This window comes from Vipera berus, assembly GCF_964194415.1.
Source record: "Vipera berus genome assembly, chromosome: 1".
Lineage (NCBI taxonomy): Eukaryota > Metazoa > Chordata > Lepidosauria > Squamata > Viperidae > Vipera > Vipera berus.
In genome coordinates this window covers 86799000-86850465 of record NC_138202.1, presented here as the reverse complement: position 1 = coordinate 86850465, position 51466 = coordinate 86799000, and the positions used below count along the sequence as shown (strand labels likewise).

The following is a 51466-nucleotide window of genomic DNA, read 5'->3' as shown; positions in this document are numbered from 1 at the left end:
CATTCTATTATCTGATTTGTTTGTACATTCTTTATCGTCATTTTCTGAGTTTTTTCATTGTAAATTTAGGTTGAGAATATGCTCATTTCTTTCATCAAAGTTGTTTTTACTTTCATCATGATTTAAAACCATTGTCCTTTGAATCTGTCACACCATTGCATACATTTCCTGCTGGAAAGTATTTGCTTGTCTTGGAATATTGCTCCTGCAGATCTCTGATGTTCCAGGCTAGGACCTTCAGAAGGGAATATTAGGTGTGGTTTCCTTTCACTTTTAGGTAGATATGCAATAACCATTTTGCCCCCCCTCCAGTCTTTCACCAATACCATAGTCTCTGTAATTAGCCTCATCAAACCAGCCAATCTTAAAATCCAAAAAACAAATCTTATAAGGTTCTTATCTTTATATATAGCTTTTGTAGTCCAATGCATTTCCAATTGCCAAGGCATCATTAAAAGCAGTGTTTTATAACAGTTCGTTCAGGGGTCTTAGAATGATCAACAAGCCAAAATTTCAATCCAGGATGTTTAGCCATCTAAAAGCTTTTCAGTAAATTCTCCCCTAAAAGATTAGCCAAGAGTCAAGCTTTTCCTTTCTCTGAAAACAATTCTTGGGCTTAGAAATCACAGCTCAGTGAGTATTTGTAGTCCCATAAGGTCAACTGTTTTTAAAACAAATGTTGTTCTCACTCTGTAGTAGATGGCCCTTGTGTTTTCTTGCTGGTCTTAAATTTAGCTGAAAATTACTGGGATTCAAGGAACAAGTTTTTTTCTAATTCTGGGCATCTTGCCAATTTCTGAGTCAATGCAGCTGTAGTTATGCTCTGATCCTCCACTAGGTGTCAGTGTCTATTCATTTTCCAACTTTTAAAACAAAGAATTATTTTCTTTTAGCTTCAATACTCTTTCAGATGTGAAATCTTAACAGTTTTCATAATACCGTATATACTTGAGTATAAGCCGAATTTTTCAGCCCACTTTTTGGGCTGAAAAAATCCACTTCGGCTTATACTCCAGTCAACAAAAAAAAAAGAACTTACCGAGGACTTGCGCGCGGCCGAGCTACTTTGCCTGACGCTGCTGGGGTCGCCCGGGCGCCTCTGCTCGCCCTCAGCAGCACCTGGCCCGGAATCACATGCGAAACAAGCCCGGCAGAGGAGCCGGAGCGGCGAGCAGAGGCGCCCGGCCCAGATCCTGCAAGGCCCGGCCGAGACGCGCCCCCAGCAGCGGAGCTGCTCCGGCTCCTCTGCCGGGCTTGTTTTGCATGTGAGCTACTTTGCCTGACGCTGAGAAGACCCGCTTGGGCACTCGGGTTGGTGTCAGTCTCCGCAGGCCCTTCTCGTTTCCAGGAACGTCAAGCGCGCTTGGCTCCCCACCCCCACGGCAGGGCAGGGCAGGGCAGAGCAGAGACTTGCTCGCCCTTCTGACGGCCCTGAAGAGAAACGAAGGGCTTGCAAACTCCCCGCGAGAAGCTGGGCGAAGCGCGCGGCTGGGCGAGTGTGTGCCTGCGCGCGTATTTACGAAAGAAACGCTCCGAGAGTTCTTCTTTCTCCGCCCCCTTGGGGGGAACTCTAGCGACTGCTGTAGCCGCGCTTCTCTTCTCGGCTCCGAAAATAGGGATTTCTACTCTCTCTCTCTCTCTCTCTCTCCCCTCCCCACCCCGCATTCTCCTGCCTCTTCGATTGCGACAATAAAAGGGCGAAGGGTGCGCTGGTTTCTTCCTCCTTCCTCCCCCCCTCCCCTCCCCTCCCCGATTGTCAGGTGAGGCAGCTGGAGGTCTGGCCGGGAGATTGTAGCCGTTTTGAAACGCCGCGTCTTGAAACGCCCGATCAGCTGATTTTCGGGTGGAAGAGCCGCGGCTTGAATCTGTTTGCATCTGCCTGAATTAGACCGAAACGGCCTGAATTTGACCAGAGTTGCTTTGTAATGGCTGGAGGAACTGCAGAGGAGGTCTTGCCGGGAGATTGTGGCCGTTTTGAAACGCCGCGGCTTGAAACGCCCGATCAGCTGATTTTCGGGGCGGAAAGAGCCACTGCTTGAATCTGCTTGTATTTGTTTGAACTTAACCAGAAACGGCTCGTAATGGCTGGAGGAACTGCGGAGGGAGTGAATGCTCCAGCCTGGAATATTTGGAAAGGCTGGGGGAACCGGATGAACTGCAGCTTAAGCGACTGTTGCCGGAGGAGCCCTGGCTTGAAACGCCCCAGTTTTGGGGCAGCGTTTGCTTGTTCCCTCCCTCCCTCCCTCCCTCCCCTCTAAATCCTTCCTTCCTTCCTTCCTTCCTTCCTTCCTCCCTCCCTCCCCTTTCCCTCCTCTCTAAATCCTTCCTTCCTTCCTTCCTTCCTTCCTTCCTTCCTTCCTTCCTTCCTTCCTTCCTTCCTTCCTTCCTTCCTTCCTTCCTTCCCCAGCCCTAATCCGGAAAGTGGAAGGAAAGAAGAGTAAAGGCTGGGCGGAGGAGGAGGAGAAGTTTAAAAAGGGGGCGGCGTTCCCTTTAAAAAGCCGCCCGCCACGCCGCGCTCCCTCGCAGCACTCGCGGCGGCTGGCTTCTTGGCTCCCGGTCTCCCCCAGGCTTCCCGGCTGTGATTGGCGAGCGAGCCTCCCGAGCTCCGGCGGCCGTGACATCAGCAGAAGCGGAGCAAGCAAAAGCGAAGGGGGAAGTCTCCCCTCGTCCCGGGAGACTCTCGCTTCCCCCCACCCCCCACCCCCCACCCTCCCTACATCCCGAGCCTTCCAGATCTTCGCCTGCCTACTCGCGAGCAGGCATGTTTTCCAGCCAATCCGGGCCTGGGAGCAGGGCGCCGGCGGCACGTCCACTTTCCCCGCACTCTCCGTTCAGACGGCGCCCTTTGAGCCTGGAGTGATGCGGACGTCGGAAAAGGGCGCCGGGCGAAAGCAGCGAAGCGGGATCGCCGCGTGCCCCCCACTCCTCCTCCTCCTCCTCCTCTTCTTCTTCTTCCTCCTCCTGGTCGGCTTGACACCCCCATTTCGGCTGCTTCGCAAACTGCTTCCTCCACCCCACCCCACCCCACCTCACCCCTCCCCGCAAAAGATGCCGGGGTCGACAGCGTTTTTTCTACCCGGAACAAGCAAACACGCAGGCAACCCTGCACTATTCAGCTCAGTGAAGTCACGCTTGAAACGGCTTGAAACGCCCGATCAGCTGATTTTCGGGGCGGAAAGCGTGCGGTGTTGTTGTGTTTTTTTTCCTCCCCCCGAAAGTGAACGGCAGCTTTCCGTACTAGTGTATTGGCATGTCAAGACACCAGCACAAAGACCAAGGTACAAGGAGCCCTCCTTCAGTCATTATTGAAACATTTGATCAGCCCAACTTCTTCTTCTTCTTCTTCTTCTTATTATTATTATTAAATCTGTTTTTTAACCAAGCGTGACTTCACTGAGCTGAATAGTGCAGGGTTGCCTGCGTGTTTGCTTGTTCCGGGTAGAAAAAACGCTGTCGACCCCGGCATCTATTCAGCTCAGTGAAGTCACGCTTGGTTAAAAAACAGATTTAATAATAATAATAATAAGAAGAAGAAGTTGGGCTGATCAAATGTTTCAATAATGACTGAAGGAGGGCTCCTTGTACCTTGGTCTTTGTGCTGGTGTCTTGACATGCCAATACACTAGTACGGAAAGCTGCCGTTCACTTTCGGGGGGAGGAAAAAAAACACAACAACACCGCACGCTTTCCGCCCCGAAAATCAGCTGATCGGGCGTTTCAAGCCGTTTCAAGCGTGACTTCACTGAGCTGAATAGTGCAGGGTTGCCTGCGTGTTTGCTTGTTCCGGGTAGAAAAAACGCTGTCGACCCCGGCATCTTTTGCGGGGAGGGGTGAGGTGGGGTGGGGTGGGGTGGAGGAAGCAGTTTGCGAAGCAGCCGAAATGGGGGTGTCAAGCCGACCAGGAGGAGGAAGAAGAAGAAGAGGAGGAGGAGGAGGAGGAGTGGGGGGCACGCGGCGATCCCGCTTCGCTGCTTTCGCCCGGCGCCCTTTTCCGACGTCCGCATCACTCCAGGCTCAAAGGGCGCCGTCTGAACGGAGAGTGCGGGGAAAGTGGACGTGCCGCCGGCGCCCTGCTCCCAGGCCCGGATTGGCTGGAAAACATGCCTGCTCGCGAGTAGGCAGGCGAAGATCTGGAAGGCTCGGGATGTAGGGAGGGTGGGGGGTGGGGGGTGGGGGGAAGCGAGAGTCTCCCGGGACGAGGGGAGACTTCCCCCTTCGCTTTTGCTTGCTCCGCTTCTGCTGATGTCACGGCCGCCGGAGCTCGGGAGGCTCGCTCGCCAATCACAGCCGGGAAGCCTGGGGGAGACCGGGAGCCAAGAAGCCAGCCGCCGCGAGTGCTGCGAGGGAGCGCGGCGTGGCGGGCGGCTTTTTAAAGGGAACGCCGCCCCCTTTTTAAACTTCCCCTCCTCCTCCGCCCAGCCTTTACTCTTCTTTCCTTCCACTTTCCGGATTAGGGCTGGGGAAGGAAGGAAGGAAGGAAGGAAGGAAGGAAGGAAGGAAGGAAGGAAGGAAGGAAGGAAGGAAGGAAGGATTTAGAGAGGAGGGAAAGGGGAGGGAGGAAGGAAGGAAGGAAGGAAGGAAGGAAGGAAGGAAGGAAGGAAGGAAGGATTTAGAGGGGAGGGAGGGAGGGAGGGAGGGAGGGAACAAGCAAACGCTGCCCCAAAACTGGGGCGTTTCAAGCCATGGCTCCTCCGGCAACAGTCGCTTAAGCTGCAGTTCATCCGGTTCCCCCAGCCTTTCCAAATATTCCAGGCTGGAGCATTCACTCCCTCCGCAGTTCCTCCAGCCATTACGAGCCGTTTCTGGTTAAGTTCAAACAAATACAAGCAGATTCAAGCCGTGGCTCTTTCCGCCCCGAAAATCAGCTGATCGGGCGTTTCAAGCCGCGGCGTTTCAAAACGGCCACAATCTCCCGGCAAGACCTCCTCTGCAGTTCCTCCAGCCATTACAAAGCAACTCTGGTCAAATTCAGGCCGTTTCGGTCTAATTCAGGCAGATGCAAACAGATTCAAGCCGCGGCTCTTCCACCCGAAAATCAGCTGATCGGGCGTTTCAAGACGCGGCGTTTCAAAACGGCTACAATCTCCCGGCCAGACCTCCAGCTGCCTCACCTGACAATCGGGGAGGGGAGGGGAGGGGGGGAGGAAGGAGGAAGAAACCAGCGCACCCTTCGCCCTTTTATTGTCGCAATCGAAGAGGCAGGAGAATGCGGGGTGGGGAGGGGAGAGAGAGAGAGAGAGAGAGAGTAGAAATCCCTATTTTCGGAGCCGAGAAGAGAAGCGCGGCTACAGCAGTCGCTAGAGTTCCCCCCAAGGGGGCGGAGAAAGAAGAACTCTCGGAGCGTTTCTTTCGTAAATACGCGCGCAGGCACACACTCGCCCAGCCGCGCGCTTCGCCCAGCTTCTCGCGGGGAGTTTGCAAGCCCTTCGTTTCTCTTCAGGGCCGTCAGAAGGGCGAGCAAGTCTCTGCTCTGCCCTGCCCTGCCCTGCCGTGGGGGTGGGGAGCCAAGCGCGCTTGACGTTCCTGGAAACGAGAAGGGCCTGCGGAGACTGACACCAACCCGAGTGCCCAAGCGGGTCTTCTCAGCGTCAGGCAAAGTAGCTCACATGCAAAACAAGCCCGGCAGAGGAGCCGGAGCAGCTCCGCTGCTGGGGGCGTGTCTCGGCCGGGCCTTGCAGGATCTGGGCCGGGCGCCTCTGCTCCCGCTCCGGCTCCTCTGCCGGGCTTGTTTCGCGTGCGAGCTACTTTGCCGGCCGCTGCTGAGGGAAGATCTCTGGAGAGGAGCATAAGGTGAGCTGCTGCGACTTCCGGTGGCGGCGCGGCGCCGTAGACAGCCTTCCCGGGCTGCCCGCGGCTCAGCTGTTTGTTTTTTCGCCCGAAACAGCGCCGATCAGCTGTTCGGGCGAAATTGAAGCCCCCTCCTCGGGAGAAGAGGAGGGGGTGAGGCCCCAGGTAGGGGTAGAGTTCTCCAGGGCCGCCTGAGCTTGGAGCTTGGGCGGCTGAAGGATTGAACTCCCCCGAAGCCTGGGTTGCTCCCAGCTGGCCGGCGTCTCTGCTCCGAACTTCTTGGAGCGGAGCCAGGCGTCTGCGAACCATCCCTGCCTGCAGAAAGGACTATGATTTAAAGGAGCAGGCAGAGCGGTACAAGAGACAAAGGTGAAGAGATTTATTTTAATATACTCTCTAGCTTGTTGGACTTTGTAAACTTTTGAAAGTGCGTCATAATTGAGGACTAAAAGATGGCGGCGAAACCTCCCCCTAAAACTCTTCGGAGTGGTGGATCCTCGCCAGTGCAACAATCATCACTACAGGCATTGCACCCTCCTGAAGCGCTGACACCGAAGGATTTACGAGATGCTTTGGATAAACTTTTGGAATCAATCAATCAATCAATGGCAGATAAATTTGCGCAGATGGAGGAGAAACTGGAGAAACTGGAGGAGAGAATGGAAGAGAGGATGGAACAGAAGCTCAGCGTGATGAAGGTAGACATTTTGTCCTCAGTGCATAAAGTGGCGGAATGTGTGGAAGAATTAGATGAAAAAATGGATGATTTGGCTCAAAGAAATGCTATATTAGAAGTAAAGGCTCGAGAGAATGAAAATATAAGAGACAAAGTGGAAAAGGAGTTAAGCTTGGCCCAATATTACCAGATGCAGTTTGCTATCAGAATTAGAGGTTTAAAAGAGGATATTAAAGAAGATTTAAAGCAACTGATCTCTGAGGCTCTTGAAGGGGTATTAAACCAGCCAGCATCTGAAATAAGAGCAGCTATGGATAAAGTGTTCAGGGTGAATTCATGGATTGCTAGGCAGAGAAAGTTGCCTAGAGATGTGGTGGTTTATTTTGCAAAAAGAGAAATTAGAGACCAAGTTATACAAGCTGCCTATGATGTTAAAGTGGTGATTGCTGGACAAGAAGTTCTGGTTTTAAAAGAAATTCCTCCAAGGATCTTAAGGGGAAGGAAGGACTATGCATTTCTTGTGCAGGAGCTTAAGCAAAGAGATATAAGGTTCAGATGGGAGATCCCTGAGGGGCTGATGGTGATGCATGAAGGTAAAAGGTACCGGCTGATTACTGTGAAGCAAGCGCGTGATTTCTATAACAATGTCTTAAAAGCAGCCCCATTAACACTTCTGGAAGCTGGAAAGGGATCTGGAGAAGGAAAACATCAAGAGGATGGAACAGAGGAAAGTGGTGTTGGAGGAGATCAAGCTACAACTTCTTTGGATGATCCTAGAGAGCAAAGAGTAACGCGTGCTGCTTTAAAACGAGCAAAGAAAATAAAAGAACAAGATCAGCAAAAGTCTTCAGATTCTTCACAACGTACATATAGTCAAGCTGTGGGAGGAGCACGGCCTAAAGAAATTAGTCCTATCAAAGCTGTGGTCCAAGAGCTTTTGGAGGATATGCATGGCAACTAAATTTCTAACCTGGAATGTTAATGGATTAAATTCACCGCAGAAGAGGAAGAAAGTTTTTCAATACTTAAAACAATTTAAGATAGATGTTATATGTTTGCAAGAAACGCATATTAGAGTTTTGGATCAAAAGTATTTATTGAACTCGAGACTGGGTACGCAATTTGTTGCCTCTGCAGAGAATAAGAAAAATGGAGTGGTTGTTTATGTTAAAAGTGCCTTAACAGCAGACTTAATTGAAGCAGATAAGCATGGACGATATGTTATGATTGAGCTGTTGTTAGAAGGTAAAAAGACGCTTTTAGTTGGATTATATGCACCTAACCAACAACAAGCTGATTTTTTTAGCTTACTTCACACAAAGATTACCCAGTTGGATTATAAATCTTTTATTTTTATGGGAGATTGGAATGGTGTTTTGGATGTACAGCTGGATAAGGCTGGAGTTTTTAAGCGCATTCCAAGTCATGCAAGACTGCCTAAATCCTTTTTTGAAATGAAGGATGACTTGGAATTACGAGATATTTGGCGTGAGAGACACTTCCAAGAGAAGGATTATACCTTTTATTCTGACAGACACCAATCTTTTTCAAGGTGATTTTATTTTGTTGACTAATGACCTTTTTCTGAGATCTAAAAAGGTGAAGATTTGTGCGAGAATTATCTCTGACCACAGCCCAGTTTGGTTGGAGATTGATGAGGAGAAAAGAGACAGACGCTCGTGGCGTGTAAATGAGAATTTGTTTAGAAATCAGAAAAATGTGGAAGAATGTAAACAGCGGATGAAGGATTTTTTTGAGATTAATATGAATAAGGGTACTTCTATGGACATGGTTTGGGATGCTAGCAAGGCCTATATGAGAGGGGTGTTGATATATATGAACAATAGACATAGACGTGCAGTGGAAATTAGAAGGAAACAACTGGAGAATGAAATAAAGGAAAAAGAAAAGGCTTTGATTTTGAATCCAGAGGATGTGAAGATTAAGGAGGCTATTAGATTGCTAAGAGGACAATTTGATAAATTAATGGTAGATCAAGTGGCAACTAATCTGCGGTTTGCTAGGCATAATACTTTTTGCAACGCTAATAAACCAGGCAGATGGTTAGCTTATAGACTGAGAAAAAAGCAAAGGGCCTCTAATATAGATAAGATTGAATATAAAGGAAGGGTTGTGTTTCAACAGAATCTTATTAAGGATGCTTTTCTGGATTTTTATTCGAAATTATATACTAAGGAGGAAATTAATATAAAAGATATTGATATATATTTGGAGAATGCTAGCATCCCGGTTCTTACGCAAGTACAAAAAGAGGGGATTAATCAACTGATTACAGAAGAGGAAATTTTTACAGCTATTAAGGAACTGAAGGTGGATAAAGCACCAGGCACTGATGGCTTGACTGCGGCCTATTATAAAAACTTGCAATTAGAGATGATAAAACCGTTAAAGGAACTGTTCCAGACAATCCAGAGGGGGGGAGAGGTGCCCCCGTCTTGGAGAACAGCTTTTATTTCTTTGATTCCGAAGGAAGACCAGGATGCTACTCAAGTTAAAAATTATAGACCGATATCGCTTTTAAATACAGACTATAAGATATTTGCTAAGGTCTTGGCTAATAGACTGATGAGGGTCCTGCAACAGGTGATTCACGGGGACCAAACGGGGTTTATTAGTGGTAGGCAAATGAAAAATAATGTGAGACATATAGTTGATGTGTTAGAGTTTTTGGAAAGGCACAACCAGATCTCTGCAGCGCTAATCTTTTTAGATGCTGAAAAGGCTTTTGATCAATTGAATTGGCAATTTTTGTTGAAAGTCTTAGATAAAATGGATTTTGGCGAAAATTTTTTGCAGCCGATTAGGGCATTATATCAAAAACAAACTGCCCGAATCATAGTTAATAATAGCTTGACAGCAGTATGTAATATTGAGAAGGGCACAAGGCAAGGGTGTCCGTTATCGCCCTTGTTATTTGTGTTAACATTGGAGATACTATTGACCAAGATTCGGAATTCAGAAAAAATTAAGGGAATTCAAGTTGGAGATCAGGACTATAGATTGAGAGCATTTGCCGATGATCTGGTTGTTACAGTGACCCAGCCAGAGAACTCTGTTGTGGACCTGATGGAGATAATAACACAATATGGCAAAGTTTCTGGATTTAAAGTAAATATACAGAAAACTAAAATTTTGGCTAGAAATATGACAGTTTCACAGAAGGCTCTCTTAGAAGGATTAACTGGATTTGAGATTGTTAAAAGGGTTAAATATCTGGGGGTGATTTTGTCGCCCTCTAATACAAAGCTATATAAAAATAACTATGAAAAATTATGGGGAAAAATTCAAAAAGAATTGGAGAGTTGGCAAAAATTGCAATTGTCTTTGTTGGGACGGATTGCAGCAGTGAAAATGAATGTCCTGCCCAAATTTTTATTTTTATTTCAAATGATACCGATTCTTAAGAAAGATTCTAATTTGGAGGAATGGCAGCGTGGTATCAATAAATTTGTCTGGGCAGGGAAAAAGCCACGAGTTAAACTTAAGATTATGCAGGATACTCGTGAGAGAGGTGGCCTTAAGCTGCCCAATTTGAAATTATATTATGAAGCTGCTGCATTAGTAGGAATAAGCGATTGGATTAATTTGACGCAATTGAGGTTATTAAATCTTGAGGGCCATGATCTGTTGTTTGGCTGGCATGCATATTTGTTGTATGATAAGAAGGTAGATATTGTGTTCAGGATGCATATTTTAAGACAGGCACTGCTGAGAGTTTGGAAGAAGTATAGACATAAGTTAAGCAGCAAGATACCATTGTGGGCAATTCCAAAACACGCAATAGAAAATATACATGCTGGCTTTAAACATGATGTGACTACGTACAAGGAGATTTTAAGTTTGGAAAGGAATATTTGGTGCTTGAAAGCATATAGCCTGTTGCGAGAAGAGAAGGTTGTCCAAACTTGGTTTCAATATATTCAGTTACGGGCCAGGTGGAAAGAAGACCAGAAAAATGGATTTATAATGACTGATGAAAATTTGATAAAGCAAATTAGAAACCAGGGACCAGCACATATTAAACGGATATATCTTGCATTGCTGGAGATTGATTCAGAAACGGAGCTTGTTAAAGATTGTATGATAAAATGGGCCCAAAACATTCAGGAAGTTATTACAATGGACACCTGGGAGAAGATTTGGGTGAGGAATGTAAAATTTACTCAAGCTCAAAATTTAAGAGAGAACTTTTATAAAATGTTTTATAGATGGCATTTAGATCCCAAAAAGCTTGCAAGTATGTATCCGAAATACCAGCCTAAATGTTGGAGATGTGGTGATGAAGATGCAACATATTTTCATATATGGTGGACATGTAAGAAGGTTAAGGCTTTTTGGATAAAAGTCTGGTGGAATATGCAGAAGATTTTTAAACGGAGGATAAAGTTTTGTCCGCAATTTTTTTTGTTGGGAATAATTGTTGACGCTACAGTTGTGGACTCTAAGCTGATGTTGAACTTAGTTACGGCAGCAAGACTTTTGATAGGTCAATATTGGAAGAAAGAGGTACTGCCGACTATAGAAGAATGGACTTTAAAGGTTTCCGACCTGGCAGAGATGGCGAAGATTTCAGCCTATTTGAAAGATCATTCGCAAGAACGTTATATTATGGAATGGAGAAAATGGATTGAGTTTATCCAGAACAAGTATAGGGTTAAGAAGTTTTATGTAGCATTCGAATGAGTCTTCTTTCGTTCCTTTTTCTTTCTTTTATGCTAGTTTTTTTTTTATATACATTTATTATGGTTAAGGTGTGTTTTATCCTATATAAGCTAGAGAGTGATGGATTTTAGAATCTATAGTCTTTAGTATATGGTAGTTTATGATTGCTTTTTTACATACATATACCTTGTATTTAGCTCTGGGAAGTCGGGGGGGGAGGGGGGGTGGAGGGAGGAGGGGAGGGAGGGACGTTGGGGGGAGGTAGGGGGGGTAGAGGGAGGGGGAAGGGTTTTTTTTTTTTTTTTTTTTTTTTTTTTTTTCTAATGGAAAACTGTATTTTAAAACTTTTCAATAAAAAAAAAAAAAAAAAAAAAAAAAAAAAAAAAAAAGGTGAGCTGCTGCATTTCCCAGCCTCGGCTTATACTCGAGTCACCAACTTTTCCCACTTTTGGGGGGTAAAATTAGGGGTCTCGGCTTATATTCGAGTCGGCTTATACTCAAGTATATACGGTATTCAGATTTATCCAAATTGTAGTAGTATTAACTTCATTTCGATATATTTTAGTCCCCCATAAACATTAATTTACCACTTCCATCTATGGAAGGGTGGAGGTGTAGTCCCCTCCCTTCTCCCTTTCACTTTTTTTCTTCTTGGGGATCTTTTCCAGGAAATCAATTACAAAATAGGAGAAAATCGATATTCTCACCCAGTTCCAAGCACACCATTCACCATTGTTCTAGTTAGTGCTTTTGGACTTTGGCTGCCTGTAGCTTGGATTAGTCAACGAGGTGTGGCTAGCCTTTCTCCTGTTGGGTTGGAGGGCTTCCTCCATATTGACCGCCATCATTTTGCGATCAGCGGGGGGGCCTCCTTCTTCATTGCCTCTCTGGGGCAACTTTAGACCCATTTAGGGTCCCCTGGCAGGGCGAAACCAGCTGTGGCGTGTAGAGCCCTGCAATCCTTTGGCTGCATCACTATGTTGCAAAACTGGAAGACGTGCAAATTTCTGAATATTCTCACAAAGTTACAATAGATTTGGGCATTGTGCCTGTTGCACAGCAGCTGTAATGTATACCATATACCACAGCAGAAGCTATGAATGCTGAGTTAGAGAAAGTGTACGTAGTAGAATAATAATGTAGAAGTAATGATTGAAAGTACAAGTTGAGTATCTGCCAGGTTATTTGTACCAAAACAAGGTTTTGATTAAATCCATCTTTATAGCAACCTAAGAGCAGTTAAAGGTGTGGTGTAAGAAACTTAACATTAAGAAAACCAATTTCATCTTCCGGGTGGCGCTTCAGCAGCACGGACAGTCGGGATCGACCGCCAGCCTTCCGATTTTGTTAAAGCCGCGGAGCAGCCAATGATCAGCTGTTCTGCGGCTTAAAAACCCTTCCCCTCGGGCGAAGATGGGAAGGGGAGAGTCCGGGTAGGGGTAGAGCTCCCCTAGAGCCCCAGAGTGTTTATTCTGGGGCTTGAAGGGTGAGAGCTCCCCCGAAGCCTGGAAATACTCCAGATCGGAAGATTTCTCTGCTTTAAAGCACAGCAAGTCGCTGAATCCACTCCTGCTGGACTTGATTGACATCTTGAGAAACTGATGCAGGCAGAGCAGATGCAGGAGCAGTATAATCAGCAAGTATAAGACTTTAACTCTGGAATTTTAACTTTCTTTCTGTCATCTTTAAAAGAAATGGAAGATGGCGCCTGAATGATTCTTTGTAACAAAGAATCGAAAGTGTTTTTAAAGTGAAAGTGGCTGTTTGGACATTGAAAACTATAAGGATTACAAGAAAATTACAAGAAAATTATAAGAATCTTAAGAAGAGAACAGCAAGATTTTAAACTTATTGATTTGATAATACTTATTGGTTCAAGATGTCATTAAAATCATCAAAATCTGGGGTCTCCAGGAGCGCAGGGGCCTCGCCAGCACAGCAATCAAATTTGCAGGCTTTAATGCCTCCCCCTGCGTCATGCCACAAGCTTTGACATTAAAAGACTTGCAGGAGGCCCTGAAATCTCAAACCAAAGAAATAGAAAAAGAAATAAAAGATAAGATGGAGAAAATAGATGGAAAAATGAATTATAGATTGGAGTTAATGTCAGAAGAGATTGGAGAAATTAAAGAAACTATGCAGATTAAAAATAAAGAAATAAGGGAAGATATTCTATTGGCATTTCAGGGGTTGGCACAACATATTCAAAACATGGATGAACATATGGAAGAATTAACTCAAGGCAATATTGTTTGGGAAGATGGGTATATATCACAGCTTCGAATGTGAAATTATATAAAAATAATTATGAACTGTTATGGCAAAATGTACAAAAGGAAATTGATAGTTGGAAAAAATTACAGTTGTCTTGGTTGGGGAGAATTGCAGCTATAAAGATGAATGTCTTACCAAAATTCTTATTTTTGTTTCAAATGATACCAATACTTAAGAAAGATGCAAATTTAAATGAGTGGCAAAAGGTATTAATAAATTTATTTGGGCAGGGAAAAGACCGAGAGTAAAGCTTAAAATAATGCAAGATGCACGTGAGAAAGGGGGTCTGAAGATGCCCAATTTGAGATTATATTATGATGCAGTTGTTCTATCAACAATTAGTGACTGGTTTAATTTAACAGATGAAAGAATATTGAATATTGAGGGGTATGATTTATTGTATGGATGGGACGTGTATCTATTTTATGACAAAAAGGTGGATAATGTTTTTAAGACTCATATTTTAAGGAATGCTTTGTTTCGAGTGTGAAAAAAGTATCAATATACATTAAATAATAAAATACCTATATGGGCAATACCTAGACATGCAATAGGAAATATAAATGTGGAGCAGAAACAAGATGTGATTACTTATAAAGAACTTCTCAGGATGGAAGGGAATATTTTGAAATTGAAACCTCTAAATGTTTTAAAAGAAGAAAAGATAGTACAGACTTGGTTTCAGTTTACACATCTACAAGCTAGATGGAAAGAAGATCAGAAAATTGGTATAATAAAAGTTGATGAAAATCTGATAAAGCAAATTAGAGATCAAAGTCACTCGCATATAAAAAGGCTATATAATGCACTAATAGAGATAGATTCAGAATCGGAGTTAGTTAAAGATTGTATGATAAAATGGGCTCAGAATATTCAAGAACCCATAATGATGGATATACTTGGGGAAAAATTTGGGTTAGAAATGTAAAATTCACACAAGCGCAAAACTTAAGAGAGAATTTTTATAAGATGTTTTATAGATGGCATTTAGACCCTAAAAAGTTAGCATGTATGTATCCAAACCAACCACCTCAGTGTTGGAGATGTAATAGTGAAGAAGCTACTTATTTTCATATATGATGGATATGTAAAAATGTTAAAGCCTTTTGTATAAAAATATGGTGGATTCTTCAGAAAGTTTTTAAGAAAAAGATAAGATTTACTCCGCAGTTATTTTTACTGGGGATTATTTTGGATTGTACAGTTACAGAAACTAAATTAATGTTACATTTAATAACGGCAGCTAGACTTTTGGTGGCGCAACATTGGAAGGGAGAAGATTTACCTACAATAGAACAATGGACACTTAAAGTGATGGATGTGGCTGAAATGGCAAAAGTTTCAGCATATTTGAAAGAACAATCACAAGAAAAATATATTTTGGAATGGAAAAGATGGATTGATTATATTCAAAACAAATATGGGAGGGAAGGGGGGAGGGCTGATGGGAAGGGGGGGTTTATTATTAAATTTTGTAAAACTTTTCAATAAAAAGAAAAAAGAAAAAGAAAACCAAGATCATGGCATCTGGCCTCATAATTCCTGGCAATAGATGGGGAAGAAATGGAGGTAGTGACAGATTTTTTTTTCCTGTGCTCCAAGATCACCGCAGATGGGGACTGCAGCCAAGAAATTAAAAGACGCTTGCTCCTGGGGAAGAAAGCATGGCAATTCTAGACAGCACACTAAAAAGCAGAGACATCATCCTGCCAACAAAAGGTACGTATAGTCAAGGTATGGTCTTCCCAGTTGCAATGTATGGCTGTGAAAGTTGGACCATAAGAAAGGTTGAGCGCCAAAGAACTGAGGCCTTTGAACTATGGTGCTGGAGAAGACTCCTACGGGTCCCTTGGATTGCAAGGTGATCAAATCAGTCAGTCCTAGAGGAGATCAACCCTGACTGCTCTTTAGAAGGCCAGATCCTGAAGTTGAAACTCAAATACTTTGGTCACCTAATGAGAAGGACTCACTAGAGAAGAGCCTAATGCTGGGAAAGGTTGAGGGCAAGAGAAGAAGGGGACAACAGAGAATGAGGTGGCTGGATGGAGTCACTGAAGCAGTAGGTGTGAGCCTAAATGGACTCCAGAAGATGATAGAGGACAGGAAGGCCTGGAGGAACGTTGTCCATGGGGCCGCGATGGGTCGGACACGACTTTGCAACTAACAACAACAAGAGCACCATCTTGTATGAAAAACAGCATCTTATGCAAGATGCATAGATATTTACTAGATTAGATTTATTTATTTATTAGATTTATCCTGACTTTATTTGTTGTCAACTCAAGGCCTCATACATACATAATGCTCAGACCTCTTATATCCTACAGAGCATTTTGGCAAATAGAGTTAGTACCAGAATCTTACAATTTGACAACTTTTATAACACACCTTAATACAGGTCACAATTTGTGAACATCTGGATTTTCTATGTTCTATTCTAGCTACCTGCAACTACATTGTGAAATGTGTTCTTTTTTTAAAAAAATGTTTTATTAATTTTTTAACATAATCACCTTAATATTTGGTAAACAGTGTGTTGTCTGGGTTTACATTTAAGAAACATTCACTAACAATTGATATCTGTAATCTGTAATCAACATAACTTTACTTGATTTCCTCTTTTTCCCATAATGTTCTCTTTTACCAACCTTGTTAATACAATTCTTGTTATTTTAGTGAATGATGATTGAGTCTAAAAATGTTTCTAATATTACTACAGATAATCACATCAATATTATATTTCTTTTCTATCTAGTTATTCTGGTTGTCTCATCATAGATCCTGTTTACAGTTCTTGTTTTTCTCACAATGTTCAAAACATTCTTACTGTTAAGATTTTCTCAAAGTTAATTACATTTGAATATTTAAGTCTATGTTTTCTCATGTAAGCCAACCCAATAATTTTACCTTTCTTAAGGAATAAATAAGACTAAAAGAAGAAAAGAATAAGAATAAAGAGAAATAAAAGAATAGTATGCTACTTAAAATCCCTATTTCCTATAAGCTATTACATATTTATTTCCAAAAGATTTTTGTTCTTTTTTATCATAATTAAAAATATATTTTGTCTTTAAATATTCCATTTAATAAATCTAGTCCTCTAGTCTTTTAACTCTTATTCAAAATATTTTTAATCTATTGTAATTTTCTTAAAATCTATCACCTTTAAATATCTAAAACATTTCCTTTATATAAGCCATTCCAATTCTTTTATATTACTCACATCAAGAAATAAAATAAAAAGAAAGAAGAAAAAGAAAGTACTATGTTCCTTGAGGGGCTCTTCCCTCTTAAAATAAAATTCATATCCAAAATCTTTCTATTTCTTTAACCATATTCAAACAGGTGTTACTTTTTTAAATATACTCTCTGATAGGTCCCATCATCTATTTTCTTAATTTTCACTTTAGCCTTTTTTCTTTTGTCCAGTATCTTTCTTAATCAATATGTTCTGCTGAATCAAAGAATCTTTCCATATTCTTGTAGGTGTTACTGTAGATATAAAAAGTAAGTCAAATACAATATCTTTGTAAGAGGCAGTTGCCCATTCATTTCTGTTGAAAATCTTTTTCTTTATTTTTCTCACTGTTTCGCTTATCATTTTTTGTCTCTCCAGTTCTAGTGTTTTTCCTGGCATCCACTTTGTTTTGTGGTGTTAAAGTATAAGTTGTCTTTTCCAAATCCAATATTTCTTGTAATTTTTTTCCACTTGGGTTAAATCATACTTCTTTGTTTTGTTAGGTTCCATCTTTAAGTCTTTATCCTCAAATTTGTATTCAGTTATCTGTTTTATCTGTTCCTTCTCTGTTGTTGTTTCCTGGGATTTTTGTTGTTGTAAAGTTTATATTTTCAAAGTTATTTTGTATTTCTTTGTGGTTTGAAATCATTGTTATTTGAATTAGTTGCAACATATCATGTCTCCTCTTGAAAAGTATTTATTTTTTCTTGATAAGTTTTTTCTATAAATTTCTGATTTTCTATGATAACCAAGAATCCAAATTTTCTTTTCTCTGCAAGTAGGTTTGGGGTCAGTTAAGTAGATACTTGTAATCCAGAAAGTTCAAAAAAGTTTTTTTTTTGTTCCCTAAAGTTTATAATTCTCACTTTGTCTGCAGCCCAGATTGTTTTCTTTTTTTGTCACAGCTGTTCTCTATTGTTAGAGCTTTGAAGGTCACAAGTAGAAATTAGTTTTTTCCAGATTTTGCCAAGTCCTGCATGAAAGCCATAGCTGTCATAGTCTTCATCCACCACCAGATGTCAGGACCAGTTTATTTTTCAAATTTTCAAAATGAACAAATTGCCTTTAAAATGAAAATCTTAACCATTCAGTAATTTCAAACTTATCGAAATTTAGGTTTTATAGTCATTTCATTTCAATATGTTTTGGTTCTCCATTAAAGGTTTAATTCACCGCTTCCATTAGTAAAAGGGTGGGGCAAAAATCCCCCTCCTTCACTTTTGGAGGTTTTTTGCTTCTTGGGATTTTTTTTCCTTCAAGAAAGTTGATAAGTAAGATAGAGAAATTCTTACCCAGATTGAAACACACTTTTTACAATCAGCTTAAAATAGTGCTTTTGACTTCAGTTGCTTGCAGCTTGGGCTAGACTCTGAAGTTAGGCTATCCTTTCTCCTGCTGGTTTCTGGAAGGCTTCTCCTGGACCAATCGGGTCTACTGCCATCTCTCCGTGTTCTCCTGGAACTTCCCTCCTTCTTTGCCACCTCTTTGGGGTGGCTTTTGGCCCATTTAGGGTCCCCTAACAGGAAGAAACTCAGGTGAAGGGCATGGAGCCCCAAACCCCTCAACTGCTGTGCTGCTGCACAGAACCAGAAGTGTGAAATCTTAGAGAGCCATGGTGGCACAATGGTTAGAAAACATTATTGCAGGCTGATTTTGCTGACTGCCAGCAGTTCGATTCTCATGGGCTCAAGGTTGACTCAGCCTTCCATCCTTCTGAGGTAGGTAAAATGAGGACCCAGATTGTTGGGGGAAATATGCTGACTCTGTAAACCACCTAGAGAGGGCTGTAAAGCATTGTGTATATACAATAAGTCTAAGTGCTATTACTATTGTTAGTTATGTAGATATTTCAAAGCCTCTATGCTTATTAATCCAAAAAAGGAATTGCTTGATCAAATTTGCAGTAATTGTCTTTAAAATGGTGCATTTAAAAGATACGTAGATTAGTTACATTAATTAAGAAATATAAATCTGGCTTATTATAATATAAAGGTACCAACATTTGTTGTGTTTAATGCCAGTCCTGTTGGACTTGATGCCATTTTGTTACAGATTGAGGAAGATGGATCAAAGAAGCCTATTAAGTATGCCAGCCATTCATTTCCTTCTCCTGAACAGAGGTATTCACACACTGAATGTGAAACTTTGGAATTTGTATGGGCTTTACAATATTTTAATGTTTATCTTTTGGAATATATATCTGAACTGTTAACACAGACAAATAACTCAGATACAAATTTCAGTATTTTGTCACTATGCCTTCAAGCATATTACAATCTTATGATTTGTTGTTGAACACATTTGTGGAAAATGAATATACAGTAGCTGACTCCTTTTCCCATGTTCTATCACCTAATTCATTATCAACCTCATTATAGAAATGTATGTTTGTTTAGTTGTTGATTTATGTATGCTGAATTTGAAGTATTATCATTTAAAGAACTGCCTTGCTTTTTAGCAAGCTACTTTGCTTTTAAGATATATGAACAATGGTTTAATCAAACAAATGGCCACAAGTAATTACTGCTACAGTGCAAATATTTAAGCAATTTTTCCTCATTTTGGATATCTCTGTGAAGTAATTACCAATAATGCCCAACAGTTAGCATTATGGATTACTTTGTTCCGTGTTTCTTCCAGTCTTGTAACATTGAACATATCCATTCTTATCTAGTCCCAAGAATAAAAATAAAATAAAATGTTTTCATTGCTATTTTAAAAAAAACTCTGCAGTCTTCCTCACTGGAAAGAGAAGAACTAGAAAAAGGAATTATCTGCTATTTTAATGGCATATTGTTATATTTTATATACTGTAGGTGGAACATTATAAAACTCAACACAGAATGGAACAAAAAGTAAACATCAACTTTTATTTCCAGCTGTTTGCTGTTTGTTTGTTTGTTTATATTCCTCTAATATATACAAAACGTATATAGGATAACAGCTGGCAGGATACTTTATGCTTCCTACAGAAACCCAAAAGGTGCTTTTTCAAAAGGCAACTGGACTTCTTTGTTTTTCCTTGAAGACATTTCACTTCTTGTCCAAGAAGCTTCTGAAGTTCTAATTGAATGATGGAGAATGGAAGGATTTATATTCCTTGCAGTTATCTGGTTATTAACACTCTCTCTGAGAGTTGTTGAAGCCACTCGAAGGTTTATCTATGCCCTCAGGATCATCTGAGTAGTGCAAATGGGTGTGAAACCTTCTTAGAACTGCTCATAGGACTGTGTGTAAACTACTTTCAGCAGTTCCAAGAAGGTTCCACACCCATTTGCACTATGTGTTCTAATAACAATAATAAATGGCTATATATAAAATCATTTGGTATGCAGAGGGCCTCATCAGGGTGCCGTCGGCCAGACAATGTCGGCTGGCGACCCCCAAGGGGAGGGCCTTCTCTGTGGGGGCACCTGCCCTGTGGAACCAGCTTCCCCTGGAGCTCCGGATGACCCCAGACCTCCGGTCCTTTCGTCGTGACCTTAAGACATTTCTTTTTCAACAGGCCGACCTGGACTGATGATAATGGGGTTTTTAATCTGGTTTTAAGGTTTTATTAATTGGGGCTATAGATATAGTTTAATTTTAATTTTAATATTTGTATTCTCTTGTATTTTATTGTTGTTAGCCGCCCTGAGTCGTTTGGGAGATAGGGCGGCATATAAGTCCCAATAAATAAATAAATAAATAAATAAATAAATAAATAAATAAATAAATAAATAAATAAATAAATAAATAAATATTATTCTAAAGTTATTTGAAAATTCTTGTTTGTCTACATAGATTGTAAATGATTTTTTTTCTATTTCTTTTCTCTATTTTTTTTGTTGTTGTTCTTTGGTTCTTTCTCTTTATTTCCTTAATTCCACTTTCTGTCAAAATAAAAAAAAAGAGAGGAGTTTCCTGCCAAGCTGCATCTTTCTCAGAACATTCATATTAAGCTTCCTAGTCTTTATCTTATTTATTTATTTATTTATTTTAATTCCATTTATATCCCGCCCTTCTCCGAAGACTCAGGGCGGCTTACAATCTTGAAGTAAAGATGATTAATTCAGATGTCAGAAGGTATGGAGATAATAGCTTTATGCTGACAACACCCATATAATACAGTTACATAGCACAGTCTTAAAGCTGGGAACTTTCTTTGAATTAATGAAAACTAGAGATGGTAATATTAAGCATGAAGAAATATTTCATCTCAGTATACGCCCTTCGGCTTCTGATGTGGTGGCTGCCATTTTGCAAGATGCTGAGCTTTCTTCTCTGAAAGATTTGGGGTCTGTGTCAAAGAGAAGAGCTCAATAAGTTCTCAGGTGAACTTCACCCAGAGGATGACAACTAGAAGTGACAGGTTTGTTAGATTTTTGCATTTTGTAACATGCTTATGTGGCCTTAGTGAAATCATTATATTTGTATGGTACATGTGTGTTTGTGTGTGAATTTTTTTTAAGTAGAAATGTTGTTGTTGTTTTTGCTGTTTTCTTATAAGAGAGGGAGGAATGTAAAAGACAGGAGGAGGAAGGACTTGAGAGGAAAGTGGAAAGGGGACAGAATGGAGAACTCCGAGAGTGATATGTCTGAAATGATTATGCAATAGTGTTATCTGACAACTTACTCTGGAGTGTGTTCTTTGAATCCTCAAAGAAAAATAAAATAAAACAATAGCTAACCTCTGGAAAAAAAAGTTTCTCTATATATCCAGGCACTCAAGGTTTTTGAAGACCTTTCTTCCTGCTCTCTTGTAGAGGCATCTGAACTATTGCAAAACTAAAATGGGATGAAGTTTTCTTTTGCCATCTATATTTGGAGGTAGCTTTAGAATGCTACCAGGAGGGGATAGTTAACATCAACTGTTCTTTAATTATAGCTTTGCTTGTTCACCTTCCCAAATCCTTCAGATCTTCCAAAAGGAAACAGGAGACATTTGAACTTGAGCTTTACTGAAATCTTCAAAGGCCTATTTAAAATAGCTTTTCTTTCTCCCCCCACTTTTTTTTAAAAAAATATCCAATACTTCTTTCTATAGAGAAAGGATTTTACTAGTTGGGGGGGGGGGAGAAAAGAAAGACAGAGGAAACAAGTGGGTGGAGTGGAAAGCATAAAATTGCTTCCTTCTTAAATCCAATCTAATTTTGTTTTGTTGTGGCTATATTTCTTTGGAAACCATACTATTTCTGAAATCAGCCAATTCAGGTAGCAATGAGAACCTGACATTCATTTAAAGATCAGTAACATTTTAGTCTCAGTTTTCAAGTTTCTTCTGATAAAGTTAGTAGATGATCCAAATGGACTGAGTAGTGAAAGTTCACTGTTTAATCGACTTTCTTTCATGCCTCTGTCTTTGACTCTGTATTAGATCCAACAGATACCAATCTTTTGAGACGGCATTGGAGTTATACTGGAGCTGTGAATGCTGTTAAGCACTGTGGCTGAAATTGAGGCAGGAGTTATTCTATACTGGAATCTAATTACAGCAGAAACATTGGAAGCTGGAGTTTCCCAGGGAAGGAATGCTGAAAATATTAATAATAGCAATAGCACTTAGCAATAGCACTTAGACTTATATACCACTTCACAGTGCTTTACAACCTTCTCTAAGTGGTTTAACAGAGTCAGCATATTGCCCCCAACAATCTAGATCAGACATGTCAAACTTGCGACGTCACATGACGTCGTGTGACATATCAGAACGTTTTCTCCATTGATGGCAATGGGGTGGGCGCCGTTTCCTTGTGACGCGTCTGGCCCTCGAGCCGGCAGTTTCACACTCCTGATCTAAATCCTCATTTTACTAACTCAACCTTGAGCCCGATTAGGATCGAACTCCTGGCAGTGAGCATTGAGTTGGGCTACAATACTGCATTCTAACCACTGCACCACCACAGCTCTATAATCATTTGCCATTCAGCTAGTGGTGTTATCTACCCAGTTTGGTCCAGTTCATATGAATAGATGGTTAAATTATCACACATTACAAATAAGCTAAAAATTCACATTTTCTTACGTGTCCAGGCACAGAAGAAAACTCAGAACACATGTGACAGGGATCAGGCTTTGCATGTACAGGCAAAGTCACAATGATATGTTCTGGCCTTTGCAGAAAGGTAGCTTGTCCCAAACATAATGGGAGAAAATATTTATATCTTAGTATTAAAAACGTTTTTATTAACTAGATTTAAAAAACGCCCATCTCACTCACAGAATCTCTGTCTTCCTACTGATTCCTTTCTAATAAAACTTGATGTGTTTTTTAAAAAATTTTAGGTTTTATGTATAACTATATAGTTCACTATAAGTATGAATTATTATTAGCATCAACTCAGTTCAAAGCAGGACAATGATCAGCGAGCATGGACTAGCTCAAATTTATCACTGTCAATTTGAACTGAATTGAAAATTTATCAGTGTTGTTTTTGAACTGAATTGTGATTTTCAGTTGTGGTATCCTGATAGCACTCCAAGTTGTATTGAATCAAACTATTCAAATGATCCAGATCTCCAATCAAGAGCTATGTTTCCTAGATGTTTCTTTATGCCAAATACATGTGGCTATGTCATCAGCACCAAGTCCCCTGGGCTAGGGAAAGATACTTTAGTTCTTGAAGCAAAACAGCAAAATTCCTTCTTCCCACATACATCCAGATGTAGAGAAGACAACTAGATTGGCAACTGAATCTTAGTTTACTGCTGGCAAGAGAACAAGTTTTACCACAGTGGAAGACAACAACCTAGTTGAGAAGGTACTGTGTCACAATCCTGCTTCTTGCCATTGGTTCATACTTTCCATGAAAAATACATGGGGAAAAAAATCTCTGCCTTATATGAAACGATCAATGTATTTTGTGGTGTTAGCTGGGCAACATTTTTTTTTAACTTTAGGGATGGGCTCTTTCCTTAAACCCCACATCTAATGCCAGAAATCTTTTGCAACAGTTCTGTGGAGAATAGCTGAGGCATCTATAAAACTGGTAGGTCTTTACACTGTTAAGTATATTATCAGCATTAGTTTAGAACAGGGCTTTTCAACCAGTGGTACGGGTACCACCTGTGATACATTGGCACCTGGCAGGTGGTACGCAACCATTCTAGAAAAGTGGTAGTGGGGGAGGGGAATGAGCTGAACCGGTGGCAGCACCGCACAAGCCTGAGTGAGAGATGGCTAGAGCTGCAGGGCTGTCAGGGCTCAGTGAAAGTGCCAGGATCAGCGCTTCTTCGGGGCTGTCAGGGCTCAGTGGAAGCATCAGGATCAGTGCCAGGCTCTAGCTGGAGCTTGGCGCTGATCCTGGCGCTTCTGAGCCCAGAAGAAGCACCGATCAGCTGGAACGTTGCAGCATCCCCAGGGTCTTGTGATTTACATTCAGATGCTTGGCAACTGATTCATATTTATTTATTTTTTTAATTTTTTATTTATTTATCTTAATTCCATTTATATCCCGCCGTTCTCCGAAGACTCAGGGCGGCTTACAAGCTTAGCAGTAGCCTTCATTCTATGTATATGCCTGCTTATTAGGGCTTTCACACACACACCCCAAGCGGCATTATTACAAAGTCAGCTTAATTGCCCCCCACAATCTGGGTCTTCATTTTACCTACCTCGGAAGGATGGAAGGCTGAGTCAACCTTGAGCCTGGTGGGATGCGAACCTGCACTAATTGCAGGCAGCTGGTGTTACTTAAGGAGGCATTAGCCCACTGCTCCACCAAGGCTCTTTATGATGATCACAGTGTCCCAGGGTCATGTGAAGTGACCAAAATCTGTTGCAACCACCCAGCAGATGGGGGGAATAAAAACCAAACACCCCCCACCCTACCCCCACTGCCAATCCTCAACAGAAATGCTCACAACAATGAAAACCTCGGACAGGAGGAAGAGCACCGCCAGGCGGGCAGACAGGTGTCTTGCTCGGTGGTGGCTTGCGGGGCACTTTTTTCAGTGCCATTGTAACTTCGAACAGTCACTAAGCGAACTGTTGTAACTCGAGGACTACCTATACTTCATCATTATTTTTTTTGGTTATCAAGTTTTTGACACCTTGCTAGGTGACTGGAGGCTCTCAGATGTTGCCATATCCTAAAAGTGGTACAATGGGTGAAAAGGTTGAAAAGCCCTGGTTTAGAAATTAAACAAAATATTTGTCATTGATATTATTGAAAATTATTGTCACAGCTGCTTCTTAGTAATACTAACTACATGCATTATTTTAGCAATTTTTACATGAAGACAGCATGAACGATCTAACCAATGTTGATAATTTCAACATTATTTGTATGTATTTAATATGTCAAATAAATTATTTTCCAGAGAAAGTAACCATAACCTAATAACTCAGTATCTGAAGTCCCAAAACTCTTTAAATGGTGCTATGGAGGAAAGAAAACTTTCATAAAAGATACTATAGCAGATTGTTTCTGATGAATGGTTCAATAATACAAAAGAAAAACTCACAGATACTAATGTTGCATTTGCTTTCATTCCGTATTCAATCCCATATTAAAAATATTCACATGTATTACAAGTAGGATTTGGAAAAAATATGTGTAGGCCACCTATGGAAAGGGCCATAGAGATTATTTGTATTAATATCTCTTCTCCTTCCATCAGAATAATTTCCATATATTTTCAGAAAGTTGTAGCAAAACTGACTCCTACTTATCAGGAGAAACAAAATCTGGAATTAACTCAATGCGTTTAGTTATTTTGTTTACTTGTTCTGCTGAAGCCAATATGTTTTGAAACAATGTTTTCTATACTTTCTTAATGAAGGAAAACCTATGTACAAATTTTGGTCATGGAAAACATCCTTTTAAAAAGCGCTCAAAATCATGGCAACTGTCTCTTGCAATTTCAAAAACCTCCTCCACTTAACATCTTATATTAGCATGAAGAGTAATATATGGTATTTGATACCTTACTGTTCAGTAAAATGAAGAAAAGAAATGAAAAAGAAAAAAATTATATATAATAAAACAGATCTTCCTCAATTGTTTATAATTGGGAAAGAAAAGAACATGCTATATTTTCACTTAAGGATGTAACCTTTAATTATTAATAAGATATGTGGAATTACTTAAATATTACTTAGTTAAAAGACATTCCCAAGTTAACTGGGCAACATACTTTAAAGTAATTATTTTTAATAAATGAAAAAATACAAAGGGCAAACATCTCCCTAGAGCATCTAGTCTGTTTTGATGGAGAAAGGAAAGGTTTTCTTTCTCTAAAATAATTGTTTTCTCACAAGCAGCTTTTGCATAAATATAATTCATAAAAAGCTTATTAGAGTAGTGACAGATCTATTATGGACTAGGCCAGTGATGGTGAATCTTTCAGAGACCGAGTGCCCCAAAACTGGCCCCGCCTGCCCCTGCTCCACTCCCGCTCTGGCCCAGCCCACTCCCGCCCACCCGCAGGGTCACCCACTGCAGATTGCCCAGGTGGCCCAGCAGCGTCATGGCGGCCATGCCCTCTGCCTGCACCCCACAGCATCATCTGCGTGTAACGGGTCACAAGGGCAGAGTCTTGTCCCTGCTGCCCGGCTGCCATGTCCTTGGCTGCACTGCTCCACGCCAGCTATGCTCGGGGGGGTGACTCTCCTCTGGGGGGGCTGCTGGTGAGGAGGGGGCCACAGGGGAGATGGGCCTGGGGCGATGGTGTGAATGCCTACAGAGAGGGCTCTGAGTGCCGCCTCTGGCAGTTGTGCCATAGGTTCGCCACTGCTGGACTAGGCTGAAATGCTCCCACGGCATAAAAAATATTAAGAAACTGACAAGGAATACTCAAACTCATTATTTCATCATGATAACGTACATGCAAGCATGCTTTAATTTATTATCCTTAGCAATCGGATACACATCTAAACTATCTATTAGCAAATACATATTTGTGTGTGTGTGTGTGTGTGTGTGTACATGGAATCATTTGTTACTGGGCCAACATGGTTTAGCCAACAATATCCATGGAATAGTAGCTTTTTTCATCTTCCATCATATTTTCCCCACTTGAGAATGCTTACTAGTGTCCTCTCCTTCTTCTCTGGTTCTTATTTACTGGCTTCAATAGGCTTTCTCTGTACTTAGCATTTGTATGGAATAGTCGGACCATGTCATGGTCTTTGTTATCCAATACCCTAGGCAAAAAGAGAGATGATTTCTGGGTCCTACGGGTTTTGAAGCTCCTCCGGGGTCGTCCTTTCCCATTGATGGAGACATACCAGAGTCTCTCTGCGCTAGCTTTGCGTTTGCTGCCAGCGCCACTGGGCACAGTCCGATACAAGCGGGATGCATAGGTATTATAGCCCAACTCATGAATCCTTTCCACAAACTCACATTCTGCATTGTAGGTTTCCTGAAAAACAAGGACACAAACCATCACTTTCAAAAAGTGGCACTAACAACTGCAAGATACAAAGCTCATTGCATTTGTTCTTATGAAAACTCTCAGTTAGGTCCAACACAAAAGCGACTTCCCTTTATTTATAAAGGAGATCTGATATTCAATGACATCTCCTGTTCTTATATATCAGTCTTTACCTTCCTGCCTTTCTCTATGTAATGGGGACGGTGACAATGAGACGATAAAAGCAAAAAAGCTTATTACAATCTCTTCTTGACTGATCCTGTGATTGATCATACTTTGCCCAGCTTTATATGCACACCGCCAAACAGAGAATGAAAAGTAGAAGCCTCTGTCCGATGCTACCAGGGAATATCACTTTGGCAGACTACATTTCTCTTACGGTACTCCTGCAACCCATATTTGACTTGTAAGCCACCATGATTTACTAGGACCTCTGGTGGTTAACAGACAAATATACATAGCATAATTTCCAGAATAAATATAAACACCTATAAAAAAACAATCTCATAAGGAAAACCAAATGAACACAGATAGAAGCTCAGATGGTAACTACTAAGCCCACAAAATATCTTTGAAGAGCTGTTTTCAAACTCTTCCAAAACAACCAACCAAGGAACTAGCCTAACTAATCTCACCTGGAAGGCTTAGATTGGCTCTGCCAATGAAAAGGAACACTCTTCATGCTTCAACTCTCCCACACCCAGCTTACTTCACAGTGGGAAGTAGGAGCCCACCAATTGGTTCTCCCAGGATAACTGAATGAGCTGCGCTATTACAATTGGAGAATGTAGTCTTAAAAATAATTAGATGCCAAATCATATTGGTCAAAATCAGCACTTTGAACTGCACCTGAAAGGGTACTGGAAGCTTATGGAGGACCCAAAACACAGGTGTAATTCATTCCTTGTGATGTGTGCCACCTAATAGGTGGCCACTGCATTTGAACTAATTGTTCTTTTTAGATAGTCTTCTGAGACAGCCCTAATAGGGTCTAGGACAATTCACTGTGGCCAACTCACTGAAGGACAACTTGCCATTGGATAATTCAGTGCTGTATTAATCATTTCATTCAGTTACTTTTATCATTAGTCACTACATTTTCAGCAAAGTCATTGTAACTCTTGTATTTCTGGGTTGAATTTCTTTGGGAAATTCTTTGAATTTATTTTATTATTATTGGCCACAGTTCCATCAAAATTAATTAACTATTTGTTGATACAGTCCCGCAGTGAGTTGTCCCATGACAAGTTGGCCATGGGGAGTTGGCCAAGGCAAGTTGTCTCATTCCCCAATACAGTAATCTAAAGTGGATGGTGAACAGGGCATGAATTATTGTAGATGCCTCTTCACTGTTGCACTTCAGGGAAATGTAGCTCCCATTTCAGGTTGGATTGCAACAAGTAAACCAATTGCCATTGGCCAAGGCCCCTGGCCTCCACCTGCCTAATTAGCAGTAGCCATGAATCCAGAAAGAACCCTAAGTCATTGCCTTGCTCCTTCAGAAGCAGTGCTTCCTTATCTAGAAACAACACTAGATGTTGTCAGAGAGCCACAATGTATAAACAGCAACTGTCAAATTTAGTTCAAATTTAGCCTATTTTGTCCCATCCAGATCCGGGAACTGGGACAAGATATCACCAGCATCTTCACTCTTGCCCCAGGGCAGCATAGTAAATGATACCACACCCCAAACTGATTACTGACCTCTCCTAGTGGCTTCAGACAGTTGTTCTGTCCAGTAAGTAGTTCTTACGGGAGAAAGAACTAAGCCATGAGGCAAAGGAGTAGCCACTGGCTCAGTCTCTACCATCAGCATCAACCAAACCACTATTAAGGAAGTAATAGAACATTTACAAAATAGTGCCCCCAGTACCGAATACTTGCAGGAAGTCCAGAAGGGTACGGTGGTCACTGGTACTGAAGGCTGCTAATAGGGCTGGTAAGACCAGAGCAGTATACAACTCCCATCCATCTCTCACCAACAGCCATCCCTTAGAGCAGGGGTAGGCAACCTTGGCTCTTTTATGACTCGTGGACTTCAACTCCCAGAATTCCTGCTGGCTCAGGAATTCTGGGAGTTGAAGTCCACGAGTCATAAAAGAGCCAAGGTTGCCTAGCCCTGACTTAGAGCAACTAATACTCTCTTTGTCTCATACCTAGGCCTGAACCACGATTGAAAGGGGTCCAGATCATCCTCTTTTCCTAGGTCAATCTATAACTGTGATAGAAATGGCCCATAACTATATTTTTAGAAATTAATTACATATTCTATTACTACAATTTGTTGAAACCGGTGATTTTATTGGCAAGAAGAATTAGTGGGCCCTTTATCCATCTTCTAAATAAAGTTTTTTTTTAAAAAAATGATTGGGTAATCCCTAGTTATATATTGTGACAATATTTTTCCTATATTGCTAATAGCTTAGTTTACTTTTCTTTTAACTGGTATCTTGGAGATTTGTTGGAAATTCCATGTATTCTAATTTCCAGCCTTCATTTTAGAAATGAAGTACAGCATTGCATTACTTAGCAAAAGTAAAATAAAGTTCTAATACTGAATATATGTAAATAAACTAACAAAGTATTGGTTATTGTAAACAAACTAACACACTGTTAGCTTTGCTTCCATTCCCTTAAAACCAAGGATGGTAGCAGTATTCAGTTAAATACTTAAAATCTAGATGCAAGCTATCTGTGAACTTCTTTTTATGCCAATTTCTCATAGATGCATTTCTTCATTTACTTTCCAGTCCCCACATATTTCATTATTTTGCAGTTCTAAATTATCTACATTTCTAAATATAATTGCTACTATTCTGGAATGATGTATTTAAAAAAAAAAAGTTGCAGGGAATTCTCAATCAGCCCAGCAGATGGAGTAAATTTGCCTGTAAAATCAAGGTTGCAAATCTCATGCTTGAAAGTGTACTGCATAAGTAGACCACTAACACAGACCACGTTTAGACAAGCAGATAACATAATTTACCCTATAGCCATTTATTATTTATTTTACCATTTGTGATGTGATGTGGTATGATATTAGGAAGACAGGATCTATGAGGAGTCCAATCAAGAGTCTAATCTCTGAGATTTAAGCAATGTATTTCTACACTGGATATTTCAGATTAAATAAAAATGTGTTCATGTACCCTCTGTCATATTTCCCCAACAGTTTCTTAATTGTACTACGTAGACCTCAAACTGGTGTTGTAATCCCCCCAAAATATATTGTTTTAGGACTTTCAATACATATGCCAATGGCTCCCTGTTAAAACAATGGTTGCCGTGATACATCATAAGCAATTTTTTATTATTATTATTATTATTATTATTATTATTATTATTATTATTATTATTATTATTATTATTATTATTATTATTATTATTATTATTTTATTATTTATTAACTTTTTATGCCCCCCATTTCCCCTATAAGCTGACTTGGGTGGCTTATTTATGTATGTATGTATGTATGTATTTATTTACTTTTTAGATTTATATCCTGACTTTCCTTCAGGAGGTCAAGTGGGGCCTCTTCCCATTATGCCTGCAAGGTAGATTAGACTTAGAAACAGCAAAGTTACAAAGTGAGTTTTTTCAGCTACTGGGTTGTTTAGTATCTGTCGTTTGTTTAATCATCACAATGTATTACTTTTTACTACCCCTGTTATCCATGCAGAATTATTAAGATCTGTACCACCCAGAGTCATCAGAGACCTATGCCAGAAAATCTGGGAAATCAAAACACATGGTCACAGGATTGGAAATGTTTAGTGTTAATTCCACTGCCGAAAAAGGGTGACTCTAAAGATCCAATTATCGCACAATTCCTCTTATCCCTCATATCAGCAAGGTTCTGCTTAAAATTGTACAACAATGTCCAGCACCAACAAATGAAAGAGAATTACCAGATATCCAAGCTAGCTTTCAAAGAGGTCATGGCACCTGCAACCATATTTTGGTCACCACGATGTAAAAAAGATGTCGAGACTCTAGAAAGGGTACAGAGAAGAGCAACAAAGATGATTGGGGGACTGGAGGCTAAAACATATAGGGAACGGTTGCTGGAATTGGGCATGTCTAGTTTAATGAAGAGAAGGGTGAGGGGTGACATGATAGCAGTGTTGCAATATCTCAGGGGCTACCACAAAGAAGAGGGAGTCAAGCAATTCTCCAAAGCACCTGAAAGCAGGACAAGAAGCAACGGATGGAAACTAGTCAAGGAGAGAAGCAACCTAGAACTAAGGAGAAACTTCCTGGCAGTTAGAACAATTAACCAGTGGAACAACCTGCCTCCAGAAGTGGTGAATGCTCCAACACTGGAGGTTTTTAAGAAGAGACTGGACAGCCATTTGCCTGAAATGGTATAAGGTTTCCTGCCTGAGCAGGGGGTTGGACTAGATGACCTCCAAGGTCCCTTCCAACTTATTATTATTATTATTATTATTATTATTATTATTATTATTATTATTATTATTATTATTATTATTATTATTATTATTATTATTATTATTATTACATTGCAAAGTTGCACTGGATCATGGAAACATCTTGTGAACATTATTTACATGTGCTTCATCAACTATGCAAAAGTAATTGTGTTAATCGTGAGAAGCTATGGAGAGCCTTACAAGACCAGGGGGACCAGCACATCTGGTCAAGTTGGTGTACACAAATCAGGAAGCCCCTGTGCAAACACCATATGGAGACACCAATTGGTTTAGGGTAGAGTGTGACAAGGTTGCATCCTCTCCTCTTTTTTATTTAATCTGTATGCCAAAATGATCATGAGAAAACTATATTTTTAAGAATCAAAATTGGGGTAAAGATTGGTGAAAGAAAGAACAACAATCTTCAATATGCTGATGATACAACCAAACCCAAGAAGCCTGGAAAATCTGATGAAGAAAATCAAGGAAGAAAGTGAGAATTTTGGCCTCTTCCTGAATATCAAAAAGACCAAGCTCATCTAGTTTAATCATCTAGGACTAGGGGTGACATGATAGCAGTGTTCCAATATCTCAGGGGCTGCCACAAAGAAGAGGGAGTCAAGCTATTCTCCAAAGCACCTGAAGGTAGGTCAAGAAGCAACGGATGGAAACTAGTCAAGGAGAGAAGCAACCTAGAACTAAGGAGAAACTTCCTGACAGTTAGAACAATTTGAGCTAGATGATCTCCAAGGTCCCTTCCAACTTTATTATTATTTTAAGGTGAGATTTAAGGTGCTGGTTCTTACCTATAAAGCCCTACATGGCTTAGGCCCGGGATACCTACAGGACCGTCTGCTGCCAGGAACGACTTCCCATCGTCCTGTGCGCTCACACAGAGAGGGCCTCCTCAGGGTGCCGTCGGCCAGACAATGTCAGCTGGCAACCCCCAGGGGGAGGGCCTTCTCTGTGGGGGCACCTGCCCTGTGGAACCAGCTTCCCCTGGAGCTACGGATGACCCCAGACCTCCAGTCCTTTCGTCATGACCTTAAGACATTTCTTTTCCAACAGGCCGACCTGGTCTGATGATAAGGGGTTTTTTTTAATATGGTTTTAAGGTTTTATTGGTTGTAGTTGGGGCTATAGATATAGTTTAATTTTTAATATTTGTATTTTTACTTGTATTTTATTGTTGTTAGCCGCCCTGAGTCCTTCGGGAGATAGGGCGGCATATAAGTCCAAATAAATAAATAAAATAATTATTATTATTACTATTACTATTATTATTATTATTATTATTATTATTATTATTATTATTATTATTATTATTATTATTATTATTATTATTATTATTATTATTATTATTATTATTATTATCACTGCAAGGAAATAGAAACTGACAGTGAAGAGATAAAATGTGTGGGAAAATTCACTGTCTAGGATCACTGATAGCTCAAAGTGGTAACTGGAACACAGAAATAAAACATCGGATTGCATTGGGTCACTCAGCAATGATCAACATGAGCCAAATATGGAAAGGCAAGGCGATTAGGCTGGGAACCAAATGTAGGTTAGTCCACTCTATTGTGTTCCCCATTGCTTGTGAAAGTTGGAGCTTAAAAAAGCAAGGCAGGAAGAAGGTTGACTACTTTGAGTTGTGGTACAGGAGAAGCTTCCTGCATATTCCTTGGACAGCAAAGGTGACTAACAGGCAAGTACTGGAGCACATAACACCAGACATATCACTAGAAGGCAAAATCACGAAACTGTGTCTCACTTACTTTGGCCCTATCACAAGGGGAAATTCACTGGAGAAAGAAATTATGTTTGGAAGAGTTAACCAAGAGTTAACCAGTAAAAGAAAACCAATCTGTCAAAGAACACTATGGGGCAATATGTAAGTCTAAATGCTATGGACATAATCAAAGCTGACATCACCAGAGCACAGAAAAACTCAAAGAAATAGTGCAAGATCAGAACATGTGGAGAGACCTGGCCCATTAAATCACCAAGAGTTAGACTCGACTGAACAGATAACATCATCATCATCATTGCCGCAACTTACGCTGGACTTATTTTAGACGTCTCACTGAATGGAATAACACTGATATGGAATGGAGAGCTTTGTATAATTCAGTTATCAGAGAGCTTTTACTGATCTGGAATTAGACATGGTGACCTTCACTTACGCTTCCTGAGGTTTCTTCTTCTACCATATGCTAATGCTCCCAGTACTCTTTTTTTCCAGTTGTCCATTCCCAGTACAGCTACTATCAACAATTTTAATTTAGCTAACAATGAGGAGAATCTAAATTCCTCTCCTCAGACAGCTGAGTAAACACTGATGGTTCTGATTATTCATAGCAGTAGGAAAGTTATCTAGTTTAATACTACCACCGTGTTTCCCCAAAAATAAGACCCGGTCTTATTTCTTATTTTTATTTTTTTGCCTCCAAAAGAGGCCCCAGGTCTTATATTAGGTGTGTGTGTGTGTGTGTGTGTGTGTGTGTGTGTGTGTGTTTTCCACTCACCTCCGGTACCACAGCCCCACCCAGCCGGCCCACTTCTTCTTGCGGCCAAAGGAGCAGCTTCATTCTCCAGTCTGCATTTTGCAGTCAAAGGCATCTGCAGCCAAGAACCGAGCTATGGATTCAACCTTGTAGAACCAAGCTATGGATTGAATCCATAGCTCGGTTCTTGGCTGCAGAGACCTTCCGGAAAGGCCTGACTACGAAATGCAGGTCTGGGGATGCCACAGAAGAAGTGGGCCGGCAAGGAGAGGCATGGCTGCAAGGTAAGTGGGTGTGGGGCACGTGGGGCAGCTCCACAAACCCACCCCCACCCTAACTAGGGCTTATTTGGAGGGAAGGGCTTATATGAGGCCCACCCCCCAAAATCAAGCTAGGGCTTATTTTCAGGGTAGGTTTTACTTTTGGGGAAACATGGAATGTGGGCAAAGCTGTAACCCTCTCTTCCAAATGAACTTGTGAAAGAGTAAGGCCTCTCAGCACAAAATAATTAAAGTAGCAATTGTTCACAACAATCTAACTCCAGGCTGTGGGCTGAGTTTGCTAGCAATACTTCTTTTAACCACTGCACCACCAGAGTAAGCAGAGTCTCTTCTGTTTAAGTACCAACAGAAAGACTTTTATATCTGTGCCTCTGTATCTGCATATGTCATGCCTATTGATGTGCGGGGGGGGGATGCATGTTCTGTGTCAAAACGATGTCTGATAGCAAGATCAGCCTTCCCCCACTCTCACAGTAGGGATGATCAGGAGTCCCTTTGGTTTTGTTTAGCATCCCTATTACATTTTCCTTATGCTTTGGCATATAGTCATGCTGGCCACCTGACTACAGAAGCTTCTTCGGACACTACTGGCTTCTTCAGCCAAGAAATGGAGATGAGCACTGTGCCCTAAAGTCAGACACAACTGGACGGAGAAATCTAGTACCTTTTTCAATAGGCTCAGAAATTGAATGGCTTCATACTCCAAATCCACACGTTCACTGAAATGGGGAAAAGATCGGTTTTGATTCATCAGCATGCATGACTCACAACCTTCAACTTCCCCATGGCTGACCATCCCACATCAGAAGCGTCTTCCTTGCTTGCTTGACAAACATGCAAATGCTGATGGAGAGGAGAAAGCATATAAACTCTGTGCCAGGTCAATGTTGTGACTGCACTTTCAACTATTTTCCTGGAGCACACATTTTCTGTAATGTCCCAATTGTCCAGAATTTATCTATGTAAAAGTACACATTGATGAGAATTTATAGAAGGGTTTAATCCACTTCTCCTTCCTCACAAATGTTCTTTTCTTGTTAAGAATGCTAGCTCCCTGCCTATAATCTATGATTACAACTTTCCAAACTTTGTAACCTTTGTTGATCACTATTCCCACCCCCCTCGCCCCAATTTCCAAACTCTTGGAATGACTGCATAAGACATTTATTATTATTACCAGACTGGATCTTGGGGAACTCAGAATATGATTTGCATGAAAGAATATTTAACTGAATTAGATTCTTATTATCAGATGTCTGAATAGTAATGCTTTTCTTAGTTGGATACTACTCTATTGGTCTTCATGCAACTTATATTTTTTCATGATTTTTTTTCTAGTTATGTCCAGTGGTGGGATTCAGCGAGTTCACACCACTTCGGCAGAACCTGTAAGTGCCTCTGGATCCAGATCTCTGCCTTTAGATCCCAGCTTTATGTGTTCTAAAAACTTTTTTGCAAATGGGACTCCTATGCAGAGTTTCCTCTCCTTTTTTTTGAAAAAGCATCCTTGTCACTTCATCAGTTCTACAGATCTCCTTACCTGAAATCAGTTGTTTATGGTCCCTAAACCAGGGGTCCCCAAACATAAATGTTTTATTTTTAATGCGTAAGTAGGTTTATTTGAATTCCTAACCTGCTGCACACATGAAAAGTGAATGAGTGTGCCTCATGCTTGCAATCATGTTTCAGCTAAAGGATTCTGGGTATTGGCTGCTTAATCCCCCAAATAAAACCAAAGCACATATTTTTGTTCTTTACAAATGTTCCTCCATAGGCACCTAGTATTTCTGCCCTTTTGATTACAATAGAGTTTAAATCCCTATTGAAAAAGATGGGCACTCTAGTGGAGGATGCTTCAGCTGGCTTGCCATAGTTAAGATGCCTCTGTTTTAAATAGTACTTACTGAAGCATAAAGTCGGCCCCTTTTGTTCATGGCCAGGTATCTGCCCGAAAAACAGCCTTTGATAGCAACAATCCCAATGTCCACTGCAGTTATTTCCAGAATACCTAAAAGGAAAATATAAGATCTATTTAGATGGTTCACATATGTATGATTTTGTTTTATATTAGCACTGTTGTTATTTTACAAATTTTAAAAACTTTAATTACTACATGTCAAAGAAATCAGAGGGAAATCCTTTCCCGTTACTCAGAAATGAGCCCACTGGATTTCATTGGACTATTTTTGTTTCATACTTTAAGTTTTTGTTTATTTTGTAAAACATTCCCCACCATTCAAATGATAAGGCAGCCTAGCCTTCTGAGTATCATTAGACCAACATTTTGAACCTAATCAATATCTTCAGAGTTGGCATTTCTTTATGCAAAGTACTTTAAATCCCTTTTATTCCCACTTTATTCCCCATCTTCCCATTTTAACACAAGAAAAAAAATGAAAATAATGTATTATTGACTGACACTTGAACTGAGCAGGAATTTAGACTCAGGTTTTTTAATTTTCTTGACTCTTAAGCTAGTAATATTAAACTATCTTAAATGTTACTTCCATGTGGAAATCATTATGCTTAATAACACCACCGCACAACATTTACTCCTACGTTCATAATCAAATCCGGATGATTGAAAATGACAACACTCTAGACGATAAGATGGGAATTGTTAGAAACAAACCCTTACTAGTAAATCCACAGCTATTTGATTGAGACTGAACTGTTAAGAAAGAAAGAAAGAAAGAAAGAAAGAAAGAAAGAAAGAAAGAAAGAAAGAAAGAAAGAAAGAAAGAAAGAAAGGCTCTGACATTGAACTAGAGGTTCACCTAATCCTATATGTCTATAAAAACTTTAAATCCCCTTTAATGCCTTTCTTAGGGGTGCAGGAGTGCTTGGCTTCTTGAAACAAGCCACAAAGCTGCCCATTTGGAGACAATACGCTTGTTGAGGTTTCTGGAGGGCAAAATGGAGGAACACAAGAGACTGCCACATCTAAGAGCTTGGACAATGAAGGGGGTTAGTCAGTTGGAAGTCAGTGTATCCTTGGGGAAAGGACAAAGTGGCTGTCTGCCTCCAATTCAGAGAAAGGAACTTTTTTTCATCCATGAAAGAACCAAGGAAGATTGCACGTATTATTTATCAAAGGACTGTTCTAAAACATTATACTGAGTAGCAAAAAAAGTCTGCATGTACAGCATTTATAGAGATACAGGCCATCCTTGTTCTCTAACTAGTGCTCATGCTTACACACACCTATGTCCCCACACATACATATCACACTCATACATCGAAGAACTAATGTTAATTAGTTCTAGTCTTCCTTTAGGAATGGAAGTTGGATTGTCTCCCTGTTTCTTTCTGTCTTAGACTTGGAATTTGAGAAATATGTATCTGGCACTGGACCAGCACAGGACACCATGGTCCATAACTTTCCATGAAAATGCCTATACTGTGCAGAGGATTAATTTGGGTTGATAATAATATCACACATGGTGATATGGAGAGAGACAGAGACAGAGAAAGTATGTGTGTGTCATTCTAAGGCAGGGGTAGGCAACCTTGGCTCTTTTATGACTCGTGGACTTCAACTCCCAGAATTCCTGAGCCAGCATGGCTGGCTCAGGAATTTATTTTTTTATTTATTTATTTTAATTCCATTTATATCCCGCCCTTCTCCGAAGACTCAGGGCAGCTTACAAGCTTAGCAGTAGCCTTCATTTTATGTATATGCCTGCTTATTAGGGCTTTCACACACACCCCAAGCGGCATTATTACAAAGTCAGCTTAATTGCCCCCAATAATCTGGGTCCTCATTTTACCTACCTCGGAAGGATGGAAGGCTGAGTCAACCTTGAGCCTGGTGGGATGCGAACCTGCACTAATTGCAGGCAGCTGGTGTTACTTAAGGAGGCATTAGCCCACTGCTCCACCAAGGCTCTTCACTGGTGTTGAAGTCCACGAGTCATAAAAGAGCCAAGGTTGCCTACCCCTGTTCTAAGGCCACAGAACACTACATAATAAAAAAGTCATTTCAAAAAAGACACAAGATACATGTTTTTACATACCTGTTCACATGCATATATTACATTTATGGGCAATTCTTGAGGAGAGAATCTTTAATTTTATGTGGAATAATCAAACATTTGAGAAAAAATAATAGCATAGAAATGATACGTGAAGAAATTTATTATTTACATTTCAAATTATGCCACCAGCTATTTCAGGAATTCCCTTTCACTGTTACTGTCCCATGTACTCAACCTTTTAGATCCTGAAGCTTTGAAATTCTGTTAATACTTTAAAGATGACTTGGCAACAGCACATGTGTCCATAGAACTCTCAGAATATAATGTTCTTCCAATTATACTGTTTGGGATTTAAAATAAATTGTATCTCTGCTACTGGCATAACTCTGTTGGCAGAAATTATGGCAATAGAGTATATCAGAGATAGAAAGATAGCCTCAAATTCAGACATCATTGTGCACACCTATGTTTGCACAAAGTTACATCAAGAAATGAAAAGATGTTCCTATCTACAGTATACCTGGAATATTTTCATACAAATAACTGCAGAAAAGGAGGACACTCAGGGTAGAAACTGACTGCCAGTGGTCAGTTTCTGGATTTTAAGGATTTTAAAGCCATAGTTGTAGACTGCCAATATTTAAACATATTATGTTTAAAGTGTTAATAGAGCTGTTGTTTGAGCCAATAGGGTCCTTTCAGATAGGTAAGCTCCACTTAAGACTGCAGTCACTGATGCTTACATTTGTGAATTTATCCATGAGGCCATAGATTCAGAAGATGCAAAGATACCTGCTAATCTCTCCTTCATCTCTCTAACTGAAAACATTTAGCAAACGAGATCCTTTGCTTAGAGATCAATTTGAAGTGTCCAAATGAAGATTTAGCTATTCTACGGTACATCTTGAAAGGCTGAAGTTAAAACTTCAACATTCCCTTTCAACGGCACCCTTTTCTGTGATGCATTCTGAAATGTAGCTGGCATATATCAACAGAATATAACAGAGAATCCTATATACACATGAGATTTGGCCTACTGAATGTTTGGGGGGGGGGAAATGCTTTCTTTCATTCATTGTCAGTCATTTCTATTTAGGTCTGTCCCAGAGGGATACAAGGATGATTTTTTACAAAGTCAACCATAGAAAGCTGTATTATTTTCTCCTCTCACAGCATCTTTGTTTAGCCTAAAACCTCTACTTAAAAGTTGGATGTCTGTTCAGATCCTTATATTCCATCATTTAGAAGAGTTACAGAGACATTAAACACTTTCTAGTCCAATTGGTTTTAATTAGTAGTAATTTTTTTTTGAAGCTTTGGCTAGATCATGCTCTCAGTGATACTTCACTGAGAGGTGAACATGTGCATAAGAAGGTCTGCTAGAAATGATAGAAAAATCTGCCTTGGTGCCTGTCATACACATATACCAAGTATTCTTGGGTGCCAAGAGATGAACGATGTGTGCAATCAGTCCAATTTCTGAAGGCCATGTCTACCTTGCAAAGGAGAACAGTGTTTTCTACAACTGGTTTGTCGCTGGTAAGTGCTATTTCCTTAAACAGGGCATAATTTCCTCTGCCCTAAATACCCAAACTTTGCCAAGGCAAACAAAACAAGATTAATTGGAGGAAAGGAGGGAAGAGAAAGCCAAACACCAGGATGAGATGAACAGACTGAAGTGTGAAAGTCATCTTGACGTGTTATTTACACATCTTTTGGGATAGTTACTCTGACTCTCCACCCCCAGTATCCAGCCTTGTGTCATAAAGGGAAGAGGGGATCTAAAGACTTAAAGAGCCATGGGAAATCACACCTTCTGGACAGAGAAACCAAGTGACAGCCACTCACTTATCCTTGTCTTTTGCAAATTCCAGAGTTTAAGGTTTTTGGATTTTCTGTTGTTTTTTTAACCGGAGGCTCCCAACTGCAGAACTGTATGTATCCTTAGAGAGAAGAAAAGGATAGCGGGCAAAGCAGAGGTACAATGCAAAGATTTCTAAGAGCGGGGACAAAAAGGGAAAGGCTTACCACAAGGAGGAAGCCCAGTGGACTCTACATGCCACTTCTGCAAACTGAACAATGTTCTATTTCAAGAAGAAAATCTTTTTTCCTTCTGCTTCAAGCATTCTAGCCAAGCATCTGAAGGAATAGCCTGGGATCTGTGTGTACAACATAATCCGATTACACAAAATCATTTCTAATCCTCCATTCTCATCATCCAAACCAGAGACAAGCTCCTTTCATCCTCAACAAACCAGCCTAGCCTATCTCAACCTGATGCCCTCCAGATAATATTTCCATGTTGATTGGAGATCGGGTCCAAGATGTTAGGTGTTACCAAACTAGCGACAATTGTGATTCAGTGAAAGATTCTTTCTTCCATACCTGCATTCCTCAAAGACTATTTTACCTTATGTCCTAAGTTTCCACAAAATATTCACTATAGCAAGTGAGAAGTAGAGGAAGAGAGTTCAAAAGCTGCTAAAACCTACAATCTCAGACATCAGTGTGAATGAAACCAACTCTTTCCCAGGGTATTCTACAATAGTTTTGGGGGTAAATAGTATTAATTCTAAGACTATCTTCCAAGCAACACTGTGTTATTTCAAGTCTCTGGTCTATACTGTGCTCCTAACAGCCTAGGTCTGCTTCACTGGTGAGGTAACAGGAGAATCTGTATTGTACCAGATCACAAACAACCTTGTAACTTAGAAGTTTTTTTTAGTTGCTCCAGAAATAAGAAACAATGTTAATATGTTGAAAACAGCAACCTTCTCTGCTGTTAGGACAAGCATCTCTTAAGTGCTGACTGTCATGTTTGGGAGGTTCCTGACTGCCTGGCAAGGTCAATCTGGAGATCTGATTATCCTGGCACATATTCTCTTGATCTTTTTGCCTTCAGCAGGTACCAAGAAGGTTAACTAATCTGAACTATTATAAATTTCCTGGTGGGAATATATTTCCTGGATTTGGGGTTTTGTATTTGTTCCTTTATTCCAAGAATTTCTTTCCCAGTTGTTTCTCCCCAGTATGCTTAAGCGGAATTGAAACCCTGGGAATTTTTCTCACCCAGCCCCACTAAAACTTCCTGGCTTCAAACGCATTGTCTCTGGTGAAATGATCCAGGCTAGATCTTGCCCGGAGATCGCCTTTGTTATATGGATCGGGCAGGCTCTGAAATGCTTGTTGTGGCTTCAGTCTGGCTTTAGGTTAAGCCCGTGGTCTTGGCTGGCATCATCTCTCAACCGATAAACCTGACCCGCTTTGCCTTACTCGGGGGCCTGAATAGACTTTCCTACAAAGTTAACCCAGCGACTGCCTGCGACGCGAACTTCTTACGGGAGAGCTGCAAAGCGCCTTGAGCTCCCAGAACAGACAGGTGACAAAAAAAAATTTATTTTTATTTTTTGTTATGACATAAACGAACGGCACTTCAGCCCCGGCATCGGAGGAGGACAGAAACGCTGCTGCCTCGGAAATCAGAGCCCCACCGAGCCCCCGGGCTCTTCGATCCAACGCCCAGAGCGAGAGAGAGCAAAGGGGGGGGCTAAGACTAGCGGCCAGCTGCGGGGGACGGGCAGGGGACGGGAGACAAGCCCTCCCGGGGTACTCACTGAAAACGCTGTTCTTCTCCAAGGTGCCGTTGATTTTGCCGCTGGCGTGGATCTGAAGGTGGTACTTAGTGGCGCAGTAGAGCTTCCTGCGCCGGGGCGCTCCGCCGAGATGCTCGTAAACGCCGCCGCGCCCGCCGGCATCTCTGCGCCAGCGCGGGTCGCACGCCTGCCCTTCTTCCCGGGCGCAGGCGGGAGCCGGCGAGGGCAGCTCGGCAGCCGCCAGCCCGAGGAAGCCCGGCGCCCGCAAGAGACTCAGCAGGACGAGCCAGGTGGTCACCATGGTGCATGATGGCCGAGGCGGCGCTCAGCTTGGAGCGGAGGACAGCCCCGCCGGAGCCATTCAAGAGGTCTGAGCTGGAGGGGAGGCAGCCCGCCGGAGTCGCACGGGGCGCACCGGATCCGGTCGGGACCACTGGGCTACTCGTCCTTGGTGGCTGCGGCTTTCGCTGGGAGCGCGGGGGACAAGCGGGGGGTGGGGGTGGGGGTTGTGCTGTTTGTTTGTTTATTTGTTTCAATCAGCGTCGATTTGGTCCCCCTCCTCTTCCTCCTCCTCCTCCTCCTCCTCTTTCCCTCCCTTCCGCCCCCCCCCACCTAAAGACCCAAATCTGTTTTAGATCTGAGCGAATTGAAAGATGCCGAGGGAAGGCTCAACTCTTAAAATTGGTAGGAGGAGAAGCTGCGGCCAGGGTACCGGTCTCAAGGACTCATGAATGAGAGAGGGGGAGAGAGAGAGAGAAGAAAGAGAGGAGAGAAGAGAGAGAGAGAGAGAGAGAGAGAGAGAGAGAGAGAGGGGGGGGGGACGGGAAGGAAGAGAGAGGGGAAGGAGAGGAAACTGGGGGCGGGCAACCGGGGGGCACCTAAATTCCCCAGAGAGACGAGGGGGGAAATTTCGACAGTGCGTAAAGAGAAAAAGCGTTCGGCAGCAAATAATTGCTCTGCAGCCGAGTTGCGGGGAAGAAAATCCCTCTGTCGGTCTGGACGTATTTGCACTTCGTCGGTTCACGCGCAACGCACTCCCACGTGGGCCAGGTGATGGTCTGTTGCAGATATCCCTCTCGCCCACTTAGCCCAGTTCAGTCTCCTACACTGCAGCAACCCAGGGGTCGATTTGTTTCCTGTTCCTTGGACCGTTCCTAAGACAAACGAAACAAACGCCGCCTCCAGACCCAAAGATCAGAGGCGTCCCGATGTTAGATACTTTCAAGGAGACATTCGGGGCCGGACGTGACCGGCTCTCCTTCCCTGCTCGCCCAGTGTGTCGGATGAGTGATGTGGATGAGTGATGTACAAGGAGCTTTTAAAAATATACTTTCGAAACGAAAAGAAAGCATAAGAAAGAGGTTTTGTCTGCCATCTCGGGAGGCGGATAGAAAAACAAAACAACCAAACACCCACACTTGAAGACTTCACAGAGAGAAGTCTCTTTGGGTGATTTAAACCGTTTCCTTTTATCTTGAATGCTGGAAGAAAATACTTCAAGCTCTACAACTTTGGTCACTTTTTTTTGCATTTTGCTAGGGAAACACACATATATACGTATACATATACACACATTTATAAAAATTACACGGCTATAATTAAATGGGTGTTGATGTTACATTCGATTTAATCTTTCAGCCTTTTACCTAACTCGCTGTAAAATAATCTCTTTAAGGATTGCTTGTTAACACTTAAATCCTTCATACAAATCTCAATGTTTTTAAGCCATTTAAGCCATTTTAAGCCGAATCTTGAACAATAACAATTATTAACCAATGTTCTCCCAATAAACCCTAATTGGTATTTGTCCCAACATATTCAAAAATGTGGCTGTACTCCTAATGCTATACTCATTTATCTAGAAAGATGCACCAAATACTGTGGAGGTTACTTTGAAATAGATGTCTATTATAAACACCTGAGAGGGTGGATGACTTGCTCAGCCAATTTAGCTTTCTCTACTAGTGATGTCTTAAAATATATGCATACCTTTATTAAAATTAAGGACATTCAAGACATTAAAGTACTGTTTACGTATAAGGACATAGTGATGTCTTAAAATATATGCATACCTATATTAAAATTAAGGACATTCAAGACATTAAAGTGCTGTTTACGTATAAGGACATAGTGATGTCTTAAAATATATGCATACCTATATTAAAATTAAGGACATCCAAGACATTAAAGTACTGTGTACTTATAAAGACATAGTGATGTCTTAAAATATATGCATACCTTTATTAAAATTAAGGACATCCAAGACATTAAAGTACTGTGTACCTATAAAGAGAGTGCATGCTGGGGGTGGAGGGGCGAGCCTTAAAAACCTTGCTTGCTTCCTAGGCCAAGCAAAAATAATCCAAATGCAAAATTTAAACATAAAAGTCCAGGCAATATATATATATTCATTCTCCATCCCCCCTCCCATTCTCTCTCTCTCTCTCTCTCTCTCTCTCTCTCTCTCTCTCTCTCTCTCTCACACACACACACACACACACACACACACACACAAATATTTCACTGAAAATTTTGATGCTATGGAAGTGGGCAGTTTGATAAGCACTTGGTTTAACCGTTTTTTAAAAATATTTTTATTATGGAAAGATTTATATATACGCATGTATTGGTATGTAATCCTGCCTAAAGTTAACAACATTAAAAAAATGTATGTCTTTCCCATTGGTTCAAAAGCTGGCTCGGACAAGCACAACACACAGAGAGAAACACCAACAAATATCTTCTTTCTTCCTTAGAAAAACTGGGATGTAAAACGGATAGCAGTCGTATCTGGTTACTAGCGCTGGCAGGGGCACTATCACGATGTTTTTGAAAGGTTGGGAAAGCGCATTCAAAAGGCATTGTCTAAACACTCCCCCCCTCTTCCCCTCCTCCTCCTCCTCCCCCCCTTCTCCCATCTTTAAATATAGGGAACCCGTCAGTGTGGGGTGGAAACTCAATAGCACGGATCCCGGTGAGAAACGGGCAGCAGATCTTTTTCGCTTCGCAAAAGTTTTTTGCCGCCCCCCCCTCCCCCCTCCCCACCATCACCAGCCCGAATCCATTTCTATGCCAGCTTTGGCTCTCAAATGAACCGAAAGCCTTAAATGCAACGTGACTCAAGGAGGATGAGAGTTGTAGTCCCAAGGCCTTTCGACGGCCCCGAGTTGGAGAAGGCAGCCTGAAAGGCTGGGTGAAAAAGCTGCCTGTTACTTTTATGAAATGGGACTCCGACGGCGCGTCTCTGGAGCGCATTGTCACCGGTTCCCTTGTTTTCACCGTCGCCCCTCAATCTTTGCTGCCTTCAGCATCGAACAAAGCCAGTACAACCAGCCCTTAGCTGGGCAGCCTTACAAAGGAGGCGTGTAGCTCCTGGCCGATTCCGGTTCCTGACCCCCGTCCGCCCCAGAAATGATTTTGGCTCCAAGGAAAGAGTGCGGAGTTTGCCGTCCTGGCGCCCTTAAGTCACCTAGGCTAACCCGCCTTGAACAGCCCGCAGTTTTCAGACACTCTTGTCCCAATTAGACCGCTTTATTTCTATACAGCCACTCAACAAACAAACAAACAACCCTTTTAAAAAAAATCTCCCTTTTGCACGCGGTAAGTTGTCTGGCGAACTTAAAACAACATCAACGGGGCACTTTGATGTGGTCACATTCGAATCGAGGGTGGGATCTCAGATGTGGCCGAAAGGTCCTTTCTGGAAATAGTTTTGATTATGGACTCCGGCTCTTCTCGTTGTAGCCCCAAAGTAATAATCAAAGGGCACTTTTGAGTCTGTTACTTAATGGAGCGGAGGAAGACGAGGAGGCGGCGGCTACGCGCAGGCTGAGCCTCTGTAAATCGACGATCTAGTAATTTATTTCAAACGTGTTCTTGCTCTTCTCAGACAAAGAGAAGACAGTATTTTTTTTAAAAAAACAAACAAACAAACAAACCAATCCAACACTTAGAACAAAGGTGGAGAGCACGATAACCACAATTTTTGGACTCCTACTACCGTGAACCTCAACCAGTAGGGCCAATGTGTGGGGAGGTTCCGCGCCATTCCCGAAGAACAGTCTTCTAAATCTCCCAGGGATGTTTTCGGGGTGTGGTTAAAAAAAAAGAAGTCAAAAATAGCATCCACGACGGCCCAATTGAAAACCCCCCCCCCCCGTTTTTAAGTTGATCGCAAACTTTTTCGATCACACCTTGCGATCTTCTCTCATAATATCCAAGCAAATCTGATTGTGCTTATTCTAAACGTGTAACCTTGGAAGTCAACTCTCTTAAATTAAATGAGATTAACTTCCTTTGTCAACCTGGAGGAGTGATTAGTGCAGGTAACACTTTTCCTTCGAAGAAGTCAAACCGGATTTGCTTCATCGGGGCTTCAAATTTCCTAACGAATAACCCCGCAAAGCTCGAGTTAGAACCGTTTGGCCTCTCTTGGCGTCCTTCGGCTGCCTCAATCTTAAATTGCCCTCCTGCTGGGAACTATGGGCACGGACATCCACACACATCACCACCTCGGGAGAACTCCGGGTTAGCGAACGCTCACTTCGAGGAACATTGGAAGTGTAGGGGCAGTCAGAGAATGGGCAGCCGGAGTATCCGAGCTGGGCAACTTTAAGACCTATGGATCAATTCCCAGAATTCTCCAGCCAGCCATGGGGAATTCTGGGAGTTGAAGTTCACTAGTCGTAAAGTTACCAAAGTTGGGCACCCCGATGTACGGTAGATTCCCTCAAGGGGGAAAGGAAATGACTAAGAGCAGCCCCCTGAAGTCCATTGGAGGCGCTTCTCCGAAGGCAGCGCTGCCGAGGACCAAGGCAAGACGCGTGGGGCTGCCTTGATGACCGAGGACCAAGGCAAGACGCGTGGGGCTGCCTTGATGACCGGGTGGTGCTAATTCAATTAAAACGCTTCAATCCAACCGCTTCGACTTCCTGGCGCGGTCTTGAATTCTGCATCTCACCCCCGGCGCCTTCCCTGCAGTCTCCATCATGCCCAGCCAAGTCCGCCCCCCACCTCCACCCTCCAACAGAATAAACACGTGAACCCGCCGGCTGCCTGCCCGGAAAAATCCAGCCCAGCGTGTTTCCATCGCGACTGTCCAGACGACAAGCGAGCAAGCCCAGATTCCACTCTGTGGTCTGTTTCTCCCCTAGGACCCCGGTTTCTCGATTCCCTGAACGTGGATAAAGGACTTTCGTGGGCTCGTCGTTTTGTGGGTCGTAGGTGAACTCGCTGCCTGGGGCTGCCGCGCGTCCCCAACTCTCTCCACGAATACTTGACAAGGAACGCAAAGCGGAACCAGCAGCGAGCGGAGCCCTCAAAACCTCCGCGGTTTTCGGAGCCGGAGGCGGGGGAGAATAGGCCGATCAGCAGCCGCCCTTTGCTATTTAACGCGCACAATTATTTCTGCGCGCATCGTGGGAAAGGAAGCGCGCCAGAAAGGCACGGCTTAAGGGTGTTTTCTTCGCGAGCATAGCTGGTGCCCCTCCCTACTAAAACCTCCCTTCCTGCCGAGTAGGGCTCACCTGCTTCCTAAAAGTACACTACACTTGTGTCGACTTGTGTCATCTCCCAACCTCCTCAAGGGGCAGTTTTGCAATTCTCTGGCAATCGCATCATCTGACTTTGAAAAATTATCCATCATTCCTTTGCAAGCGTTCGAGTGCAACGATAGGCTGGGTGTGAAGTCGACATAGAGAGTTGGGCTGCTGTGATGTGCTCTGTCCCGGGCTGAGAAACTTCTTCTGAAGCATCTTTGAAGTGTTCACAACTCTAAGGAATGCCGTGCACAATTATCAAAATATTTGTGTGGGCAAAAAATAAATCAAAAATATCTTGCCTCGTATGTTGGATAGACCCCACTGCTTGAGATAGGGCTATCCGGATGGATTCTGTAATTTAGAAAGAAATGGACAGTTCTCCAGTCTGTTTGTTAGATCTAAGCCTCCCCTGGAAGGAGAGCCACCTGGGACATGACTTCTGATTGGGTCCATGTGGGGGTATCAACTCCTTCGAACCAGGGATAGTCTTCCTGATCTTGAAGGTGTCTCTAGTACACCCTCTATTCAGGAGGTTATTGCCAGCACTCCTGGCAATTACTTTTTTTTTAATCCCATTTATATCCCGCCCTTCTCCGAAGACTCAGGGCGGCTTACAATCTAAAGCACAAATCAATGTGCTTAGCAATAGCCTTCATTCTATGTACATGCCTGCTTATTAGGGCTTTCGCCCCCCCCCCCAAGCGGCATTATTACAAAGTCAGCTTATTGCCCCCAACAATCTGGGTCCTCATTTTACCTACCTCGGAAGGATGGAAGGCTGAGTCAACCTTGAGCCTGGTGGGACGCGAACCTGCACTAATTGCAGGCAGCCGGTGTTACTTAAGGAGGCATTAGCCCACTGCTCCACCAAGGTTCTGACAGTCGAGTCTCTACTTTACCTTTTTAAGAAAGGTAGATTTGTTTCAGTTGAGTTTCAGGCTGGACTTTAGAATGGAAACAGCATTGATCACATCTGCTGATGAACTGTGGCAGAGTGAGGATGTGGGTACTGCATCTGTTCTGATACAACTTGATCTTTCGGCAGCCTTCATTCCCATTGGCCCCAGTGTCCTTTTGCACTTGCTTTTGGGGCTGGGAGTGGGAAGCAACATTTTATGGTAGTTGGCCTCTGTGTTCTCTGTGGTCAGTTTCCATCTATATCAACTGGCAGGGAGAGATTCCCCCCCACCGTGGCCCCTCACCTGTGGGATGCTGCAAGTTTCTACACCAGGGGTCTTCAAACATGGCCCTTTTAAGACTTGTGGACTTCAACTCCCAGAATTCCTCAGACAGGCATGCTGGCTGAGGAATTCTGGGAGTTGAAGTTCACAAGTCATAAAAGGGCCAAGTTTGAAGACCCCTGTTCTACACGCTTCCCTTCTGTTTAACACCTACTTGAAGCATTGGGTAAGGTCCTGTCAGTTGGGAATCAGGTATCATCATTATGCTGATGAAACCCAGTTGTATAGTTCTCCTTTTATTACATGGTGCGTGAGCAGAGATAGGCTTCTCAAAGCTATGCTCAGATTATTATTTTTCAGATTATTACAGACACACACAAAAAAATCTGCTGTGCTGTCTCAGCATCTGGTAGTTTGTCTCTGATCATGAAAACTTACCAAAGTTGTGTTTGGTTAGCAACTGGGAGGATAATAGAGAATAGAAGGTTCTATCTAATGATAAGATATCTGTCTGGGAAATCCAAAAACATCCCAGAACCTGGCAACAGCAAACCATATGGCTGCCAAGAAAAGTGCGTCAGTGTCCTTTAAGTCACTAGGAGAAAATACAATGCAAAGAGCTTATTTGTATGGCCACACTAAAATGTTGCTAGCCAATGTGGAAATCAGGATAAAAGTGTGCCAGGCTACTACGAACAACAGTTCAGTTTGCACTGAGAACCCAGGAGGAGGAGGAGGAGGAGAGCTTGGTGGGGAATGCCTCCTAATGTGCCAGTAAAGGTAAAGGTAAAGGTTCCCCCGCACATACGTGCTAGTTGTTTCTGACTCTAGGGGCCGGTGCTCATCTTCATTTCAAAGCCGAAGAGCCAGCACTTGTCCGAGGACGTCTCCGTGGTCATGTGGCCGGCATGACTAGACGCCAAAGGTGCATGGAACGCTGTTACCTTCCCACCGTAGTGGTCCATATTTTTCTACTCGCATTTTTACGTGCTTTCTAACTGCTAGGTTGGCAGAAGCTGGGATGAGTAACAGGCGCTCACTCTGTTACGTGGCACTCGGGATTCGACCCGCCAAACTGCCGATCATCTGATCAACAAGCTCAGCGTCCTAACCCACTGAGCCACCGCGTCCCTTAATGTGCCAGTAACTGGCACCAAAAGATCGATGGGTCCTCTGCCATCAATTTTCCTATCCCACAGATTGGTCACTTTGTATGATCAAAGAACTGGCACCAAAAAAGACTTCTCTGCCACTCCTCTCCTCTACCCACTTCTCTCTCCTCTGCTTCTCCTGCCACTTGTTGTAAGAGGAGCAGAGAGGAAATGAGAGGAAATCCACTCCCTTCTCTCCTATTTACCCAAAGGTGGATGGAAGCAAAGGAAGCAGATCTTCCCTGTGGCTTTACAGCCAGCATTTCCATGGTAGAACTGGCCAACCCCCTTGCTGCTTAGGCACTGCCTAAAACATGAGTAGATGAGTTGCTGAACATGTAATCTTGTCTGAAGAGCCATTTCCTAACTTTCCTTCTCATGAGATCGATATTCCCATCTCTGAATTCTCCCCCCCCCTCCTCCTGAAAGCAGAACTACGTTGCACTTCATGAGTTGTCTCTTCTTTCCCACAGCCACAGCCAAAATGACCATGGAGTTGCAAGTGACAGTGATGGGATAAGAGGGCAATCTTGCACCAGAACCTTTAGGTCAACTGAAGCCCAACATAGCAATGATTCTTGAAGGATCTGTTTCCATGTCCCATAGAAAGTCCTCATGGAAAATATTGATTAGAACCTTTACCCAGGTTCGCCTGGTGCGCCAGTTGCGCCCCTATCTGGACCGAGATGCCCTACGTACGGTCACGCATGCACTCGTTACCTCTCGGATAGATTACTGCAATGCTCTCTACATGGGGCTGCCCTTGAAGACCACCCGGAGGCTTCAGCTGGTGCAGAATGTGGCCGCGCGGGTAGTGATGGGAGCATCCCGATACTCCCATATTACACCCCTCCTGCGTGAGCTGCATTGGCTACCAGTTGTCTTCCGGGCGAGATTTAAGGTGCTGGTACTTACCTTTAAAGCCCTACATGTCTTAGGCCCGGGATATTTGCAGGACCGTCTGCTGCCGGGGACGACTTCCCATCGCCCAGTGCGCTCACACAGAGAGGGCCTCCTCAGGTTGCCGTTGGCCAGACAATGTCGGCTGGCGACCCCCAGGGGGAGGGCCTTCTCTGTGGGAGCACCAGCCCTTTGGAACCAACTCCCCCTTGAGCCCCGGACCTCCGGTCCTTTCGCCGCGACCTCAAAACTTTCCTCTTCCATCAGGCTGACCTGGATTGACGATGGGTTTTTAAATATGTTTTAATTTTTAACTGTGTAGTTAATTTATTTTGGGGCTGTTATTTAATTCTTTTTTAATTTTTGTATTGTTGTTTTTTATTGTTGTTAGCCGCCCTGAGTCCTTCGGGAGATAGGGCAGCATATAAGTCAAATAAATAAATAAATAAATAAATAAATAAATAAATAAATAAATAAATAAATAAATAAATAAATAAATAAATAAATAAATGGAAAACACTACTTTCAAGCCAGAAACCCTAAAGTCTGATTCTGGCTGTCTTAATAAGAGGCTGGCAATCTGTGAAAGCATACAAACAAGACCAAAGACTTTTAATGCCATTTGGATAATTGAATCCCTCTTGGTGACAGGGGAATATCTGCACTGCACAGTTCTGCTAACATCTCTTTCACCACATTTATTTTAAACATATTCGCATTTCAACTTTTACTTAGGAATTTAAGGCAGATTGTAATGGTAATGAAATGAAATTTAAATATATAACCTCAATCACACTCACCCAGTGGAGCTTTCTTTGCTTCACAAGTACAGCCTCCAGAGGATCTTCAACCCCTTGCAAAAACAGAACTTATTGGTATGCTGGGTGGACCA

General features: G+C 42.0%; 1 protein-coding gene across 1 annotated transcript; it reads right to left on the bottom strand.

Moving 5' to 3' along the window:
* Window positions 1-26669: 26669 nt before the first annotated feature.
* FGF3 (fibroblast growth factor 3) lies at window positions 26670-42103 on the bottom strand (the record flags this gene model as incomplete). Its single annotated transcript, XM_081319543.1, has 3 exons — window positions 26670-27002; window positions 36137-36240; window positions 41824-42103. The coding sequence occupies 3 exons, from the start codon at window positions 42101-42103 to the stop codon at window positions 26670-26672; spliced, it is 717 nt and encodes a 238-aa protein (XP_081175669.1).
* Window positions 42104-51466: the final 9363 nt, after the last annotated feature.